General features: G+C 34.1%; 1 protein-coding gene and 1 long non-coding RNA gene across 4 annotated transcripts in view; both read left to right on the top strand.

Annotated features, from left to right (window-relative positions):
* The first annotated feature begins 10,996 nt into the window (after positions 1-10,996).
* On the top strand, positions 10,997-39,439 carry LOC128550352 (multiple epidermal growth factor-like domains protein 6). Of its 3 annotated transcripts, XM_053529247.1 has the most exons (10): positions 10,998-11,151; positions 25,780-25,846; positions 27,881-28,024; positions 28,865-29,008; positions 29,803-29,946; positions 31,186-31,302; positions 32,604-32,735; positions 34,838-34,957; positions 36,092-36,204; positions 37,050-39,439. In XM_053529247.1, exons 1-9 carry the CDS (start codon positions 11,146-11,148, stop codon positions 36,175-36,177), a joined length of 960 nt encoding a protein of 319 aa, XP_053385222.1. In that variant the 5' UTR covers positions 10,998-11,145; the 3' UTR covers positions 36,178-36,204; positions 37,050-39,439. The 3 variants fall into 3 exon arrangements, with proteins under 3 accessions (XP_053385224.1, XP_053385222.1, XP_053385223.1); XM_053529249.1 differs by lacking the exon at positions 29,803-29,946 and having other exon boundaries at positions 10,997-11,151; XM_053529248.1 differs by lacking the exon at positions 28,865-29,008.
* Positions 39,440-55,481: 16,042 nt separating this feature from the next.
* Positions 55,482-60,948, top strand: part of LOC123537330 (uncharacterized) — a 6,439-nt gene continuing 972 nt past the window's right edge. Inside the window, exons 1-4 of the long non-coding RNA XR_006683516.2 lie at positions 55,482-56,404; positions 57,352-57,454; positions 59,620-59,689; positions 60,639-60,948. The exon at positions 60,639-60,948 is cut by the window's right edge and continues 972 nt beyond it. This is a non-coding gene — a long non-coding RNA (uncharacterized LOC123537330). The remainder of the gene's footprint in view (positions 56,405-57,351; positions 57,455-59,619; positions 59,690-60,638) is intronic.

Here is a 60,948-nt window from a genome sequence, read left to right as displayed (position 1 = left end):
TATAAAACAAAATGTGAGCCCGGATATAATATCTATTTAAGATCCTAACAAACTATATACGTAAGCGTTCAATACCTTTGCAGACAATAATAGAAACGCAACAAAGGGCTAGAAGAAACAGACCAGAAACCAAATATCAAAGCAACAAAGTCCCGGTGGGTTTTAAGGACTGCCTTAACGACATTGTCATAAATAGTTAGTCGTAACAAGGGATGGTGCGTGCGTTAAAAGATGAAATTAACATTAATGTATTCAATTTGAATTTCCGTTATGTCTAATTCCTTAATGGATTTGTACTGACGATGTTAAGAGTTCTAATCATTTATTTACATACCGTCAGTTACCAACAGGATGAAAATATATAAACATTTGAAAATATTGCTTCACTAACTTTCATCGATGAAAGTGAATTTCCTGGGCCAGAACATTATAGTGTTATCTTAAAAGATCTACTGCCATTAATATTTTTATTGTTATGCAATATCCGTTACAAGTTCCATTCTAACCATGGAATATAATGAATACATAATTACGTAAGCACTTACAGGTACGTGCGGAATAATTTCTACTGCGTGTACATTTTTATTCACACTGTCAAACAAGACGTGACTGGCCTCGAAGCAGGTAAAGCTGTTTACAACGCTTTAATGATGGTTTTGCCACTGACCGTTCCAAGACGGTACCTTCCTGTGTGCCTTCTTCATGTCCATTTGTATATGTTGATTTGATCTATTTTCCTTATTTCATTCATTTTTAAAATGTAGATTGTTGAACTGGAGACTACGTTTTCTGGAACGTAGATTTTCCCTTTTGACTTTTCTCCTTTGTGTTTACCTTTATACTTATACAATGAAAGTACAATCAGTGTAAAATATTTAGCATTTTAAAAGTCAATGTTCTAAGTCCAGACCTTTGATTATGCTTAAACGCTAGCACATAAAAGTGCCTTTTTTTCCGGATAACTGTTTTATCCTCTCGTGTTTTTTAATTACAACGAAACGGTCCCATTGGCTGGTAAACTCAGGTCTCGGCCATGAAGCATCAATGACAAAACCTGAAGTTTTAAAATCAAAGAAAGTATTAGTTTCGATGATAAAATTCATACATTTGAAATGTACGTATTTTGTGTGAAGATGACGGATGAAGAATACATAAATCATACTTCTCTGTGAAATAAGACAAAATCATAAATTGTACCAAACGGTTATAAACAACAATGTACTATATAGCGATGATTCCACACGACGATTTTAAACAACATAACCATTTGCATTTCATGTTTGCTTTAGGAACTTTTTAGTAGTAAAGCTGTATTTAACATTTTCCGAACCGACATTTTGTCACGGCCAGTCTTCCCGGTACGTATGATCTTCTTGGTATAAGGAGAAGGGCAATGAGGTACATGAATATTTAGTGGGTAGGGTGGAATAATATGTATTTGTCACCTCCATATGACAACGTTCAAAAGGACACTGAAGTACAAACTTTTTTGTTTCCCTTCATCATCCAACTGTTCTTAAAAGCAGTATCGCTGCGTCTAGACATTAGAGAACAAAAGCGACAACCATATCAGCTTTAACCAACATTATTTTTTTTATATCCTTTAATCTGGAACTCGATATTCTTTGAATGAAGACATTTTGAAGTCCTGTCAGAATTTTTCTTTTAAATTATTTTAATTAGACGCATTGATCATTTCGTGACATGGCTTGGTGTCAATTGTATTGTTTGTTGAAGTGCAAATATGATCATCTAAACACAGTGTCGCTGGGATACAATGTAATGCTTTTAACGAAATTTCCACTGACATAAATGCTATAGCTTTTTCAACAATTTTCCATGCATACGTAATGTTATACGTATTGAATTTCGAATTGCGATCAGACTTGCATTTAGATTAAATTGATATGACATGGTGTGAATCGAGTTTTGTATGTATTAATGTTTTTCCCGGTATGTTAATTTGAGAAACAGTTTTATATGACAAAACAATTGACAAAACATCAAACAAAAACACTGCTCGATACTTTAAGCGAAAAGTGTCCCGTAGTCAGTACATTTTGTATACTGCTTCGCTTGTCTACAAAAATATAAACAATTAAAAAAAAAAGAAAAAGATAAACTTTAAGGAAAGGGAGTAGGCTTCTAATCACTTTTCCGCAACAAATGTGTGTTCAAAACGTCGATTTTGATATAGAGTTTTTCATGTAATGAAGCCGTCTAGCCGGCGTATGATAAGTCGCAGGTTCTACATTGCACCCATCCATGCCTCAAACAATTTTCAAAGGAACTTGTAGGTTTTTATTCCGTTATAAATTGTCAAATTTTTATGAATTGTGTCAGTGTGAGCAGAAATTTTTTTTCTTGGTGAAAAATACCAGAATTTAAAGTATCAAAGCAGAGAATAATGACTGTGTTAATAGAGGGCGGGAAAACAAATGCTTTTCTAACAGTTCGAAGTTTAAATTCAGTTAAAGGTTAAGTCCCTTGCAATTTGAGATATCCCAGGGACTTCTGATTGTATACTGGTTACATGTACATGCAAAATACATATCAGACATAATGACGCAGTTACTGTTATATGGTAATTGGGCGATTTTGAAACAAACACACATTTGACTTACGGTTTTCTTTGGAGAAATCCTTATATAACCGAGTAATTCACTTTACGTGGGTTCTTGTCCGTTTAAGCGTTAGTGAAACAAATAAATCAGAATATGAACACCAGTCGTACCATGTAGACTCATTTTCAAGTTAAACAACATCTTCAATAATGATACTCTGTGCAAATACGTTGAGTATGGCCATCTGATGTCCAATATCAACCAGGTATAAGCCAGCTTGACCAACAAGGCCAAAATACATCCAAGAACCACTTGCTCCAGTCGACACTTTACCGGAATCGACGTTCGCCTTTTCGCTTTAACCAGACATATGTTTGTGATAAAAACATCTTTCTAACATAATATAGATTGAAACAAACTATCCACAACAGCACTTGCTTCACCTACCGACATGCTTCCCCTGTTTACCGACATGCTTCCCCTTCAGGCTCAACTGTTATTTAATGACATCAGCTCATTCAATACACCAAACAAACATTATAACCTTTTTTATGACTCTGTCATCAAAGCGTACGTAAGGTTTGAGATGACCTAACTATTCATTTCAAAAAGTGTTCAATTTTCCTCTGGAAATAAATGTTTTGGATAAATTTGGTTGACCCAGTTTACAAATGAAGTGTGCAAATGTATTTAAAAAATGTAAATTGAGAGGAAGTAAGAAATAAACAACATTCGAAAGCCTTTTATGTACTAGATATTATAGTACGATTTGTAATATGTTGTATTGTTATTTGTATTGCCGATTTAAAATAAAAGTTATTTTTTGTCTATCTTATCTTAGCTTTATGTGACATTATCTCATTTGCGAAAGCAATCATAATGTAAATACAAAAATGTGTTTTCATATAAAAGACATAAGTTTTCACAACAGTTTTTTAACTTATAAAAAATATACCTTGATTTATTCTTGTATACATACAAATACATACGGTTTAATCATTGAAATGCATATTTTGTGAACTCTATCATTGATTTAACGTTGCACATACATATGCATGACACCTAAAAGACTCACACATTTTTCATTTAAATGTTAAAGACCCGTTATCACACGTTCCACGAATGTATGACATCAACAGAAAAAGAAGGCTGTCTTGGTATATGAACTCTCCAGTTTTTTTTACCTTTTCGTCGGCCAGCAATGGACAAAGAATTTACATGTTTTTAATTCTGATATATTTGTACGGTACACAAGTGTTTTCCATGGAACATGTACCCTGTTCAAAGGATCGAATTTTTCTAAGTCAGTTTCCTTCTCACAGGTACGATCATTCTGCTTTGCAGTGTACAAGTCTTGATATTTACATTTATTGTGCCTCTTAAAGTCCAAATATAAAACAATATACAGGAGTTGCCAAAACAGCTTAATTATACACCTAAACTGTAGGGGATATATAGGAATCACTTTGTGCTGTCAAATCCGTCCCATCCAATAACTCAGACATTTGTTTTTGACAAAATTATTTTTCATTTTACTTTAAGAATTTATGAATATTGACATTGCTAACCTATTCATACATTTGATTGAAACTTGACACAACACCCTGAGCATCTGCGTTTACACATCAAGTTCCAAATTATTCCTCCTTTTTACTTGAAAAAAATGTGTCAAAATTGAGGACATCTCTGAAACAAATGAAATATTGCACTGTTATTTCAAAACAGGTTGTAAGTATCATAAGCCATCTTCACACAGCTGGTCCCATAACTCTGGCTTATATTGTGATAAAACATTTTTTTCTGCTCACATGGAAAATCTCCCCAAAATTGACCTTTCTTTCAATATTTTTGAAACCTATTTATGCACTGATTGGAACGACACACAAAACCAATAAGATCATAATGTTAGTTTAAACATAGATCCATAACTCTGCCTTTGACTTTAACAAAATTCGTACCTTTTTTGACTGGTGTCGATAAGAGGAATTGAAGGGTGACTTTTGAATATCATACACACGGAGAAAACTGGCTACCGACTAGATAATCTTTTTAATTTTGTTTTGATAATTTCTCTTATATATTCTGTCCAATCTTTCTTGTTGAGAAGACATAATTATACAAAATTTGAACAGCATGGGAGTTATCTCCAGTGAACAATCACAGGGTCTGAACACAGACTAGGAGAAAAGGTTCCGATTCAGGTACAATTTTTCCTATATTTTCCTTGTTCCTTGACGGGTTCTCATGATAAGTCAAAAGCAATATTAGTGCTTTCCGCTGCATTACGGGTCTGCTATCATTTCTCAGTACTTTTCTCAAACATTTCGACCGACTGCATTTCGTATACAAAACTGGTAAGATATCGTACACACTTCCGTAGTTGGCCCGACGTGTTTGAGAAAATACAGAGAACTGATGACAAACGCTTTATAACGTGAAAAACACTAAATTTGCTGCTTTCGACGCTCTTTATCTCATACAAGTCCATCAAGTATTAAGGATATCACCTGAATCTGGCCCTGTGTTCATAAAACATTTTTCGATCTCAGCTGAGTTTGAGTTTGAAATTTAATATCAATTTTACGAAATCTTCAAGGTTAAATTTCAACTGAAACTGACCATAAATACTAAATAGCCACTTGAAAATGGTTATTAACTTGAAATTCAGTTTTAAACATACTATTTAGATAGAAATGACATATTAAGTTTCATAATCAAACTCAGCTAAGACTGAAAATCGTTTTGTTATCCCCTTCCTAACTCTTCATACTTTTAAAAAGTTTGGAATTCCATTTTACTAGATCTGTTACGTTGAACATGAAATGTACTGTGAGCAGTATTTTTAAGGATACATTGAGTGTTATTTGTGACCATAAAAAACTTTTCAAACGATGCACGTCATCGTTATCGATAGCTCTAGTAGCACAATAGTCTTTGAAGATTGTTGAATTAAAGTAGATATTTAAACTTTGCCCTTCCTGTATCCTTTTTGCTATTTGATGTATTTGATGTATTTTGTTGCGCCTATAGATTTTGTGCATCGAGTCAATAAATATATATTATCTTTAAGTTTTACAACAGTGACTTCTTTGCACAAGTATTTGATATATGATCTTGTGAAAAATGGGCAAATTTAACTTTGTTTATGCAGCTGGTCAAATATTTATATAAGGCTTTCAATCTTAATCTCATAAGCTATGAAACATGGTTACATGTAAGTTGGTTCTTTATGGTAATAAATTCTAGCAAAATTTACTGTTATGTTGCACGTTCATGGCTATCGTTCAAAGAAAGTAATAAAATATTAACATAAGCCTACTAACTAGTTTTAGGTCTGACACTTTGACCTCAAAATGCTAAATTTTCTTTTTGGTTTTGGCAGCATTTGAAAATAAATACAATAAGTAATAAAGCAATGTACAGAATTGCAATTTGCAGTTATAGAGATATGTGCAAGATATGGTTATAAACAAAATTATGGAAACTTGAAAATTTGCTATTCTTAAGTCTATGCTTTATACTCATAAATATGGAGCTAGATCCGCGAAAATGATTGCTTTCTCTATCAGCCGGCTATGTATTTAAAAGAATTGTCACTTGTAACTTCGTATTTGTATCGACAACTTAAGAAACAAAAAACAGTGTTTTACATACCTATGAATTTTCTGTCGGAAACAAAAACAGCCTCTTTTTCTGTAATGAATACAAATCACCGAATTCAGCTCCCAAATCGGATACGGAAAAATATTCAATAGTGAGACTACTTGTTTTAATTGTGACGTTCCATGCGTAAAAAATTCACCGTTCCAATTGAGTTTTCAGTCTCATTTTGGCTGATGTAGACAGTAGAAATAGGTATTTGTATATAATATATGTGTCATTATAAAGCAGTACATCTCAGTACCTGCAATAATGCTTTCGACTCTCGTGGATTTTACCAGACCAGAATTGGAACAAGCGCTTCATAGGATCCTGGCCTGATAAAATCCACTCAAGCCAAATACAATATTGCTGATCACGTTACTGTTATAATAACAATATTTTATCACTAATGATGTTTTTTCTCACAATTTGATAATTATTGCCAGAATTTGGGTTCAGTGCAATCTGCATTTCTATCGTCAGCACTAGCTTTAATGTCTGACTATAGCAGAATGTGTTTCGAATGATATGGCTTCTCATGCAGTTAAGAAATCATAACTCCTGTAGTACCAGTTTCTTGTTTGTCATTTAATACACCTCTGGTAATAAATATGAAATTCTTGTTTGTCATTTAATACACCTCCAGTAATAAATATGATAGAACATCGCTTAGTTTTGTATATAATCAATAACCCAGAGAGTCTAAATAAAACACTTTAGATGCAGCCACTAAGCCAAGGCACCTTTAACAGGAAGACATATGTAATATATTATAACAATATGAAACGAGGACTAGTCCATCACAGTCACCCGTACATTACTGAAATAAGGGTACATGTAAATTTACGTGTACACGTGCACATCGATAGAATATACGTATGCATTTATAACTAACAATACACAGAATTAACAAACGGACAGACAATCATGAAGTATGAACCCAGCAAGGCACCGCCTGATAAAGGTCAGTAAATAAACAGACTATTATTATTTCGCACATTTAGTTCAAATGAGACGAAGTCGTTGAATGCTAAAAATATTTTCAAAATGAGCCCGATAACCGACTTATAGTTTATCATGTGACCTTCTTACTTGCCACCTAGCCTAATATACATGCATTTTGAAAATCAGTCTTTGGCTGCCGAATAGACGTTTGGACGTGTGAGAAGTAGATTAGCAATTAGCATACCACTATATTCAAAAATCGTTCACATATTGTAGAGTTAAAAAGAGTTTTATATATCGTTAAATTCCACCTTCAAACTTACAAATACAAGTAAAATAGTGACGGTTGAACTGATATACAAATTGATTTTACATTTTCATTTTGAAACCTTTTTTTATTATAAAATATCCAACAAAGGGTAAGAATTCATGTGTGCCACCATCAGTCATACTTTCTCATTACTAAAATTGTTCCAGTGTTAATAATTAATGTAAAATAATGATATGTTGCCTTTGAAGTTATATCATTTAACATCATGCTTCGTGTCTTTCAAAAATTATAACCAATTTGTATTCATGTTGTGATATCTCTTAGTTACGTGGTTTTGTTTATGTCGCGTTTATGGGGTTGCAAAACTGTAGGTCACAGAAGCAAATGTAATAGGTCAAAATAGTACCCGGGACTTGAGGTCCTACTTGACATCAGAAATAATTTTTGTTGTCAAGTTTTGACTTGTGTCAAGCGAATATGTGCTGAATGTGTCGAATTTGATTGGGTAAAACAAGAAGAAAAGAAAATTAATCTTTTCGATTTTAATGCTTTTATACCAATTTAGATGGAAAGAAAATGATCTGCCGAAGGAAAGGAATACTAATAATATACTTAAGTATTCAAGTAATTAAGTCTATATAGTTTACATACTTTTACAAAATAATCCCATTTTAGACAGACATTACTAAGTAATGACCTTGATCAGAGTAAAGAAAAATGCGATTGAGCCTTGGTCTCTGTGAAAGATTTTTAAGTACAAAGTTACAGGGCGATACAAATATTTTCTCAGTGACGATTAATAAAAGACAAGGCCAGATATCTATATGTGATGTCCTTACCAATCTGTGCCTCTTAAGAACTCAGTAATATCCTTGCTATGGTGCTTTTGTAGTTTATATGAATCCAATATCTTGACATTTCAAACATGCAATATGATACTCCAGAGTTTCAAACGTTAAATCTTGAAATAACTCAATCAATAAGCACAAGGCTTTCGAAAAAAAAACATTGTTGTTGCAGTTTAAAATTAATATTATACTGATTATATTTTGGTAAATTGTAACAGCCTAAAACACCTTTAATAATACAAAATGGCTGCCGGAAATAAGGTGAAACTAATGGTCTTAATTAGGCCTAAATACTTCAAAATGTTGCTGACGGTACTTTTTAATATTGTTTGCATAAATGCATGACGCAAACTCTGATACGCCCTTAATTTTCACTATACGACTGAGATCAAGTCGCCGTATGACCTAAAATGTGTCGGTGCAACGTTAAACCCAACCAAAAGAAAAAAAAAAAAAACAAAAAAAAAAAAAAAAAACGACTGAGTTGACATTATAATACTGAAACTATACGGACTGTAACTAGAGCAAATACAGCAAAATTAAGTTGTAAGATTGAAAGACAATTGATCTTTGATAAAAAGGTTTTATGTAACAATTTTGATTTTCAATCTGATACGCCGGACTATTTACTGCTGATCGACTGAATTAACATTAGACGCTCTAATTATTGCTCTCAGCTATAAAGTCAAAACATTTGAAACATTTCATTCGCATGAAACTGGTCTTTATACTTTCTCCTTTATCAAATTAAAATTGCTCTATTTTTCACTGTATGGTTCTTGTATAGCCTACTAAGTTGCTGTTAAATATATACATGGAATCCAGTCCGGGTTGTGAAGTTTTCCTTTTTTCTATAAAACAAATGCCCTGTTATACTCTTCGGTCCGTATTTTCCTTTAAACAAGTAAGAAAATTACATACGAATATGTCATATCGCCGTTATTTGTTAAAGGTGCTGTTCATCTAATGTCTTCTCAAACTAAGAAGAAAATGCATTGGGTGAACTGTAAAATGTATGTAGTACGCGACTCATAATGTTTACTACCTAAGATATGTAAACATACCATTTTTGATTATAAGTTTATCCATGTTTTTAAAATATAGAGAAATGTTTCTCAAATGATAGATAGGTTAATGTCACAGACAATCTGATTAAATCATCCTCTTTATATAACGATTTGCATAGAATCTGAAGCCAACCGATAGAGGGTCACTTTCAGACGACCTTTCCGCTAGCCTTGCTTTCAACATGTTGAAAATAATAGAAGAAGTTAAAAAATCTATATTTAACCTAGGATTCTAGTTTTCGATATGTGATTATCACGGATCTATAATTCTTATGACGAATACATCAAATAAAAGTTTGATAATAAAATTAGTCGTTTCCTGTACAGTTAGAAGTTAGACTGACTTTTCAATAAACAATGACCCCTATTTATAGGTATGGTGGAGTCCACGCATCGAAAATAACTCTTTGTTCTGATTTAAACTTAGCGATTGTTAAATTTTCAAAATATAGTGTAATACTTCATCAATCTACGCCATGTTGACGCCTGTTGAAACAAGACGTCTGATTGGTTCACATAAAATATAGATTGTTGGAAATAAAAATCGCAACATTGGCCATCTCATCTGATTATCGGAAAGATGAATTAGAATGGATTGCCATCAGATCTTACATTTAGGAAGATCAAGTACTTCAGTCTGACTGACACATCAGAGCGCTTGGCAAGTGATTTTATCACCCGCTATATGTAAATGTATCGGAATGAGTGATAATCAGATAGCCTTAACCTTTTTTTTCTATCGCGTTTGAGTAGATAAACACGGAAAAGTGAATTAAATGTACACTCCACCGCCTAAGTTTTGCCAATATTTCCCTATGTATTAATACTTGCATAAAAATGACATTTTAGGTAACAGCTTATGCTATGTACTGCTAGTAATTTCAATTTCATATCATAAACTTCCCCCTTCCCTTTAACTGAATACATCTGAATACATTTACAATTATGAGTATAGCCCTTAGACATAATCATTAACATTGTCAAACAGAGTGATAACTTAATTTAATAGAGAAACATTTACATTTACCCCGGCTGTAAGTTAAAATCTGTAGATACTCTTTGAAAATAGAATGCAATCAAGCAATATAATAACAGAGTCGGTTTAACTGAGGAGTAGGGTATAACATGAACAGTAGCATATTCTTTCAGGTCTGGTGCCATCGGCGGACTCCTCATGTCGCCTGCTTTCCTGCATGTTGCACTTGTATTTGGGCATTTCATTTAACTACATACGAGGACGCAAAATGATCGAGAACAATACAATAGCACGAAACTAAGAAGTAATTTTTTTGCATCTGTACATGCGAGGTTATTAAATTTGCAACTCTCCTCATGTCACACAAGCAAAGATAAACACTGGATGAACTAACTACTAGTACACGATTCCAAATGCCGTCCAGAAATAATAACGGAGAAACTGAACTTTAAGTTCGGTTTTGCAAAAGACTCTATATACTGAAACATTCCTTAGGAACTCCGATGCCTACCTTCAGTTAATCAATATTTCTAAAGATTGCAGGAAGCCTAATTAGGCTTGTTTTTAGAAGAAATTAATTGCTTTTTCCATTCTTTCCTATTCTCTGACCATGTCACATAAGCCTATATTGAATCAAGGTGATTCACTTATGTTTTGTATCTACGAATCAATTTGCAACATCTGTCAACCAACCTGCGTGAAAATACCTATGAAAAATACCCAGGTGAAGGCAGACAATCACGTGACTAAATGAGACAGGTTGTAGCTTTTATGTAAAGCGACACAATCATACTTTGCGTTCACTTTATAAGGATTCGATTGAGGCAACATCATGACGGTAAGCTTTTATTTTTTTTAAAGATGATTTTGCGTAAGAAAAAATTAAAACAGTATTTTTAAGCTTTTATATTGTCATATATTTAGAAAATGGAGACTGGAGTCATTATAATATTTTGTTTTTATTAATTGCATATTTGGTTTTCATTTTGTTTGTTTTAAATGAATTGATGTTTTTACTTGATTTTTTCCCCCGCAAATTAACAGTTTCTAAACAATTATGTCTTCGAAATACCTTATGTTAAAGAATAACCTATTTAGTAATTTGTGGACGTTTAATTGCATTTAAAAGCATTTGATGATTTTTTTATCAAAAAGAAAAGCAATGATATACATATTCTATAAATTCTGCATATGAGAATGAAAATCAACAATCATAATACGCTCGGTGTGTTATATATACATGATTCGGCAACAGGTGTGAAAATACAACCGATCGAATATACTGAAGAGAATGCCGTATCTAAATTATAAATAAAATACTACCATGTAGAAGTATTTATGATAACAAGTTATTTCAGCACGTAGAACGTTTATTATTGTATATGAGTGAATGAATGTTCATCAGATATTAAATAATAAACATATTTATAAAATAATAAATCTAACGGGCGCATTCTCCTTACTGATTAATACTTTCAGCTCTGTAAAATACCAGTTTGCGTAATAATGTATATGCATCTCATAAACAAAATAATTAGCATAGTTTGAATTTTCAAACTGAGATTTGCATCAGTGAGTCACGCGACGCAAAATATATCTTAAGGGATGTAAAAAAAACGGATACGTAATTCAATATTTGATACTGAAAAATACTAAATAAATAAAAAGGATCATTTGCATTTTTTGTCGATGACAGAGAAGCGTTTTTCTGTTGACACTATAGTTCACTTGTAAACAATATTTCTTGTTTGGGAAGTCTAACACAAATGCTACAATTTCGAGGACTTATTTTCGGACTTCTAAAGGATGATGAAGCTATGTTTTATATATAACGGGATGAGAACCCTTTCGTAGTCGTTTGACGATCTATAGCCGCCTGCTTCTTTTATGACGGTATAGCAAAAAAAACAACAACAAAAAACAACAAAAAACAACAACAACAACAACAACAAAAACCAAAAAAAAAAACTGCTCGCCCAGTTATCACATCAGGTAGATCGCATACAACACTAAGAATAGAATGTTCGTGATTTCAGTCTCCAGACACGAATGCTGTCTTTAAAGATTGAATAGAAGACATCGTGTCTGAAATCATTTGTCACCTATCTCTGGTTGATTTAGGTTTGTTATCAGTTATTAGCGGAGATGCAAGCGTTAAACTTATACAATTATATTCACGAGTACTCGTGGTTATTCTACTCATCTTTTATAAACAATATAAAAGACTAAGGCCTAAAAACATTCTTTGTTTCCTGTAACATGCTAAAAAAATAGGGTAGGTAGGTCGGAAAAAAAATTTGTTTTGATTTTTTTTATTAATTAAATTATTTTTATGTCCAAAAAAAAAATGAACACAAATAAGGGGTTTATGCCTTTAGAGCATAAGGAAGTTGATTTCTAGCATTACTAAATATGTTTAAAGCATATAAAGTAAAGTTTTGCAACTTTTTGTTAAAAATGTGAAAACATATTCTCCAAGGCCATAAAAACATTTAGGGTCGGGCCAAAAATTTAGGGTAGGTCGGGATACCGGAAACAAACAGTTTTTTACGCCTTATAGTCTTCAACAAGGATCTCTGGAATCTTGACTTTAAAAGACTTTTCACTCAGCTACAACCACGCTAAATTGAACTAAAAGTTACAAGCATTTCTTACAAAACATAAACCTTTTGTATATGACTAACTGTAGCTTAATTTTTTTTAACTCTACCCACGTCAGTTACTTCCTTTGCGTGACTGTGACTGTTGAAATTGAATATTGATAGGGTTATTTTGTTTCAAGTGAAACAGATATTTTGAAAGAACAAATGAATAACTAATCAAGATACGGAAGTATTGAAGGGGCTTTTCTGATTTTTTTTTATAAATATGACTGTTTAGAATTTGAAGGTACTTTATTGTCTTTGTGTAAAACAAAAACGCTAGATATTATACACAATAGAAATAAGACGTAAAAAAGGAGAGTTTTACTTATAAAATGTCAGGCTCGTGAAAATATCAACTTAATATTGATTTATATGTTTTTTAACGATTTCGAGATGTTGATGTTTATATGTAGTATGCCTCTTTAATAGGTAGTTTTAAAAAGAGTCAGCAAATGTTAAGAGTATATTTTGTGATAAGTACATGTATGTACCAGAGAAATAATGTACATTAGAGAGAGTAATTTATTTATTGCATGTTGTTTTACATATGCCTTCAATTTAGAATAAACAGAAGAGTGATCAAATTACGTTTATTAATACAAAAAATAAATGCAAGTATTGTTTTGTTATTTGAAATTTATTTGAACAGTGTGACAAACACAGTAAAGATTGTTCATAAAGATGGACAGCGTGCCTAGAAAGAAAAACCTTTACCTTAAAATTTAATCTCTTTTACTATGTTTCACGGCTTTTAAATGGTACAAAATGAGCTTACTGAAAATTATTTCATATAATTTCGCAGTAAACACATTAATTCAAATTTATTAACACCTAGATATAGTTGTAATCGGGAGAGATATATGTTGCGCACTTTTCCATTCACGACCCTACTCACAATTCTATATAAGGCATTAATATCAATAATAGTACGAAGGTGAAGGTTGAAATTAAATGGATGGAAAACAAACAATCAGTTACCATGGATATTGGAAAAAAGATAATGTTCGATATCAGTACATTTGCGGATAATTACACTGACAGCAATTTGCTATAAATCAAATGATGCTGCAGGCGACACTTTTCCATTTTGTACACGAGAGACAATTACGTGTCGAGGGAATTTAATCAACTGATTAATGTTACGTGTGTAATGTGCGCGTCTTCCATTCCTGCGACAAAAAATGAAATGATGCGTGGTCTCATGTTTTTTTTTTTCTGAAAGAGATGATCCCACCCCTGCTTGAGTACTATAACTGAATAGACCAAAGACGGTAGAGGTAAAAAAAAACAACAACAACAAGAATTATGCATACTTGGATTACTTCGATAAACATGATCGGGGGATAAAGGGAAAAATGAAGTTTAGAATTTAAACAAATATACATGACACATTAAGTTTTATTAAAGATACTGTGTATGGCAGCTATGTTATTAAGTGTAATGATTGGTATGGTATTCACGTTTGCAGCTTTATGCGTATTTACTATTGACAATATATCATCCCCTAAAGCACTATTTGAGCCGCACCATGAGAAAATCAACATAGTGGCCATGCTGTTCGCTTTCAAAGCCTATTACAATTAGAGAAACCGTTAGTGAATAGCATGGATCCTGACCTGGATCCATGCTGGTCGCAAAGCCACTATGTTGATTTTCTCATGGTGCGGCTCATTTTAACTAAATTGCTCTTGACTACATTGTGATGAAAACAAAAGTCAGGTTTATTAAAATACAAACTCACCGAAGTTATTGTGGATGACAATAAGTTATGTCGCAATAACGTTTGCGCAGCTTTTGTAGCTCATTCCTTTTCTTCTTTTTCGTTATGGTGCGCGCGTCAACGAATTTTATGAACACACAAGGAAGTTATACACCTAGGATTTTTAATTTTTTTTAAGGTTGCTCATGCAACGTTGGTTATCGTAACATCAGATTGTTTCGCGAAACAAAATTTTCATGGAATAAGAAAATATTATAATAACGTGATAAATATACGCTTTCATTCTCTTTTAATCCCTTTAATGCAGTTAAAACCCTGAATGTTTTCTAAAAATAGTATTCGTTAAATTCAATAAAACCCGCGAAATTCGCGAAAAATCCATCGCGACTACTTTGGATTTTACAGTATACTACAATAGCGTGCTAAGGTTTGTTAAAACGATCATGAGCTTACATTGTAAAGTCAATGGCGAAAACTGTTTCATTACAAGCGAGTTGTGAGACAAGAACATTAGACGTCAATCAGATAATGGTACACAAGCCTATCATTTCCTGTGACATAATCAATTGAAGATACTTCCCGACAGGCTGTGTCTAAATCAATGAGCGTTGTAGGAAAAATGCTAAATCGATATTTAGCGGTATGGCGACAGATGTTAGGAATATATGTGCTATTCAATGTTTATTTATGAACCGTCTTGCTTAGCATTTGTCGTCACTATAAATGTAAATATATTTACCAATATAGCTGGGCTATGAGTCGGACAGACTTCCTGGAAGTGTATCTTATATGGGTTTTAAAAAAAGAAAGCGGAAAATGGTAGAATTCTCAGCTTCATTTCTGAACTTATCTACAGCTATATCTACCGTGTACTGCCCAACAATCAATTCTGGGAGGCGCTTGTCAAGGAAAGGCTGGCAAAACAATTACCAATACCAAATACCAGAAAATTTATTACGTAAAACATTATTACAATGTATATAGTAACAAAGAGAAAAGAGAGAAAACATGGAAATACATGAAACTATAATAACCATTTTCTGAAGGGTCATTACAAGTTCAGTAAAAACGGTTGCAAATATAGATTCTCTATATAAATATTTTGACAGATTCTAAATATAACATACAAGTTAACAAGCAGAGAAAATACATTCTGTAGCTTATTCTTATTCAGTAACCCTAATTCTATTTGCGAAATAGATAAATTTTGACAAGTTATTTATTACTAATTTGGAAGAAGAATTCATGAGTAGCACAAACTTATTCAGATTCAGCCAATGGCAAAAGTATGGCTTAAAGTACCTTTTCCTTAAATCTCTGTATTTGGGACAAACAAGTAGAAAATGAAATTCCGATTCAATTTTATTCATAGTACATGATTTGCAGAGCCGTTGTTCTCGAGGTATATTGTTGTATCTTCCTATTTCGATAAGTAACTGATGGGCAGATACCCGAAATCTAGAGAGAGCTAATAAATATTTCCGGTTATGTATGCTTTCCAGATATTTCTCGCGCTCAAATGTATGCTTGAAAAGACAATATGAATGTAAACGCGGTGAATTATTTATGTCAGAGTACCACGACTGATAATAATTATCAAATATTCTTTGTTTGATCAGCATCAAAGTGTTTGTATCAATCCATTGATCCCTCCATACGTACGCAAAGCCGTGTTCTTCCAGTATATTTTTAACATGGAATGCCCAATTTTTTCCCCCGTATGTTAAATTATTTTCGGCATCATTTCTCAAAAGAGTGTAAACTTTAAACGTCAGAGAAGAATTATCTTGTGCCAACAATTTTCTCCAATATTTCAGGATATTTATTTTACGAAATAAATGTAGCGGTACTCTACCCAATTCCCCATACAGGGCGGATAAATTTGTTGATTTCCTAACGCCTAATATACGTCGTAGGAATTTCACATGAATCATTTCAATGTCCGTTGCGGTATGCACTCCCCAGATTTCTGAGCAAAAGTTTAGGACGGAACCGACTAATATATCAAATAACTGGATTTTTCTAGATAATGGTAATTCAATCTGTTGAAATATCGAAAACAGGTTGTGCAATGAAAAAGAGGCATGTTGTGCTATTTGTGTCACGTGTACCGAGCGTAACTAACTATTAAACTGTGTATATATATAATTTTCCTTAAGCTATCTGCTTTTGATTGGTATAAAACTTGTATAATGAATTGTACTTAAGCTGCCTTGCTTCTGATTGGTTTGACCAATGATTTGTAAATGATTGTTTGAAACATAAATTAACTAAAAATCAAGCAGATAATCAATTAACTATGCGGTCCTTATTGTACACAAGCTGGTTTCCAACAACCTAAATTTATGACCTTTAACCAGCTGTTTCAAACCGTACGTTTCAACACTGTCATGAACCACTCGACCTAGAATGAGTGTATGGATTGGAAACCCCACAAGTATGAGCATACGCTGCAAGGATGAGGGACTGACCTTTCCACAACCCACCTAGGTCCAAACCTTAACACTTTTTCAAACCAAATGTCTCAAACACCTAACAATTTTGTGTTAAACCGCTGTTTTAACCCTTGTCTCAAACTATGTTTTAAACCTTGTCTCAGACCTACCAAGGTTCAGCACTATATCCTTAAACCATCAGCTTATACTGCGACCCGGACCACTAAAACAATATAACTATCAAGAGGACCCAGCAAGGATGAGCCGAAGCTGCAAATATGAGGGTGCCTCACCTAAATTATTTATTACCAAAGTCCCAGTTATAATTACGGCTTATTTATTATAAATTATTTCTCCAGTTTCTCTTCGATGTGCACTCTTTGAGCTCCCAGGACGATCTGCCCAAACTGGATGCGCAGTGTGTATTTATAAGGCCGTATGACGTCACTTGCATACGGACATACCTCTGACTTTTACATAGAATACTGTATACCGGTACAATTTACCGAAATGAACTTAAAGCGCGAAAGGACCAATTTCGCGACATTACCCACGCCTCCGATTTCCAAGCGTCCGGCTTGACTTCATTTAAGATTCATTTATTCATTATAAATTCAAAGCATATAACACAAAAGATCTGTCTCAACATGTAACAATACTGTAATAAATTACTATATATCTAACCTTCTGAATCACTGTCTCAATAGCAGACTGATGATTTTTCTCCTATGAGGTTCTGTCAATACGCTTGTTTGAAGCAATAGTGCAGTGTCTCAAACACTGTCTTCTATCTTTACCGCTTCATTTTCATTAAGCAACTTTGAATACGAGTTTGATTCTTCTATCTTCCTTTCTTTCATTATGGCTGAACATTCTGACTTCTTCACACTTTCTACTGATGGATCAAAATCATCTTTCTCAGATATGCCAGAATGTTTCAGCTTTTTATGTCTTAACAGATAATTCATTTTCTTGAACGAACTTTGACAGATCTTACACTGATGTCTATTCAGAGCACATGCAAGTCTTCGTCCTGAAATATTGTGGATTTACATAGACGCTCCTTAACCGGTGGACATATCATATCCATACCTTGTGCATTCATCTTCGGTAACTCTGATCTACCTTCTTTTGACTTACAACGAACAACCGTACACTTAACCTCTGAAAAATTCTCTTCTTGAACTCTAAAGCTAGACATACAACATATCCTGTCAGCTAGTCTTAGATTACATTTCCTACCTTGTATTATTAATGTATCAGATACTGCATCAATTTGACAGTGTTGAGTTTTAAGAAAGTCTAAGCCAAGAATGGCATCTATATTAATGTTAGCAACTACAACGTTCCAAACACATTTTATGCCTTCTATTTCAATAAAAACTTTTGTTTTTCCCTTTACATCAAGAGTTGTGTATGAAGCAGTATAGATTTTACTTCTGTATGGTCTCAAAGAGTTATGCTTGGAATAGTTTAGAAGTTTGTTCCATAAAGATAATGATATGATAGATAGAGAAGCACCCGTGTCAGTTAGGCATTCAGATTGTAAACCATTAAACTTTACATCAACAATAAGTCCCGAACCTATGGAATTATTTGACTGCCTATTGTTTCCAGGTTTATGATGTAATTTAGGGCAATTCCTTTGGATATGATTCTCAGAACCACAGTTGAAACATTCACGCTTTTCTTTCAATTTTGGGTGAAACCTTGGTCTTTGAAAATTTTGAAAATTGCCTTTGTTTGAATTCTTATGACCCAATTTGTTTTGATAATTTTCAAGAGATTTTACCGAGTTAGTCAGTTGTTCAACCGTTTTCTGCAGTGTTTTCAAACCTTCAGCAAAATAAGTTTCAGACATCTTATCACGGTCACCTGCTGAACGGATAAAAGCCTCGCTATCAAGATGTTTCCTTTCGGCTTTGTTATAAGCTTCAAGCTCAACGGCGTGTCGCACTGCGTCATTTAAATTAATTGGTCTAGCCTGTTTAATACGAATTCTCATATTTGAATTTATTAGGGCAACTATGAATTGTTCTTTTGCCAAAGTTTCTCTTACATCGTTTGGGGCTGTTGGATATGCCATGTTTGTGAGACGCTGTATGTCTTGACCAAGCTCTGACAAAGTTTCAGTTGCTTTTTGTCGTCTTTCACGAAGTTGAACCCTATACAGCTCTGTCTGGTTTGGTGGGGCAAATCTTTCTTCTAATGATTTTTACAGTTCGTTATAATCATTTTTGTTGCCTGATAAATTACCAAAAACTCCTTGTGCCTGTCCTCTTAAACATATCGCTAGATGTAAACCTTTTTCATCATACGACCAGTTGTTTAGTGTGGAACATTCCTCAAAGTGAGCCTTGTAATCTAACCAATTCCCTGTTCCATCAAAAGTTGCAGGTTTCAGCTTGTCACCACTCTGTTTCAATCTAGCTTTAGCTGGAACTGATATCTTTTGAATATGAAGTGTCTTGTGTTGGTGTTGAGGTGACTGGTTGTTTCGGCTTCTTTCTATTAGTCACAAAACGATCTGGGTTTTTGATTTGATCTGTTGTGTCGGACTGAACTTTTCTACTTTGTTTAGGTATACCCAAAGGTGACGTATCTGTACCAAACATATTGTCTGTGCTTCTTTTATGGTCTTGAAACAACTGTCTTGGCCGTGTTTTGACATCTGTTGTTTCAAGCATACTCAGCTCACGTTCAAGAAATGATATTTCTGTCTGGAGCTTACTGATTTCGTTCCTTCTTTGTACTTCCCTCAAACGTTCGTTCATATTCTCCAGCCGTCGCTCCGCATCATCTGGACTATCCATCTTTATGTGTGGGTAAGTGATATTGTTCGATATCTGTTGAATCCCACCGCTGCCACCAAAAACTTCTGTCACGTGTACCGAGCGTTACTAACTATTAAACTGTTTATATATATAATTTTCCTTAAGCTATCTGCTTTTGATTGGTATAAAACTTGTATAATGAATTTTACTTAAGCTGCCTTGCTTCTGATTGGTTTGACCAATGATTTGTAAATGATTGTTTGAAACATAAATTAACTAAAAATCAAGCAGATAATCAATTAACTTTGCGGTCCTTATTGTACACAAGCTGGTTTCCAACAACATAAATTTATGACCTTTAACCAGCTGTTTCAAACCGTACGTTTCAACACTCTGTCATGAACCACTCGACCTAGAATGAGTGTATGGATTGGAAACCCCACAAGTATGAGCATACGCTGCAAGGATGAGGGACTGACCTTTCCACAACCCGCCTAGTTCCAAACCTTAACACTATTTCAAACCAAATGTCTCAAACACCTAACAATTTTGTGTTAAACCGCTGTTTTAACCCTTGTCTCAAACTATGTTTTAAACCTTGTCTCAGACCTACCAAGGTTCAGCACTATAACCTTAAACCATCAGCTTATACTGCGACCCGGACCACTAAAACAATATAGCTATCAAGAGGACCCAGCAAGGATGAGCCGAAGCTGCAAATATGAGGGCGCCTCACCTAAATTATTTATTACCAAAGTCCCAGTTATAATTACGGCTTATTTATTATAAATTATTTCTCCAGTTTCTCTTCGATGTGCACTCTTTGAGCTCCCAGGACGATCTGCCCAAACTGGATGCGCAGTGTGTATTTATATGGCCGTATGACGTCACTTGCATACGGACATACCTCTGACTTTTACATAGAATACTGTATACCGATACAATTTACCGAAATGCACTTAAAGCGCAAAAGGACCAATTTCGCGACATTTGTTTTTGTGTGCGTAGCCAGTTTCCGTTTTTATATAGACTGATACCCAAGTATTTATACGAGCTTACGTTCTCTAGTTTTGTACCATAAATGTACATGTCAATTGATGTGGGTCGACCATTTTCTAAAATCATAACCTTGGTTTTATTTACATTAATTTTTAAACCCCAGGTTTCACAATAAGTCTCTACGTCTTTGAGCATTGACTATAGAGATTCAGGCGAACGTGCAAATAAGACCATATCATCTGCATACAATATGAGGAAAAGTTTCAAGTCATCAATGGATATAATATCATCGAAATCTGAATTGATATTTTGAATGATATCATTCACGAAAAACATGAACAGTAAAGGAGAACTCGGGTCTCCCTGCTTCAATCCAATTTCAGAATTGAAAAAGTTCGAAACGTTTGATTTATACCTTACACATGATTTAACTGTATTATACATAGCACGCAGTGCTTTTACAAATTTTCCACTGACATTTTCTCTTGTTAATTTATACCATAAATGGTGTCTATCAATGGAATCAAAGCACTGTTGGTAATCAATGAATGCACAGTATACCCTTTGTTTTTCACTTAGTGTTTTGGAAATAATTGCTTGAAGAATAAAAATACAATCACTTATACTTTTACCTTTCTGGAAACCAAACTGGTTTTTTGAAAGTTTGTCGTGCACTTTTGACCATTTGTCCAACCTATTTAATAACATTTGTGAATATATTTTAGCTAGTATATTTATCAAAGTTACACCTCGGTAATTACTTGCCAAATTTGGATCCCCTTTCTTGTATATTGGTGCAATAATACCTTGACCCCAGAAAAACAATTACAAGCTCATTAGGTGCCTACAATTGCTAAGGTTAAACATAGATATAGATTAGAAGATTATGACTGCCAGCCTCTCAATGAATAGAATCAAACTGGGGGTGAAACCATTCCAGGAACGAATTGTCCTTGTTAAAAAAAGAGTTATAATGATATTACGTTTGAGCTTATGGGATCAAGTAATTAAGGTTCCTTAAATGTGTGAGATGGTTACGGTCAACTGCAGGAAGATTGCACTTTATCTTTTAAAAAAATAATGTGGACATTTTTGATGTGGTGCTGTTTAAAGGATTGCCTGTTGAGAGTTTTAAACATGTGTTAAACACTGCTTGTTTGCCCATATTTGTTACACAGGTATCGAGCTGCAGCTCGTTGTACTCGTTTAATTTTGTATGTGACGGATTTTGCCAAGGGTGCCATGAATCAGCTTATGACAAACTTTGTTAAAGACTTTACGGAAGTCCATTACAATGACGTCAGTTTGTTAGCGATTCACAAAATTGTCATACACCTCTTGTGTCAAACATAAGTTTTGTTTCATAGCTATGCTTTTACCCGAAGCCGTGCTAATACTGACTAAGGACACCATTTCTGTCAAAGTTGGACATGATATTTGAAACAGGAATATGTTCCATTATTTAAGAGGCAATACATGTTAGGGAGATGGGCCTATAGTTTCGAGCCTTGTTTCATGTTACGTAGTGTATCCTGCTACCTTTTACAGATTAGTTTTATTTGTTCAGAGAATTATCTTGTTTGTTCGTTTTTCATTAATCTTCTTTTTTTTAAAAAAAAATTATCAAGGACTTGAATGTGCAGTATAGGCACTTGTATCGCGTTTAGATTATATTTTAATAAATTGCACAATCAATACTGTCATGTGTTTTATTTTCATCTGCTGATAGATCAGACAGTTGCAATGAGTAGCCTAGGTAACTGTCAGACATAAACCAGGGCTAAGTTATTTGGTGATTGTTATTAAACCCTTGTACAATATTTAAAGGTACAACTCATGCTGTAATTATATAGACACACTGGAATGTTATCATGTTCACTTCACCAATTTAACCCTACCTTTAGGAAAATGTACTCAATTCTTATAAATGAGATCTATAAATAAATGAATGAAATAATAGCTAAATTAAAGTATTGGACCCGTAATAAAGTACTTCCTTTTTGAAGAGTATTCAGTTCCTATCATAAACCTACTTTTAACTGCAATTTTCAGGGGGGGGTGGGGGGGGGGGGGGGTTAGTCTGAAAATTTTCCTCGTCAGTGTGCCCCACTGGGAGCAAATTTCTTTTCTCCATATTTTCCTTTTTTCTAGTAAGTTTTTACTTCTTTCAAGACTAATCATGGATGTATTGTAAAAAAGTGGAACATTTTCATTTTATGAGCGATTTCTTGCTGTTCAAAGTGAATTAACCTCTGAATCTGGAGGGGCAGAGTTATATATCTTCAAAATTACCGAGTTACGTGCGGTACAAGTTCTCTGTTTGCCTTTTAAATAACTGGGAATAGCTCTTGGAGAAGCTCTATCAGTAATCTACGGAAAATTGATTTTGATGTAACTCTGCACAATTATACACCACCATGAGACGAAGTGTCATGCGCAATTACCTTCTTTAGAATTACTTCCCTTTGTTTTTACTTTAAATAGCTTTTATTGTAATTTTTTCATTACTAGTCGTAGGGAAAAATCGAGACCACTTTTCTGTAGTACAACATGCATGCTATATCCAATTTTGAGGAGTATTTTGACCAATCTCTACCTGATAAAGATTTTTGTATGGACTTGCAATTTTTTTTTTTTTTTTTTTTTTTTTTTTTTTTAAGATTAACTTCCCTTAGTTGTTACTATAAATAACTTATATTGTAACATTTTTATAATTGACCGTAGGGAAAAAACAAGACCACTTTTCTGTGGTACAACATAGATGTTACTCTCCAATTTTAGGTGTATTTTATTATATATAAGGTATCTCTACCTGGTAAGGAGTTTTTTTGTGGACTTAAAAAAACAAAAGACTTACAATGATTACTAAACAACCACAAAATTAACGTTCCATTTGCAAATACAGCTGCTAGAGTAAAGAAATTGCTGCGACGGGCATATGTTGTGACATTCTGGCACTCTTGTTCCCTGTTAGCTTTCCATTCCTTCTTTTTACAGTAGCCATATAGAAAAACATCATAGCTATACTCTTCATGAAAATTAATAAAATTTAGCAGTAAACCACCTCACTACTGACTTATTCTTTCTTCCACATCTTTAAAACCCCTGATGCGGACCACAACTAAACGGTTCTTCAAAGCTTTCCCCAAAATTAATACTTTCAGACACTAACTTGCCAGGAACTTTAGCCTTCAATTATATGCCCGGCGGGGGGATTAGCCATGTGTAACATGGCTCTTGTTTAAATTAGGAACTATATTATACATAAACGTTGAACAGACTCCATGAATCAAAAGGACCAGAAAATATATCAACACTGAGTCTAAACACGTGGAGGACTTGTAATAACACAAACATCCTGCTGAGAACGAATACAAGGCAAATAACATAATGAGTAAACTCACTGCATCTAGACTGTCACACATAATACACTTGCACTGTCTAATGGTTATATTTTAAAGACTTGCGGTTGCCAGGCAATAGAGAAACACACATACGCTATTGGATCATTAGTGTTTTTATTACAATTAGGATAAGTGACATTGCCGCATATGTGACGTGCTTTATAAATTAGTAATAGAAAACTGATGTACAGGAACGACTAATGTTTTAAAATTTGTTATCGGCTTGTAATCGTTCACTCCACTCAATACATAATTGATTATTTGCTGAATTAATATGTAAACAATTTTAGTCAAGGGATTTTGTTGCTATGCTACTGTGGAACAAAACATTATTATCGGGTAATAAATAGACATTTTAAAGCATGGTAGAAGCTTTATGTCATCTGTCAAAAGATGAAATTTATGTCATCTGTCAGAAGATGAAAAGTATGTTAACCAGATAATGGAAATTATGTAAATTGCCATATTTAATTGAGCATTTATGATTTACTGATCAGAAAGCCAGCTAGCAGTTATAAGCTAATGAACTTCAGGGATGGTGGTACTTCTTTCAAACCCATCATTTTTTTTCAGCTAGGACACTGAAATGTTTCCTCGAAAATGCAGTACACATTTTTTTCACAAGTTACACCTTTTCAGGCAGTTTGTTTGTGTGTGCTCGTGCGTGTGCGTGTACGTCTGTGCGTGCGTGTGCTTGTGTCGTATGTGTTAAAAGTGTTCGGATTAATCGTCTTTTCAACAATTTTCCAGTCATTTAAACTGTATCTACTTGTAGTATCGAGCGCGTAGTAATCAAACCCAACAACTCAGTGCATCATATTGTACAATGAAAATTGTATATGTCTTTGCTTTTGTATGATTGGCTATTGTGACCTTGGCACTTGACTACAGGATCAAAATTCATGTTGTCAAGGTTTGGTTAAAATTCACTTATCATAACATATTTTATTGCGAGAAAATTCATTTTCAAAATTCAGATTATGCCAGTAGCCGAAATTCTTGGAATTTAGGTCCGAACTTATTGATCACAGAAATTTATCACATAAGCACAGTCTGTATAGTTTTAAGATTTAGTTAAAATCACCGAAACGAAAGTTATTTAGCATAAATGGCACTGCTGTGCAATGCAGAATAAAAGAATATATCAAAAGTCATGATTTTCTGTATAGTGGTCCGAACTGGCTGGTGGACGATTTTGTAACCGATAAACCCAAACTTGATTAGCTCTGTAGTTACTGAGTGGAGACTGTCGATTTTCATAATTTTGACCATGTCAATGCCCGTAACTCTCTCGCATGAGGGCCAGTTAAAAAAAGGCTATTTACATGAAGAATCAGGTTAGGTTTTATTCAGTCAACACGTATTTGCTAAAAAGAGGTCTTAAAAAGTAAAATACGGCTTTCTTGTGAAAACCACTATATACTTTAAATGTTTTCGTATATAATAACAAGTAAAAAATCAGTTTATAATTGTACTTAATTTATTTCAGGAGAAAGTTTTCAGACTGAGTTGTATGTTGATCGCAGCCTTATGTTTGGTACATCGGGCAAGTGCGGGTAAGTCTATCCGTACTTTTATACATTTCCAAATATTGTCTAATCAAGAGTTAAAAAGTTGAAAAAAATATTGATTGTTATTCATTGTTACCTTTTCAAACGCATCCGGCGTCTTGGTTACGCTGACAGTCCGTTAGCTTTAGCATGTATAACGCTACTTTAACATGTTTTACACTTTCATACATCAGTTCTGCACGTAACTGACAAGTTCGACTTACATAAAAAATATTTGAGGAAATCAATCATTACTGATAACATACTCCTTAACTGGAATTCGAACCCAAAAACATATATTCTATCATGATATTGTAAAATGCAACAATATCTTTTGTGTCATTTCTTTTTCCTAAAAACTAGTGTTATTGCCAACGCATTCTAACATTGAATAAGTTTCAAATTCATGTAGTTAATTCAGGTATACCTTGTTCTAATGTTCCTATTTTTTATTATTGAGGGTGTTTTCCTTTGTTTTACATACATGCTTTCTTGTAAGGGAATTATACTCCTCCATTACATGTATGTACATATTTTGTAGTGTATAACTGAAATAAAGCAGAGTGGAATATATCAGATTATTTCAAAGTGAAAACAGCCACACATAGCAGGGCTAGAAAGATTAAACATATGAAAGTTAGTTTAAAGCCTTACGGAGCTGTAAATTTACATGTACATCTTTCTCCAAATCTGACATCTTAAAAAGTGTTGCATCTAATGTTCACTTGACAAAAGATACTTTAATCTTACATGAAAACACATACTTTTCCTCTATATGTTTTTCAGAAACAAATTTAATGTCAGTGAATGTTTTCTTTGTAAGATTTTGAAAATTAATATATGCATGTAATTATACTATGATATGCAGTTCCATCGTGGACCTGCTGGAGGCCAATGCGGCAGTTTGAGGACCTTTATTAGAAAAGTGTATATAATAACAACTCATTAAACGGCATTGACGTCACCTACTCCGTGAACACTGCTTAGCCTATTATTGGTAAAATCGAGCAGATAACAACTTCAGGCCGTTCACATCACTACCGTTTAATACGTGTAATATATTAGGACTTAAAAGCTGAGCATTACCGAAAATCCCGTATTGCCCCGCCAGTATCGCCCCGACAATACAGACCATCAGGATAATGTACGTGCTAATACAATAAGGCAGCTTTCTTTTGCAAGACAAGGGTGTAAATTATATATCTGCAAGTCGGGTATGGAAGGATCTGTCTGATTTTCGAAAGATATTTGTTTTAATGTAAATTTCATGTCCCAACCATCTATAAACTCCAAGTACGGAGTTGAAGTATAAAAATATCATTAATCAAGCACTTTCATATGTGTCTTATTATTTTGTCTTACTTTCTGCAATTTTGATGCTTAACAAATGAGCCTATTCAGTGTTTCATAACTAGTGTCCGATCCGTATATACAAGTGTTACTTTTAACGCTTCTTATATAACACTTGGTAATAACGTATTAAAATGTCAAGAAAAGTGAGAATTGCTGTTACATTATTTTGTTTATTTTACGACATCAACTGAATTTTATACAAGCCAATTTCGTTATAAGACAGGTTTACCCATGACAAAAAAAAAATCATTTATCTTGTCAAACCGCATTAAAATCTGAACTGATTTTGATTAAGTAAAAATATGATATCTACTCCTCTCAGTATGCCTACTAGTATAACTGATAATTGCTTATCGAATAAATACAAAACATGCATCTGTATTTTTGTGCCATTATGCGCGCTGAATATTCACTGGAATCCAACCAATTTCACAGGCGGCGCCATTGCAAATCAGAGAGGTGCATGTTATCATTAAAATCTTTGTCGGGTCATTTATTTTTATAGTGCAAGAATGCCAAAGATAGTTTCAGGTCGCATAGGTATAAATTTTATCGTGCCTGTGATTGGTAGGAATGCGTTAAAGTGTTATTGTTATCATTATCATCATCATTATTATTATAATTATAATTATTGTTATTTATTATTATTATTAAAGTTTTTACGAAATAAGACATTTTACCTTTCAGCGATCACAACTACTGCTTGTACTCCTGGTTCCGATACAACATGTGAAGATTTAGACGCAAATGCCGAATGTGCAACCGGAGCGGATAAGTGTTCGTGTAAAAATGGTTACAAGGCCAATTCTGCCGACGACGCATGTGTAAAAGGCAAGTAATCCCTTTCTCCAATTGTTCTTATGCTTCCCTGATAATACCTTAAGAAGACTTTCCGTTTCTGTTGAAGTGTTCGATGCTCTTTTGTATTGCCAATAGGTCTCATTTTTTATTCTCGCAAGCAGGCTATCCAGTTTGTCATAGAGTAATACATACGAAAACGACGTGAAGCTATGCGTTTTAGCATGTTAGAAAGTACTGTCAAGCTTCGCTAGCTCGAACTTAACGGGACCGAAAACAATTGTTGGAGCCGTTTGTTGTTCAAGCCATCTAACAATAAACATTATACATGGACTTTACCGGGAACTGATGATGTATTCGATCGAAGGGCTGTGCTCGAATTATACGAGTTTGAGCGAACGAAGTTTGTATGTATATCAATTGTGAGATTTACCAATTAATCATAATGGGATTCTGCTTAATGCTTCATGATTAAATTGCAGGTTTTGATTAATTCGACATAAATAACCAATTTGTATAGAGTATCTAAGGAAACGGTAAAACTTTTTGCTTTTTTGCCATTGAGTCTTGTGTGTAACTTTCAAGATATATATAAACATGCATTTTATGAATTCATTTTACATGTTACGTCGTATTTTACGTAATATATGTAAGAATCATGCATGAATGAATAATAGTAATACTGAGTCTGATGTTTGAGTGATTGTAAGTTAATTTGCTCACGTTATATTTTCTTTCTGTTTGATTAATTAAGACTGTGATTGCATTGGTAGGAAAGTGTTAAAATGTTGTTGCGGTTATCACTATTATTATCATCATTATTATTATTATTATTATTATAGTTTGAACAGAATAAGCCATTTTAACTTTCAGATATCCCAAATGCTGTTTGTACTCCTGGTTCCGGTACCACATGTGAAGATTTAGATGCAAATGCCGAATGTGCAACCGGAGCAACGAAGTGTTCGTGTAAAAATGGTTACAAGATCAATTCTGACGACAGCGCATGTGTAAAAGGCAAGCTATCGCTTTCTTCTAATGTTCTAATGCTTCCCTGATTATACCTTAAGAAAACTTTCCGTTTCTGTTGGAGTGTTATGTGCTCTTTTGCATTGCCAGTAGGTCTCATCTGTTTATTTCTCGCAAACAGGCTATCCAGTTTGTTATAGAGTAATACATGCGAAAACGACTTGATGTGATACATTTTAGTATGTTAAGAAGTACAGTGAAGCTTCGTTAGCTCAAACTTGACGGGACCGAAAGCAATTGTTCGAGTCGTTTGTTGTTCAAGCCATCTAACAATAAACATTATACAGGGACTTTACCGGGAACTGATGATGTATTCGATCGAAGGGCTGTGCTCGAATTATACGAATTTGTCTGTATATCAACTGTGAGATTTACCAATTAATCATAATGGGATCCTGGTTAATGCTTCATGGTTAATTTGCAGGTTTTGATTACTTCGACATAAATAACCAATTTGTATAGAGTATCTAAGGAAACGGTAAAACTTTTTTGGCTTTTTGCCATTGGCTCCTAAGTGTATAACTTTCAAGAAATATCAGAACATGCGTTTTATGACATCATATTACATGTTGCTGTCATATTTTACGTAACATGTGTAAGAATCATGGTAATTAATGATATTTGAGGATTGTAAGTTAATTTGCTCACATTATATTTTCTTCCTGTTTGAAAAAGACTGTGATTGCATTGGTAGAAAAGTGTTAAACAGTTGTTGCAGTTATTATTATTATTATTATTATTATTATTATAGTTTGAATGGAAAAAGATATTTTAACTTTCAGATATCCCAAATGCTGTTTGTACTCCTGGTTCCGGTACCACATGTGCAGATTTAGACGCAAATGCCGAATGTGCAACCGGAGCAACGAAGTGTTCGTGTAAAGCGGGTTACAAGATCAATTCTGACAACAGCGCATGTGTAAAAGGCAAGCTATCGCTTTCTCTTTATGTTCTAATGCTTTCTTTATTATACCTTTATGTTTCTGTTGAAGTGTTCTATGCTCTTTTGTATTGAGAGTTGGTCTCATTTATTTATTCTTGCAAGCAGGCTAAAGAGTTTGTCATAGAGTAATACATACGAAAACGACTTGTAGCTAAGCATTTAAGGATGTTATGAAGTAGTCGAGCTTCGTTAGCTCGAACTTGACGGGACCGAAAACAACTGTCCGAGTCGTTTGTTGTTCAAGCAATCTAACAATAAACATTATAGATCTACAGGGACTTTACCGTGACTTGAGGATGAATTCGGTCGAAGGGCTTTGCTCGAATAATACGAGTTTGAGCGAACGAAGTTTGTCTGTACATCAACTGTGAGATTTACCAATTAATCATAATGGGATCCTGCTTAATGCTTTAAGTTAATTAGCAGGTTTTGCTACTGTTATATTGTTGAGCAATATGTGAAATATAGGTGAGAGTTAAATGGTTGGGACTATCATGTTGATTTATGTTTCAATATGCACTAATATTATAAATAATGTGTGTAGTATTTGCCTTTGAATTAGTATGTTTAACAAGCTCATTTGAAAACATAGTCAATCTCTTTCAGTATATCTTTAAAAACATGAACTCATGGATAAATAACTATCTTAGACTGTGTTTTATAAGCTTTACTAGACACGTCAACTAATGTACATCCTACTGCATTAGTTCAATAAAATGTTGAGACGTCAAACACGTCATTTTGGCCTACTAATATGTTACTGACATTTTGTAATACTTGTATTTTTCAGTTTTGTAAAATACAAATCCTGTATAATTATAATAACGAAAACACCAACGAATGCATTATTCTGTGGTGCGTAGTAGTAAAAGTGGTAGCAGAAGTGGTGGTAATAGTTGTAGCAGCAGCAGTAGTTGAAGCATTAGCACTAGTAGACGTAATTGTATCAGTGGTACCAGTAGCAGTGATAGTAATAGTAGCATTTGTAGTAGTAGCAGTTGTATTAGTAGTTGTAGCAGTAAATATGTAGTAGAAGTAGTAGTGTTGTTAACAGTAGAAGTAGTAACAACAGCAGCACTAGAAGCAGCATTAGCAACAGTTAAGATACTGTCTGTCTGTCTGTCTGTTAGTCGCGCTATTTTTTGCACACTGGATAATATATTTGTTATTTATTTATTTATATATCTTGTCACTACTAAATACAATTTTCTTTTTCTTGCAGTACTGACAAGCAACTGTAATGCGGATACAGATTGTTCTGTAGTTTCCAACTCAATGTGCGAAACTACATGCAAATGTAATACAGGTTACGAGGAATCGAGCGATGTGTGTGCAATGAGTATGCATTTTCAATTTAGATTCAGTATTCCTTCGTATGGAATTTGTATATTCTTTATCTAGATCCTGTACTTTCCACGTGTCAATTTCGGTTTTCCTCGTCCAAATACTGTTTTTTCCGCGTCTAAATTTTGCGTTTGTCTCATCTGAATTCTGTACTTTCCGCATCTATATTTTGGGTGATTCGTTATTATTCGCGTCTAAACGTCGCATATTGATTAGCTGGTATGTCAGCATTTTTTTTTTCTAATTTTGTTAAAATTGTAGTCTCGTCATAAATTTGTTATCGTTAATAATAGCGTTGTTTGCGTTGTTTCTATTTCTTACTGTTAATTTCATTAAGCATAATGCTGATTCAAATTCAGTTTCATATTACCTATAAGTATAAGTAAGCATATAACAGGGAATATGGGTTTACACATCTAAGTACCTGTGCTGCCTAGGTTTTGATAAAGTTTGTCAAAAGAAAATTAATTTGTGTGTAACTTCACGCGGAAAAGATACATGATCCCTGCGCAGGTTACATGTTATCAAGAAACAGGGTGCCTGAAACCATTTTATCTCACAAATACATTTTAAAGAAATCCATTAAGAATATTCGTACTTGTAAGAATATACTTACTATTTCTCGAATCGAGCTTTCCAGACGGTTTCCACAGGAGAAGGAGACGTTTCGACAGATGCGTCTGACCTTAATTCCCAACGGTTGTATATTACCGATGTATAACGTCAATGACCCATTGCACTTTGCTAACATACCAGGATCGGATAGCAGCTGCTCAATAGAAAATGTTTTAGGCTAATTCTGAGTGCTATAGAATAGCTGATTTGGAGCTTTGTAAGGATGTACATTCATATCTTTGTTTTTTTTAACAGATCTACATCTTACATTCCTTTATATTGATATTTTATCATAAACACCTGAAATAAGGCTTAGAAACTTATCAAACAGATATTTGAAATATTTTTTTCTAACATTGCATTAACCATGCATAAGAAACAAATTCGGTATTTTCCGGAATTGTGTATATTGACGTGCATATCTATCCCCGGCGCGTGGTCAGACAATCATATAATTTTCCCGCTAGGTAATTTGTCAGGTAACGTACGATGATAACTAATCCTGTCTTTCCTTATTAAAATTTCATTTCTAGAACAGCATGCACTTTAATAAATGGCATCATAAGTAATAATCATATCATGACGTCATAAACAGTAACCATCCATGTCCGTCTTCTGTCCTTTTGGCGAGAAAACCTCTAACACTCAGGAATTGAAAAAAACAATTACAATCTTCTTCAGTTCTGAATACGAAGACGTGCAGCAGCGATGATGCTACATGCACAGCCGCATTGGCTAACACCGCTTGCGGCACTGACAACAAGTGTACTTGTGCTACAGACTATGTTAAGCAGGATGCGGTCTGCAAAGTGGGTATGTGTAATTTTGTGATTGTTGTAAGCTATCGAGTAAAGAAACCGTTGATCCAGGCATCTAATAACCAATATTCCCCTATTCTCTGCAGGTAACTTTCATTAGATAGCAAACGGCTTAACAGTACTGTTGAGCCTGCCACCTTCAGATTATAACTGCTTTACTTAACCTTTAGCAAACAGGGCTAAGTTTGTGTTTTAATACTCTTACAACGTCAAATCATATTTAAACTAAATGCTATTCCTATTAAATTGTGTCCAGGTTGGTCAAGGCTGTGTTATGAGTAAGATAGGAAATAAAGCCAGAATAAGGTGTCCTTGATTTAGCAAATATTGTTAAAAAACACGTCCTCTGTCTATGATTAATCAACCTCATCCGTAACATGATTGCCCCCTGATTTCTCTTTTAAAAGATCAAATGCACATCTTTCAAATAAAAATTATTTTCAGATACTGACTTTATATTTAAAACAAATCTTCATCAAATGAATTTACCTCTACTTAAAATATCAATAAGCTATGTTTTTGAATATCATCCATAAGAGGCTAGACATTGTCCCGAGACGAACCAGGGAAACATGTTGGGCCTCTAAAATGCGAGAATGTATTTGTAGAGCTGCAGTATTCATTCATGGTTACATTTGAACAGTCTATGTTAAAACAACTCCCAGTGTTTCAGTACACATTTATACTGTGTGTAGCTTTTAATGTTTTAGGTGTGTACTATCTTAAACATAACACACAGTACTGTTCATACGAACATGTTAACTTTATGTTTACATACATACTAGGAAGTAATTGTTTACTAGTATGTTTTCAAATACGAATTTGGGTCTAATTAATATTTCTTTAAGTATAAAACAGTTCCGTTAATTCTACGCATAATCCTGAAGAACACTTAGCAGGTGGTCATAAAATAAGTTTTAAGTTTTAGTTTTGCATTTATCGTCAGTAACGCTTCATTGCAAAGCCAGTTGAAAAGGTCTATTTGGATTATATTTGTAAATTGAAGGTTATAAAATTTTCACAATATCTTATATAGTATACCAGCAATATTTCAATGCAAAAATTGTAAAGTTCCTTTTTTTGAAATTGTGATTTTCCAGAGTTTTACAATGACAAAATGTATTTTTGAACATAAAACTTGAATTATAAAAGATATTTTGAAAGTTATAAACGATCGTTCTACCACTCTAAGGGACCTTTAAAATGATATGTAGTTTGTCTGTATTTTAAACAATAAAGCCTCAATTTGAATTTCTTAACTCACGTTGGTCATAGTTTGTATGTGAATGCCAATATGACTTTGGTCAATCTGAATATATCTATGAAGTTAGACTATTTACTGCTGAGTTATGCGCTTCTTGTGAATAATTGGTGAATCAAGACTGATTATTGCTGAGTTAAGCGCTTTTGGTTAAGTTACAGTTTATTCTACTGCTAAGTTATGCGTTTTTAGTGAATAACTGGTGAAGTTAGACTGTTTATTGCTGAGTTTTGCGTTTTTGGTGAAGTTACAGTTTATTCTACTGCTGAGTTACACGCTTTTAGTGAATAATTAGTGAAGTTAGACTGTTTATTGCTGAGTTGTGCACTTTCGGTGAATAACCGGTGCAGCTGGACTGTTATTTGGTGAAATACCGGTGAAGCTAGACTGTTTATTGCTGGGGTATGCGTTTTTAGTGAAGTATTGTTGAAACTAGACTGTTCATAGCTGAGTGATGTGCTTTTGGCGAAGCATTGTTGAGTTTTGCTGAGTTATGTTCTTTTTAGTAAATTACTGGTGAAGATAGGCTGTTTAATGCTGATGTATGTGCTTTTTATTTAGCAACAGTTGCCTAAACCTTAATAGGATGTAACTCCTTTATTACAGTACATACATATACAAAACTTGAACTGTGATCTTTTTTTCATCTTGATACTTTGCTGAAGTGATTGGTGTATACGGCACTGACCTTATATTGTTTTTGAAACCAAAATCACAGTTTGTGATGTTTACCTTTTAACTGAATGTTCTTTTTTATCGTACATTAATTGCATTATTATTCCTTTCTTTTATAATAAACTATTTGTTAGTTACTGTTACCGTACGTTACTTCCTAGGTAATGAGAAGATTTGCGCAGCTGATGGTGATTGTCTGACTAATGCAGAATGTACAGGGGAGGCCAATGCAAAGAAATGTATGTGCAAATCTGGCTATACCTTCATGGACGACATGTGCAGTATGTTTTTTTTCCAGTTATTAATATAACCCTTAAAATGGATAAACTACTATTGCTAACAGGTGTACGCTAATTAGCAACTAAACAAAGTACATTTAATTAATTAGCTCTGTCAGGATACGAATTATATGACCTAGGGAAATGCCTACGCCTTAAGTATCGTGACCAATGAAATTTGTCCTATCCCTAAGGTCACTATGTCTTAAACTACCTGCCAAACGAAGTAGAATGTCCTTTCTTAAGACGTATAGAGGGTGAGACCCAAATATCTCGTATATAAAATATCTGGTTTTCTTTAACTATTGTATATGTCATAATGTGTGATGCTGGGATCCAGCTTTCGACAAAATGAACCCAAATCAGCTACAAATGACCCAAATCCTATTATTAACAGCAGTTCAACAATAATTATAGCAATGATAGCACTGAAAGGGAGTCAAACACAATCTATGCTTATGTATTACGAAAAAGTTCTGACAAGCTCATTGACTTACAGTCGGAAGAAATAACCAAATAGTCTACTGATTAAATTTTCAAATACTGAAATTAAACTATGAAATGAACATTTTTGTAATCGCTGTTCTGAAAAGACACTAAGTATAGATTGATATTAATAAGCCATGAAAAAATATTTTTCTATTGATGATAATCATTAAAATCATTTCGAATATTTCACTAATTTGAAGAAGATTTAACCTTTAGCTTGCTGGCGGCAAGTGATTCTGCCCTTGCGACCAGTGCAGACCAAGATCAGCCTGCACATCCAGTCAGTAAATTTTCAGTGAACACCCCTTCGAATGATAAATGGTATTGCCTAAATTGAATGATGGACCAGTCCATTTTAGATATTTAGCAGGTTAAGGGTTAAGGTTGTAAAAAGCAACGACTAAACATCTACAATTGGTAACTGCAAGTACAAAGTAGAGATGGTTATTTTTTTATTGTACAGGCAAGTCTTACATAATTACCGCCAGGAAAATATAGCATTCAACGCTTATTTCACCATCCCATGGCTCTTAAGATGCCTTTATCAGGAGTGAATTGTACGATTTTGACAGAAGGAATCTGATACTTATATTTTGCTTTTTTGGTCTTTAAAATTCCTGCCTTTAAATAACAATCGAAACATTTCAGAAGTACAAAATTCAGCTCAGTCAGTTGTGATATCAACCGGTTTGTTTGTTGTGTCGCTGCTGGTAATGTTGCAGAACTTTGTTTAACTCAAGAAAAAAGGAAGGGAGAGGCTGGTAAATATAAGTTTACTTCTTTCTTATCATATCTGATATCAGTCACTTTCAGGTGCTTTAAGTCGATATATTTTCAGTTATGTACCACTTTAATGCCAATTTGCAATGTAAATGAATGAAAAAAGAACAAGGCAAACAGTTTAAAGAAAGCCGTTTTAGGTATAAATGTTTCGGCTTCATGTGTCCGAATTTAGGGCTAATAAAAATACAGTAGGAATATTGAATAATATTGAGCATGTATTGCCAATCACAACATATTCGCATATGGCAACATACCGTTCCATATTACATTATACAATCATAAGCATTCCACCTTTGGATATGTGATAAGTTAATTTTGACCAAGCTCAGAGCCGAGACCAAAATTAGCATCTTCCATTGAGTAAACCGAATCAAATTCAATGAAATTAAAGTCAACACTTGTTTTACCATATCAAAGATTTATTCTTTCAAACATTTGACAGCCACATATATTTTTTTTTAAAAATAGACGGTATATAAGAAAGAAAACATCACAGTTTGGTAGATATATATACCACAGAGAACAAACATAAATCGTTGAATTATTATGCGGTATGGTTAATAAGTAAATGTATTAAGGTTATGTATATATCAAGAAATAAATGAGCCGTGCCATGAGAAAACCAACATAGTGACTTTGCGACCAGCATGGATCCAGACAAGTCTGGTCAGGATCCATGCTGTTCGCTAACGGTTTCTCTAATTGCAATAGGCTTTGAAAGCGATCCATGCTGGTCGCAAAGCCGCTATGTTGGTTTTCTCATGGCACGGCTCATTTATTATATCAAGAAATAAATATATTCTAGCCCCCCTTTTACTTTCAGACTGATGAACATTTGAAGAGAGAGGAACTTTTTCAATAGCTCAACTTATGAAATCCATTTATATATTTCTTTGGGGGGATTGCCGGTTTCCGTACATAAACTGTTTTCCAAATTCTTCACTATACAGTTTAGTATTGAAGTCCGCACATCAGATTAATACACATGACTCATTGTTTCATTATTCTTTACCAACTAACCTCAGGTACTGTGCTGCTTTTTGTAATATTTTAAATTATTTAGATCAACAAAAAATATAGTAGCGTGTTATTTCCCCACTGGTGTTTAGTGCTGGGTGATTTACTTAAAGCGGTACTGTTTCCAGCAGTATCGGCCTAGGCTGAATGCTAGGGAGGTAATAATGACACCTGATTCGGACACGATAAGTTGTTCTATCCATTCTAGTGTAGGACTTCGGCCTTCTACCCACGTCAAATAACAAATACTCTCCTTTAAATATTTCGTTCCGGCTACGAAAATTCATTTAGACAAAAAAAAATGTCTTTTTACTTTGAGATTCTTTATTTTGTAGGTTTTGTGTGCATTTCGACCACATGGGATTTTATTAAACTAATTGTTACTGTATGTGCGTATGAGTGCTTTTAGAACAGAACCGTGCCTTTTGATTATAATAGTAACTAAATACTCGTGACGACATTAGAAAACACAATTTTGTAAGTAAACGTAATGTCTCTAATTGATACTATTTTCTGTTTGAATTAAGATATATTCTTCAATTTTTTTGACGTTAAATGGGACCGCTGCTTCATGTCTCGAGATCACTGTGCAATTTAGCGACGATATATGCGGTCTCTGCCTCAATCAATAAAAATTTGTGCAAAACCTCTTTCAATTAAAATTCAGAAAAATATCCCATTTGTTTTGGCGTAATATGGTATCAATGATTAAAGTCATAAGAAAACTATGTGCAATACCGTTAAGAAATACATTTTTCCATTTGTTTCCCCTTACGAAGCATAAGAAAACGATGTGAGAGTTATTTTTAGATTTTATTTTATATTTGTGTATGTATTGTAGATAGTATTTTATAACTTCAATGTTATATAAATGTATTAGCTAAGCTGATTAATCAATTAATGGACCACTGATGTGCCGGTACTGCATCAAAAGTACGTCATTATTTTGGTAGCAAAAAGCAAACGTTTGTAGGGTTTATCAGTATGGAAGGGTTGTAACCTGTTTTAGAATACACTATGCAATTTCGAAGCGATATATAATTAAATACTTCTTACAGCTGAATTAGTCAAACATTTCGGTTAATGCTTGTTCCCAATTTGAAATTGCCGTCGACTAGTCTAAAATAAATATATTAATAGATAACTTTAATTGAAAGAATGTATGAATGAAAACTTACAATAGAAATAAGAGAAGAAAGGAATATACATTTACAAAACTAATAATCGGCGTAAAACGACACCTTTTATTGACATCAGTAAAATGACAAAGCAATAAAGACACAAGAACCGTAACAAGATATTGTATTTGCTACATAAAATACGACATAATTTGTATGAATATATTATTATAATTGCATAAAAATTGTGTGATACATGGAAAAAGGACGAACTGTTTGCCGAATGACCGGAGCACTGGAAAGTGAACATTTCTTGAACCTATGTGAAAAGTGCATTTTTGATGATTTACAAATTGTGATAGATCTTCTGATTTGTCATAATGTAATGATAAAGGCACCCGTGAGTAAACTTAACATTGGTAAATGTTTATCTTTGAGACGTACTACATTTTTGGAATCATTAGTATTTTAATACACAGAATGTGAGCATAAAAGGAACACCTTTATTTCGTACAAGCATACAAATGCTAAAACAAAACCGCACTAAAATACTTACATAATATTCACAAAAGAACGAATCTGGTAAAAAAAAAAAAGAACGTTAGTGATTACATTTTAAAATTACACGAATTTGCAGAATCAGTCTTCTTGCAGATCACTTCATCCTTCTCAAAAATAAACATTTTTGTGAACCCTCATCATAAAGTTTTTGATTGTACAGTATGGGTTTTGAACCTTGGCAAATTGGCCAACATAATACAGGGCCGGATGGTTTTAAATCAAATGATGGACTGTTGAATGTCTATATCAGTATCAAATAAAAAAAGAAACCCTGGCATCCCTTTAAAACGTTATGAAACAGTTTTTCAATTTTTACTTCGAAAACGTAAACTGGTTTTGATAAGGAAAGAAAATACCATAATTTCATTATGATTTTTTTTTTTCAGATATATAATGAATTTATAAGATCCATACAAATATTTCAAAACATTATTGTGGAGGGTATATCATGATGTGTTAAAGTTGAAAGCTGTATGATCATAGGTATGATTCAGTAATAAAGTATTTAAATTGTAAAGTTGTGGTTTTGTATTAGAGTATTCATTCTCCTGTGTAATTATCGATTGGTTTTCCAGTATAGCTCTACATATTATTCACATAGTGATGAGTGGAGATAAGTGTTTATTAGTCTCCTACTGCTTGAAAACCAGTTTCATGGACTATAGGAAAACGCCTTTCCGTCCGTCCGTCATTCTGTCCGTCCGTCCGTCCGCAATTTCGTGACCAGTCCATAAATCGGTTATCCATGAAGGGATTTTAGAATTACTTGGCACAAAATTTTTTCATGATAAGATAATGTGTCATGCGCTAAATACGGACCATAGCTTAATGGACAAGATCACCACTGGAGGTCAAAGGTCAACAGGACATTTTTTCTGTCCGGTCCATAACTCTGCCATCTATGAAGGAATTTTAATATTACTTAGTACAAATGTTTGCCATGATAAGACAACATGTCACGCGAAAATCATGGACCCCTGGCTCAAAGGTTAATGTAACAATTTGAGGTCAAAAGTCAAAAGTTTTTTTTTAGCTCGACTATTCGAAGAATAGGGGAGCTATCCTACTCGCCCCGGCGTCGGCGTGAGCGTGAGCGTCACACAAATGTTAAAGTTTATGTACCACCCCAAATATTTTCAAAGTCCATTGAGATGTTTGCTTTCATATTTTGCATACTTATTTACCATCATGACCCCAGTCTGTAAAAAGGAGGAGGCAACTCTATCAAGCATTTTGACTGAATTATGGCCCCTTTTTGACTTAGAATAAATGTTAAAGTTTGCGTACCACCCCAAATATTTTCAAAGTCCATTGAGATTTTGCTTTCATATTTTGCATACTTGTTTACCATCATGACCCCAGTCTGTAAAAAGGAGGAGGCAACTCTATCAAGCATTTTGACTGAATTATGGCCCCTTTTCGACTTAGAACATGCTTATTGTAATGTTAAAGTTTTACTCATTGCTTGTATTATACTATCCAGCACTGAGAATAGTCGAGCGCGCTGTCCACTGACAGCTCTTGTTTTCCTGTCCGGTCCATAACGCTGCCATCCATGAAGGGATTTTAATATAACTTAGTACAAATGTTTGCCAGGATGAGACAACGTGTCATGTGCAAAACCCGGACCCCTAGCTCAAAGGTCAAGGTCACAATTGGAGGTCAAATGTCAAAAGGTTGTTTGTTCTTCTTTTCTGGTCCATAACTCTGCCATCCATGAGGGAATTTTAATATTACTCTGCACAAATGTTTCCCATGATAAGACAACATGTCTTGCGCAAACCCCAGACGCCTAGCTCAAAGGTCAAGCTCAAAATTGGAGGTCAAAAGTCAATAGGGTTTTTTACTGTCCGGTCCAGAACTCTGTCATCCATCAAGGGATTCTAATATCACTTGGCATAAATGTTCTTCAGGATGAGACCACGTGTCACATGCAACACACAGAACCCTAGCTTAAATGTCAAAGTCACACTTGGAGATCAAATGTCAATGTGATTTTCGTGTCCGGTGTATAACTTTGCCATGCAAAACAGGATATAAATATCAGTTTGCACAAGTATTCCCTTGGATGAGAAAATATATCATGGATGAGACAAATGTGATATGCACAAAACCCGTGCCCTAAACTGAAAGGTCAAGGTCAAACTTGGAAGTCAAAGGCCAAAAGGGCTTTTTTCCTGTCCAGTCTGTAACTCAACAATTCTTAAAGGGATTTCAATATTACTTGACACAAATGTTAACCACAATAAGACGGAGTAACATTCGCAAAGACCAGGTCCCTAGGTCTAAAGTCAAGGTCACAAATAGAGGCCAAATGTCAGATACAAGAATGACTTTGTCCGGCGCATTTCTTCCTCATGCGTGGAGGGATTTTGATGTGACTTGGCACAAATGTTCACCACCATGAGGATCCCTTGTTTTTAGAATCACGTCCCTTTGTTATTACCATATTTAGGTTATATTGTAACTTATTTATTATTTACCGTAGGGAAAAATCGAGACCAGTTTCCTGTGGTGCAACATTTTTGGCGTCTTTTGACCTATTTCTAGCTGGTAAATAGTTTCTTGTGGACTTATATTACATAGAATATATCTTTAGGAATAATTTCCCTTTGTTGTTACTATTAATAAGTTATATGATACCTTTTTATACGCACGAATTGACGTATTATGTTATGACGCCGGTGTCCGTCCGTCCGTCTGTCCTTCCGTCCGTCAGCAATTTCGTGTCCGCTTTGTAACTCTTGAACCCCTTGAACCTCTTTTCAATGTCAAGGTCACACTTAAAGGTCAAAGGTCATATGACTTTGTTTCGTGTGTATATTGCTTTGCATTACAGTGCAATTGGTTTTATTTGGCAGATCACATTTTTGTTTACTTACAGTATTTCTATTTGAATTACTTCCCTTTTATGTTACTATAAATAGCTTATTTAGTAATTTTTTTATTATTGGCTTTAAGGAAAAAACGAGACCACTTTTCTCTGGTACAACATGCGTGGTACCTCCAAATTTAAGGTGTATTTTGATATATCTCTACCTTGTGCACTTGTGGACTTGGAATTTCTTTTCTGTCAATGTTTTTATGAATTTCTTCCCTTTTTTCTGCCTGTCCTTTGGGTTTCTACATTCAAGTTCTTAAACTTTTGCTCCTGTCCTCCTCTGATATAACCCTTCAGGCGTATATTGCCCCGCTTGGCGGAGCTCTTGTTGATAATCGGCCAAAATGCCATATGAAAACTGTAGGTTTTTATATATTTTAAACCAAGTGTGTTGTTATAACATATTGTATATATAGTACAATACTGTTTATACATCATTGACGGATCTCAGTACATTATGTTATACTGCAGTACAGAAAATTAGGCGCCTTTCAGTAAGGGACTTTGTATTGCATGGCAATACTTCATTCACTTGTTATTTTAAGTGTCAAGTAATGCATGTATTTCATTAAACGAATACAAACCGTGCATTCAACCCCAATCGAATACGGAAAATATTCAATCGGAAATGACGTAATAATGGCGTCTCAACTTTCCAGGAGTCAAACAGTTCAAAGTTTTTGGTTTTATTTAACTAACATTAAAGTCAATTTTCACTGACATAACAAACATAATTATATAATAAATGGGCCCTTTTACATTAACCAGCAATGTTGCGTTCGTATCTTTTCAGGCTTTATCACTCTCAATGCAATCGCCAACTCGACCCGAAAACAGTGTTGCAGATCAAGGTTTTGTTTTAATAATCTTATTGCATCTTAACGAAAATGAATGGTTTTGCCTGTTTTTTTCCCCCAAGTGTTTTCCTCTGATATATAACCTAAGAATTAAATAGTACTAATTGCCTCTATTCATTTGACACTACCAAAAGAAAAACAGTATTGTCCCAGACAATAATCCAAGACATGTCAATAAAATGAGCCGTGCCATGAGAAAACCAACATAGTGGCCTTGCGACCAGCATGGATCCAGACCAGCCCAGCTTGCGCATCCACGCAGTCTGTTCAGCGCAGGCCGATCAGGATCCATGCTGTTCGCTAACAGTTTCTCTAATTCCAATAGGCTTTGAAAGCGAACAGCATGGATCCTGACCAGACTATGTCACAAACGCACTATGTTGGTTTTCTCATGGCACGGCTCAGAATGCACAAGATATGATCAGGTGAATCCTAAACACAAGCAATGGTAACAATAATGACGGTATAATATAGTGCTCATGTAGTCATATTCAAAGTCCCAAGTTTAAATTATAGTTAACTTTGTTTCTCTTATGATGGCGGGTTGGAAGATTAAATCATATCGACATGATTAATGTCAAATAACAAATGACAATTTCAACTTGTTTTTCTTTTGTTTTGGGACGGCGGGCAGTTAAACTAACCAGTGTTCCTGGATTATTTGACAGTACAAACAAGTTTTTCGGAAGTAACTGCCAAGTTGACGTATCCACTTGAATCAGAGATGGAAGAAGAATGATTTCAGACACAATGTCTTTGTGTTGCACTTTTCATTACCTCTCATGAACAGACTCAGTCAAACCGTTATAAATTTTGTTTGGTTGAATTCTATGCTTCCAAAGGATCACTTTACTGATTTCCTTTCATCAAATCGTCACGGAGAACACGTGCCTTACCCGGGGATCAAACTTTCGACCCCGCGAATCGTAGATCTGTGTTAAGCGAGTGGGCATAAATGCTGAAAGATGAGCTAAGATGCATCCGGAGACAGGTGGGGGGTATGTGGGGAGGGGAGTGGGGTGGGGGGGGGGGGGGGGCACCTCGATCGAACCACCGACAGATCGCAGCCTTGATAACTATCTCACATTAAAGAACTCTTCATTCCATGCAATATTTCAAACCAACAACGGCAAGGGCCAAACATTCAAAGTAAATGACCTGAACCATTGGACCCCTTCCTCTAGATATCAGACTGAGAATAGAATATCTGGACAAAACGGAAAATCGCTTCCCTGGAAACAATGAACATATGAAATACAGCAATGACACACACACACACACACGCACACGCACACACACACCGCACGCACGCACGAACGCACGCACACACACACACACGAATGAGTTACCAAAAAGTTCACAATGTATTCTAAAGTTATTATGATAGAGTGTTTCATGTTCAATATTTTACCATTATAGAGTGTTTACCATGAACAAAGTAAATTTTAAAATATTATTTAATCAATTAAAAGCTAAAGATGGTAGAAAACGTAATATGCCTCCTACAACTTACCATGCATAACATTCCAACGACAAACAAAACTAGGCTTTGCACTGATAACCCGTGCAAAATATGGTGAAATAAAACATGTGGTAAGGAAGAAAGAGTTCAAATTTCATAGAATTTGACAAATCAAGGGCAATATCTCTGCTGAAAATCATTTAACAAGGACGTGCTAATGATATACACAGTTCCGTCTCACACTGATGCTCATGAGGTTTGGTGTACTTTAGCCAAATGGTATACAGGTATGTCAAGTAATGTATTACTAATCACTGTAATTTACAGCAAAAAGGTCCATAACTCCGCTGAACATCATCGAAAAGCTCCATGCTGATAATATGCACAATATAAGGCTTTTGTTTATTTGAAATTCGGCAAATTAAATAAAAGAAGTGGTCAAACATCATAAAAGACGAATCACCGACTGTACCTCCGTTGAAAATTAACGAACTGAAAATGCTGACGATATGCACAACTAGGCTTGGCAATGCTCACGTTTATGCTTTTCCGTGAAAACATTGCATTTATCACTCCTTTGAAGTTTGGTAGAATCTCAAACATTGGTATAGGAGAAATAACACATACATCTATGAATCTGACAAATTAAGGGACACAACTCTTGCTGAAAATCGTTACATTATTCTTAGCAAATCTACGCTCAAACACTAATAACCAAACACTAGCTTGTACGAAATAAGATACAAAAATAGAGACCATCAAGATATCGCTGCCTCAACGCATTCAATAACAAGAAAACTTGATGTCGACATTAATTCTTGTGATTCTGCGGTCTTTGTTAAGAGCAGAATAAGCATTAACAATCGAACGAAACTTTGGTGCAAGGGAGAGAACAGCGTGGATAATAAGGCAAGTCATCTTTCAAGTTCTTATTGCGCCTGTCAGTTTCAACACAATTGCTATTAGAAGTAAATATATAATGATATTGAAAAGAGTAAGCACAGTTTTAATACCCCAAAAAATAAACAACAATGTTATGATAGTATCATATTTTTAAGTATAATTATAATTAAACCATATCAAAACATTCTGTGGCTGACTGTAACTGGAAACATAAACGAATCTGCAGAGATTTACTTCTATGTTTTAGAAGTAACAAAACGCCTGGAAGTCGATCGTCAGCGTACAAATTTGACGGATCGTCATCCTTGCCCAGCAAACAAAAACGTCTTTTTGGTTGTTCTGACGTCTTTCTACGACGTCTTTATGACGTCTTATTTGGTTGTTTATGAAAGGTGTGTTCCAACTTTTTAGAGATGTCTTAAAGATGTCTTTTTAGGTTTTTTCTGAAAGTTGCGTTCGTTCACGTCTTTTAAAGACGTCTTCATAACGACTCTCAAAAGAAAGCTTATCAAACAAGACAAGAAAAAAACTTATTAATCATTTTGAAATGAAATAGTTTTAAAAAGAAAACCTCTAGGCATGTGAAGTGACATAGAAATACCGTTATATAGAAAAGAGCATGCACACTAACTATAGCTAGGAATACATGTCTCTTTATAAAAGTCTCGTTCTGATCAATGGATCAAGGAGGAAACGTATTTCACATATGTAAATGGTGTTGTTGGTGTTGTTTTTTTTTCCAAAATATTTGGCCGTCTCTTTATGGTGGAATTTAAAGGTTCAAAACAAAAAGATATAAAGTTATCTATATGTATTTATTTTCTGTTACATGAAAATACGAACATAATAAGCTAATATTATGGTTTTTTTATATGGTTTTAACAGAAATGATTTTTATCCTACCCTCATACGAGATATAGCATACAATCGGCCTGCCTAATAAACTTTGCTTTATCTAGTCAGTGTCAAGATATCACTTTTGCGGGAATTTTTGAAATCACATATTTTATCAAAATTTTGCATTGAAACTGTCACCATTGTATTGGAAATGTTTGAACTTAGAAAATGAGTGGTCAAATTATAGGTTTTTATCCAGAAACAAAAATGTTATTGCTATTTTTTCACTTTTACAGCACTTCAGCCGGAAATTTTGAAAACACCTTTTTTTCCGAATTTTTCATAGAAACCGTTATCATTGTATTGGAAATGTTCTAACTAAGAAAAAAAGTGGTAATATCAAAAGTTTTTATCCAGAAACAAAAAAGTTATTGCAATTTTTAAATTTTATCCACAAATAGAATTGCATTTGCAAACGTCGTATATGACGTCAAGTCTGCACGCTGTTGCTCTTTCCAAAGACTTTTTTCCCTATTTTCTAAACAGGTAGGATAAATAGAATATTAGATTAATGTCTGAAATATTTAAATTTATTAGGCTCGTCTACGAAAAAATATAAGGCTCGGCACAGCCTCGTCTAATATATTTTCTTCAACTCGCCTAATAAATTTAAATTTATAAGACAGTAACCTAATATTCTCTATATATTTTTACAGAGATAATATTTTGCATTGGTTGTGGTCTTGCTTTGGACAATACATTGAAATAAAGCTGTAACTCCTGCTACTTGATAGATTCATATAGAATTTTTTTTTTGGGATTTAACGTCACACCGACACATGATACGTCATACGGCGAATTTCCAGCTTTAATGGTGGAGGAAGACCCGGAAAGTGATTTTTTAATATACAACTTTAGCTAATGTAAGGGAGACAATCCAATCAGGTAGAGAGTTCAGTTGTTGTACTGGTTTGTGTAATTTAATGTAAAATTGGCCAATTTTGAATCTGCAAAACATATGCTGTTGTTATTAAACATGTACTTTAATTTTTTACATATTATTTAAGGCATGGACATTAAACATCATGTGTCGAAAAAATCATGCGATTCTATCAAATATTGAAAATGTTATCATAGTTTTATCAACCCCACTAAAAGTGTGCTTCAAAAGCTTTTGAAGTGAAGTTTAACTTTAAATTTTGAGGGTAGGGGGAGAAATGTGCAATTATTGGTGAACTGTGACAATCAGCAGTGTTTCTGACTGTTTGATATGATGAAATAGTCATCAGACTGTACTAAATCAGATGCTGCATTAAAAACATTTGACATTTTTCGAGAAAGTTTTGGAAAAATTGCTCAATATTAATTTTTTAAAACACATTATTTTAAATGCATTCATTTTCTAGCACCTCAAATAGGTCTCTTCTCAAAACAGCACAAAAAAAAAAAAAAAAAAAGATGAATAAATGTAAACAGCACGAATAATCATTCTTTTCTGTGTATATATAATTCGTACCCCACCCACCCTTTTATAATTATAAGATAGCATATCTTAGATACATTTTCAATCTTTGCCAAAATTGTTATGAAATTATTGCTCTAACAATGATACATACACATACCTATAACATTTAAGTCTGACAAGAAATGCAATGATCTATATAATATGCTTTTAATCTAATTTAAATTCAAGAGAAAAGGAATGGAAATAAAAATTCACCTGAACCCCCTAAATCAGAAGGAAACTTCTTTTAAAAAGAAACGGTAATCAAGGGTGAGAAAACTTGATATTTTTCACCAAAAGCTGGCCATGAATAATAAATAGAGGATATTTGTCTGTTTCAAAAGTGATATAGAAATATATCTTCACCGATAACGGGGACAATTTAATAGTTTTACACGCCTGGACCGGAAATGGTAATACGTCTTGTGAAATAGTTCCATAAGAGCGCAAATGATCTCAAATTATTCTGCAGAGCGAATTACCAACTCATCGTGTAGTTAATACAGTTAACTTATGTAGCATTTCGTTTACAACCTGTTTTAAGTAAACTATTTGATCAAATTTGAAAGCGCTATTTTTCGATGCATACATCGGCGTGACGTCACTAATACCGTTCTGGTGATTTGCTCGTCATATAAGAATAAAGGTCTAGATAAACGAAACCCATATTTTGATCAATGCTATAAATACATGCACTTTTAACTAAAATGGATAAAAATAGTTACAGTTTGGCTCATACATTTTATTGTTTTGTGTCATGTTTTAGGGGTAAAATAACGTCAGGAAGAGTGGTGCGGTCATGACCTTTTGTTTGAATAAGGCTTTATTGATTGTTAATTTTAATATTGTGGTTTTTATTACTGTTATTATAATTATGTTGAACGCATCACTGTATAGAAATAGGCGTTTAATCAAATTATTCAGTTTCATTTTGGGACAAGGTGAATCGATTGCAAAAAAGCTCAAGAAATTTCATAAACATTAAATATTCCTTGGAGGCTGATCTCTTGAATATGTGGCTAAGACGATATGGAGAGAGCATAGTTGAGCTATTTCAATTTTGACCTTCAAATGTGACCTTGACCTTCGTCTTAGCGGCAAAGAAGAGAGTTAGACGGACAGACGAAATGACTTTTATGACTCCAGTATGGCCCTCATACATATTGTTTTCAAGGGTTTGAAACAATCCAGAACACTTTTTTTAAAACACGCGGAAAGATTCTCGTATCAGTTGTGAACAATACTTTTATATGCGTGCGTATGCGTGCGTGTGTTCGAATTTAACGTCTTTTTAAAATCAGTCATATAAATGACGTAGTCTACTTGTAGCAGTGAGCATTGTTTACAATGTCCAACTTTATGGTACTGCCTCATTGGAATATCACGCCGCAGACACGTGACATGATAATCCACCCAGTCACATTATACTGACACCGGGCTGACCCGTCATAGCACTATCCTTTTAAAGTTGGGTGCCTTTGGTAGGGATCGAACCACTAGGCTACCAAGGCGGTTGAACAATACTTTTAAGAAGTCGGATAACATATGTATGTCTGTTATAAATGAGTTTATAGCTTTCAGTGGTCGTGATTTACTGCCGTGATTGATTCATCAAAGAATATACTAAAAACAAATAAGGGCAAATATATAAAATGAATAGCCTAGCAGTAGAGAATATGCGGATGCGACTATAAAGAAATACATAGACAAGAAATAAAAAAAAAAAAAACAAAACAATAGGACCTTCAGAATGGCACCACGTTAAAAAGTTAACTGGCAAACTACCTACTATGTCGGTTAGACATGCTGAGGCTCTATAACATTCCTCTCTTAAGATTAAAACGATGTGATTTAGATTGTCTGTCATGTCTATATACATCTCAAAGTTTCATTATAAAGGATCATTGTGTTCGGTTATCAACAGCTTGCACATAACATGCCAGTGTATGAAAATAATGCGGAATTATCTTTCGACTATGACAGATTGCTACGGAGCGCCATATTGCTTGGATATCTCTATTGCATTTACATGAAGGTATATAATTATAAATGTTTTCTTTTTTTGTATAAAGAATCAACAAAACGCATTTTAACGTGTCTATTAACCAGTCTTGTATTCTGAATTTATTTTGACTCTTGTACAGAAGTCAAATTTTAATAGCTAGAAATATGTTAAAAGGGTAGGTCGCAACTGGTTTGTGAAGTTCATATTCAGTAAATCCTGTATATAAAAGCCGTCCATGGGATGCAAAGTTTCGTTAATTGCTAACAAGTGGTCTTAATTCCCATGTTAAAATGTACCGAAAATATTTAATAGGAATGAATGAAACAGGCGGTCTTTTCAGCAAACATCCCTGTTTAAAGGTTGCCATGACCCCATTATATTTACCGTCATACCGTCGGCAAGAAGGACGTCAGTTTTATAATATACCAAAAAGTACTGCTTGTATTTCACAAGTAAATATGAACAGACAGAAAAAATACGTATTGTACCTTTTGTATTGTATGTTACCGAACTATTTTAGTTTACTATGCATGACCTGGCATTATACACAAAACAATTTCATTCATTTCATTTTTAACATTTACAAACATTGAAGATTTCGTTCGGTTACAAAACAACAAACAAAAAGATGGAGGTATATAATAAAAGGGTTATTACAACAGATCTGGGATTTTGTTATTTGGCTCTCTTGGATTTTGCAATGACGGATCACACTAGGCGCTTGCGTGCCTCGTGAGATCCTATCTGGAAAAATCCACCGAGCCGATTACAGCATCCCAGAACTACTATTATAACCATATTATATCTGAAAATACAATGTGATCCGTTTCTGACAGAAATTCGTTCTTTTACCATTCGTTTTCTTTCTAAAATTGATGCTGTTATCAACAACTTTCCTTTCCGTTTCAGATGATGGTTTTCAGACTGAGAATGCTCTTGGTTTCAGTTTTCTGTGTGACATCTAAATCAACTACAATAGGTATGTCCATTCCACTTTTTGAAACAATAAGTAAGTTGAGTTCATGGTTTACGCAATCGAATTCATAATGGCCTCTCCAATGAACGTAATATATACCCTTACTATTTATTCCGTAAAGTACCGTTATATATACACAGCGTAAATGTACTTGATGCTTGACGGACCCGGTATTTAATGCCCTGTTAAATCATGTCTGTTTGTCCGTCTGTCTGTTTGCCAGTCCAGAAAGTTTGTTTGAACTGCTTCTATGAAAGTAGTTGTAAGATTTTAAATAAACTACGAAGGAAGGTGTAGTTCTGAGGCTAGATTGGCGTATTATCAACATCTTCCTGTTGAATGGTTTTGTATGGAGTAATGTTCCCTTAAATATCAGTACTGAAGGGCATGTACATGCTTTGCTGTGGGGCTCATGTGATCAATATACCCCTAGTAATACTAGTATAGTGACCCCTTTATCATCACAACATGATATGGCCTGAGAAATTGTTATCCAAGATTGAATCTAGAAGGGTCTAAAGCCATTAAACGCTGCCTGTGGTAATTGATATTGTTTTGTGGTCAACGGTCAATGTCACAATGATCTTGGGATTGAAATTAGTTACTGACCGTTCCAAGGCGGTGCACCTATTTTCAACAGGTTGTTTTGTCTGTCTTGTATTGTGTTTTGCGTATGTTTTCTTGTTTGTTGTAAGCGTTTTCCCCCGCCCCACTCCAAATTTGCCCTCTCCTTTCCCTTGCATTTACGTTACTTTTTGCATCCCCTCCCCCTTTACTTTTAGTAAGTTTTCGTGGCTCCTCTTTGTTTTGGCAGCCGAATCCCAAGACGGTACTTGATTGTTTTTTCCTACCTGTGTGGGTGCGTTTGTAAGCTTGTGAGTCTATACTGGTGCCCTACTGTTTTCTTATTGGTTGCTTGTCCGTTTTTCTATGTTATTTAGTTGTTCGTCGTTGTGTGTTTATCTTTGGTACATGAGTGCCTGCGCTATTGCGGTTTAAGTTGTAGTGCGACTGTTTTTTAAAGAAAATAGCATTCCCTTGTATATACTTCCTTGTTCAACTTTCCCCTTCGGATTCCTCCCCCACCCCCGACCCCCTTTCGCCCCTTACCACTTCCTTCCCCTTTATCAATTTTTAGCTTATATTAATATGTACTTGTTGGATGTTTGAAGCAATCCGTCTGAAATATTTTTCCATTACAGCTTCTTTTTGTTGTGGGCCTTCTAATAGTATGTAATGCGTGGCCCTGGGGCTGTGTTTTTGCTGCTCTGTGCTTCCGAGAAATCTACCCTTATCTATTATCTTTTGCTCTTACTATCAATTACCGTTTGGCCTTAGTTGTCCAACTTTGCAGGATAATTGTTTGGGTCAATATTTGACTGTAGTTGCTTTAGGGGTCAGCATATGGAGTTCACAGTGTGAAATTGAAGATGAAAGTTATTTCATATCAATAACTAAAGATTACATGTGCCTATTACTAAAAGGATGCTTGCCTTTCGTTCACTGTTATAGGCAGTTAATTTCTTTTGGTGTTAGCAGGTTAAATATCAAGGTGACATTAACCTCAAGACTTTAAATGGTTTCCAAACATTAACTGGAGAATTTGTGGCCGCTAAATTTTTATTTGACAATTTTGTATGGTGAAAAGGGATCAAGATATCAAAGGTAAAGGTCACAGTTACACCATTTCCGATGGAAACTTGGTGTGTTATTTGACTTAATACTTCAAACTTTATATGATGATTTCTGTGAGCAGTTGATGATCCCTTTTGTTGAAGGGGTACATCAAATCAGAATGACACTGAGACTAAAATTTGTTTCTGGTCAATAACTTGAGCACGCTAGGACCTACAACCTTTCAACAGAATGACTTTTTGTGGTCACTAGATCTATCCTTAATTTCTTATGTTGATAAGACAAAAAAGCCAGTCTCAGTCACATTGAGACTTCATACTGTGATTGTCTGAGAAAATCTCTATAGCTTTTCTGACTATTAGGTCAAAGACTGAAAATAATATATGTAGTGACTTCTGACAGGCCATAACATGGAGCATCATATGGATCATAGTGTTTTAAAACAACTGTTTATATTTGTTGCTTAATTATGACTGGAAAACAAAACATCTGTCACAAACATGTCATAGTTTAACCTTTCTTTTCTATTTGTCTATATTGAAACGCATGTCTCTGGGTATGTTGCTAGATATTGTGTATCCGTTTCGAGGGATGAATTCGAATGAAGTCTAAGTGCATATAGGAAAAGAAGCACTAAGACTTCTTTTGCATTCACCTTCGATTTAACTTTTCGTTTAATTGGAGCTGTGTTGGGAAACTTGTATAAAAAAATCTCTACTTACTTTTATATCTTTAAGATTATAACAAGAAAAAAGATGTAAACCCTGAAAGAAAATGCATGGAGAGTATGCAATGACAAACAAAAATGTTTTCAAAAAGACGAGGAACATGATGAAGTAATTTCAGTATAATCATTTATACTAAACTAATTACGGATCACATAAATGTACACATATCCTTACAGACCGATCACAACCTAGTGACCAATTTATTTCCTCGTACATACACTCCAAAATAATCAAAGGATTTTATAATTACTTTGCACAAATGTTCCAAATAATGAGACAACGTTGTTTGTGGTAGAACCAAGTTCTCTTTTTGAGGACAAATATTAACAGGACATATTTTTGTCCAATCCATTTCTGCCACTAATCTTGCGATTTTGATATTACTTTGCTCATATATTTCTCATTAAGAGACTGCGCGCAAGTCCAAGACACTTAATAGAAAGGTCAAGGTCACACACAGGTCAAAAGTAAACCGGGTTTAGTTCTTGTCCATGCAATAACTTTAACAACGTGCCGCGTGCAACACACAGACCCCTAGGTCACATTTTAACAGGATATATTTCGTTTCCGGTCGATAACTGCCGTTTATCAGGCATACAGACACTAAATAGAAAAATGGCGCGAAAAAAGTGGTATAATGGCGGATACAAATAGTTCCCAGTTTTTGTTTTGTTTTTTTGCCCTGTAGAGCTATTTTCCTTATTTTCTTTGCATTTTTTTTGCTAAAAAATCGCATGACAGATCTATGCTTGACATGTAGGTAGAATTTTCATAATGAAATAACAACATGACAAAATTTTCATGGAAACTTAGATCATACACCACCAGTGTTTGGGGTCTCATCTTTATCTGATTTTGCAGTTTGTGTATTTGACTGAAATTATTTTTCTTGCATCAAACATGACCCCCACTTTTCATTTGATTTTTATTCAGAATTGACAATACTCTTCAAGAAAATGCAGGTTACAGACATTTAAAATGGGTCCTGATGTGTGCTGCGGTCATTGTAAATAGGTCAATTTTATATAGAATAAAGAACAACAACTATTTAGTGTGTTATAATCTATAAAATGACATTGGTAAAAATTGAAATCTGGCCAGATGATGGTGGAAATGGGTTACTTTGATTAGAATTTGATAGAAAATGCCAAAATTACTGCAATTTTGTTGAAAATGAGGATAAAACAAACAAAAAATCACATTTTCAGTGTATTTTGTTCAAAAGCTGCATATTTATAGCCTACTGATTGCTAATTTCTGGCCATCAGAGGTAAAAGTGAACATATTTAACAGTTTAAATGTGTACTTTGTATGCAGATCAGAGTAGAAAATGTCAAAACAGGGCAATACAAGGCTACATTTAGGGTAACTGCTTCAAAATTATGTCGCGATAGCTATTTTTTTTTTTACAAATCTGACACTTTGACCTATGGTTCTGAAAATGCCATAAAACCTTAGAAACTGTTGATATCAATCTAAAACCTTGTATTTTTTCATGCATTTAGGTTTCTTGTACATTTCAAATGAAACCGAAAAAAGTTTTTCTTATAGGCATACAGACACTAAATAGAAAAATGGCGCGAAAAAAAAGGTAGTCTTATAATGGCGGATACTAATAGTTCTCAGTTTGTTTGCTCTGTAGAGCTTTTTTTCCTTATTTTCTTTGCAATTTTTATGCTAAAATCACATGGCAGATCTATGCTTGACACGTAGGTAGAATTTTCATAATGAAATAACAACATGACAAAATTTTTCATAGAAACTTAGATCATACACCACCAGTGTAATTTGGGGGTCTCATTTTTTAGCTGATTTTGCAGTTTGTGTGTTTGACTGAAATTATTTTTCTTCCACCAAACATGACCCCCACTTTTCTTTTGATTTTTATTCAGCATTGACAATACTCTTCAAGAAAATGTATATGTAGGTTACAGACATTTAAAATGGGTCCTGATGTGTGCTGCGGCCATTGGAAATAGGTCAATTTTATATAGAATAAAGAACAACAACTATTTAGTGTGTTATAACCATCAAGGGATTTTGATATTAATTGGCACATATATCTCTGGTAATGAGACATGTCGCTCCCAGGATCCATACGCCTAGTACCAAAGGAAATGTTGTACTTGGAGGTCAAAAGTTATCAGGGTTTAGTTCAGTTCTTTTATAATTCTGTCACTGATCAAGGCATTTCGATATTACTCAGTACGCAGGTTTCCAGTAATGAAAAACGACATATTGAGCGCATGATCCAGACCCCTCTTCAGAGGTTATTTTTCTTGTCTGGTTATGTGAATATTTTTTTTTATATATGGATGGATATAACAGTAAATGGCACTAGCATCAACCATAAAAAACAATGTGTCACATGCAAGAATAAAAGCCCTAGCTAAAAGGTCAAGGTAACACTTATAGATACAAAGTAATTTATTTTTGTCTGCTGTGTAACTCTTTCATACTTGGATGCATATTCAAATAACTTGGCACACCATTTACAGATTTCAAACATTTTTAAACTCTTTTTTTTCTCTTCCATATATTATGTGTTTCCGATTGTTTCAAGGTAGAATTTAGATAAGGGCATTTATAGTATGTATCTTTTTCAAAAGTGGTTAATGTTTCGAAATGGTTTTAGTGCTTTGACTACACAGAAGATATCTTAAATTTTCTACAAACATATCGTTAGAAAATTCTTAACATGTTATTCTTATTAGGTTTAAATATCTCAGATATGAATGAGAAAGATATCCAGCGATACGGAGAAGTAGGTGTTGACAGTATAAAAGGAAAACTTATCTGCATTTTAAGGAATTTAATTTTTGTTCATGATACATGTGATATAAGTTATGTTTCAAATTATTCATGAGACTTTCGATATTGTGTAAAGCTCTGATCGAGAACATTTAAGTTTTCGCAAATACTACCCAATCTACAATAATGTTATAAGGTAATTTTGTTTGAATATTTTCAAAATCCAGTCAACTCTATATTTTTTCTTTGAGGCAGTTGTTAATCATGTGCATGCACTTTATTGAATAATTCAGAGTCTTATGCGTTGCCTATACAGTCAACATCGTACTTGCGACTACCTCTATTAAGCAATTTTTGTATTAAACGACAGGTCAAAATCCCTCCCGAAAGTTTTCAGTACATAAATTCATTCCATTAAACGACTTTTGTATTAAACGACTAGCGACCACATTAATGTAGTCCCGACAGGTAAAATATTGGACAAAAGTATCTATTAAGCGACCGGGTACCAAAATTCTTCCGGGCATTTCTTCATCTATGTAATTAGCGAGTACATTTTGCACGTGACTGAATGCAATTAACCTTTGTATCAGTCGAACTGACAAAAAATCTAGCCATAATTTTCACGGTTTGTGGACTTTGAAAAGTGTTCACGATGTTTAAACAGATTTTTAAACCATACATATATGTTCATAATAAATACAGTTACATTAACAGATAGACGACTTTTCTTTTCATCTGACTGAAATTCATTAAGAGACCATTCCATTTGAGACACTTCTGGGCAGTCCCTTGCGTGGTCTCTTAATACAATGTCGACTGTACATAATGAGGAAGGGAAGTGGCTGAACCATCCATGTGAGGAAGATGTAATATACACAGTTATGACGAATCAAATAAGAACCAACTGGATGACTCCTGTGTATTTGAAGACATGCATGACGTATATCAGTAATTAGTAATATTACATGTACAAAGTAATAAACAGAATATGCTTTTAAACTTGTGTATTCTACCTTAGTCTCATAAGTGCTTAATATGACAATATTAAACGTGTACATACAGTTTTCATTCAGACTCTCGAAAGGCAGGTTTTTACTCTTTGTCTCTGGTTATATGTTCGAAGTTGTTATTATTAAAACGTACCTAGGAAATACATAAAGAAAACTTAAGGAAATTATATTTATTTGAAGACGTAATTGAGTAGATTTGATTTGTCTCTCTGAATTAAAAGCCACAAATTATTTAGTTCTAAGAACACAACATAAACAAGACGATAATACTTCAGACTGCATAAGGATTGAAATACATCGCTATATATGATTTGGCACTTAACTGATAAGTGTTACACTTTTATTAATATACCGCTATTATACATAAGATACACAAATAGGCAAGGATGAAGAAAACCACCACGAGAAACGTGATTTTTCTTATTTCTATTGTGTTCCGCGATAATAGAAGCATGCCCTAAGAGTGTCATGATTGTTATCAAATAAAAGCTTTCCTCCGAAAAAAGGAAACGCCTTGAGCACTTACGGAATGGTTTGAACACATAGCAGGTGTTATATATCGCAAAATTAATTTTAGGGCTTTATATATTTACATATGTTTCTGAGACGAGATTTAAAATGTTTGAGAAGTTTTTTATTTAGTATCTCTTAAGTCTGCTCGTGAGCAATAAGCTTTGTTACCAAGTTTGTGTAATTCACGAAAAAGCTAAACATATTTTCTTTTTGTTTGTACGTTCGCGCAACATAAGAATCAATCAAAGTCAGACCGCTATCTTTATGAATTGTTTAGATTGCACAGCATGTTTTATATCATTTGTGTCTGTCTTTTCAATGTGTTTCATATATACGACTGAATTAGATAATTGTTATTCTATAGTTGATTATGAACAGATGTGCCCATTTTGAAAACAATGCACAAGTGAAGTTTCACAACGAGTGCTGCCTATTATTAATGATTTCCGGAACACGTTAATATGGTGGTATGTATAATCTTTATTGTTTAATGTTTATTTTACAATATTTCTGTACCCCGTCCTATTGGTTTTTTAGGGGTGGGGGGGGGGGGGGGGGGGGAGTAAATTCCTATTGTCCGCCCGTTCGTCCTTTTGTCTTAATTTGTGTTGTGTATATCTTGACAAGTATTTTACATCGAGTCATCAATCCTCTCAGGATTGTTATTCAGCAGTTGAAGTTATTCACCTGGTCTTTTAATTTGGATTTCACATAGTCATACCAGAATTATGGCCTTTGACCTAATCAAAATATGCATGAGTACGGGCATCAGTGTCCTAAACACACACATCTAGTTTTATGTTTAAATCTCCCTTTTACCAATGGAATGTTATATATTATGAAGGGTTATTAGACTACACAAATGTAACACGAAATAAAATCAAACAGCCTTTAAATTATGTTTCAAAAATGTCGGTATTATGTTTTTCGAATTTGTTAATCAATAAGATTGTTGTAAAATGACCATGTAAATTACACATACGCTTTCTGAGAACATTACTGAAAACCTATAATGAAGGCAATATTATAGTTCCTTCGGCATGCACGGTCACATATTTAATACAATGTGTATTTACGAACTAATTTATTACATTACTTTTTTCGTATGTGTATTATTTCATATAGCGTCTGAACCAATGGAATACGTTCTTTGCTTTACTATGTTTTATGTATACAGTCATACTTCGTCGGAACCAAGAAAAAATGTCGACACACCGAAATATCGAGATAGCCGAAGTTAGGTCAACTTTGGTCGAAAGGTGAAGTAATAAAATGCTCACACAGAAAATTAGTTACACTTTTGTTTGCTCCAATATTAAGATTATTTCGTAAATAACTTTAAATCGGTGAATGAAAAGGGCTGAACAAATATTTCATTTTTTTTTAGCTCAGCAACGCTCAGGTGAGGTTTTGTGATCGCTCGATGTCCGGCGTCTGTATGTCGTCTGTCTGTCAACATTTAGCTTGTGTATGCGGTAGAGGCCGTATTTTTCAATTGAACTTCATGACATTTTGTCAGAATGATTACCTAGATGAACTCTATATCAAGTTTGAAAATGGGTCATCTGGGATCAAAAACTAGGTCACTAGGTCAAATTAAAGAAAACCCATGTGTATGCGATAGAGGCTGTATTTTTCAATTGATCTTCATTAATTTTGGTCAGAATGATTACCTTCACGAAATCTAGGTCAAGTTTGAAAATGGGTCATCTGGGATCAAAAACTAGGACACTTGGTCAAATCAAAGAAAAACCTTGTGCATGCGATAGAGGCTGTATTTTTGAACTGATCTTCATGAAGTTTCGTCACATTGATAATCTTGATGAAATCTAGACCAAGTTTGAAATTGGGTTATATGGGGTCAAAAACTAGGTCACTAGGTCAAATCAAATAAAAACCTTGTGTATGTGATAGAGGCTGCATTTTAATGGATCTTCATGAAATTTGGTTAGAATGATTGCTTAGATAAAATCTAGGATGAGTTTGAATATGGGTCATCTGAGGTCAAAAACTAGGTCACTAGGTCAAATTAAAGAAAAATCTTGTGTATGCGAAATACGCTGTATTTTTCAATTGATCTTCATGAAATTTGATCAGAATGATTATCATGATTAAATCTAGGTTAAATTTGAATATGGGCCATCCTGGGTCAAAAACTAGGTCACTAGGTCAAATTAAAGAAAAATCTTGTGTATGCGATAGAGGTTGTATTTTTCAATTAATTTCATAAAATTATGTCTGTATGATTGCCTTGATGAAATCTAGGTTGACTCTGAATATGGGTCATTTGAGGTCAAAAACTAGGTCAAATTAAAGATTAACCTCGGATATGCGATGGAGACTGTATTTGTCGATTAGTCTTCATGAAATTTGGTCAGAATGATTGCCTTGATAAAATCTAGGTCATGATTGAGTATGGGTCATCTGGGATCAATAACTAGGTTATTAGGTCATATCTATGAAAACACTTCTTTAAACTCAAGAGACCACATTTTTGGTTCAATCTTAATGAAAATTGGCCAGAATATTTGTTTCCATGAAGTCACTAGGTCAAACAAGTTTACACTGTTATGGTGTGTTTCTCAGGTGAGCGACCTAGGGCCATCTTGGCCCTCTTGTGTTCTCGTTTCAGAAGAAGATTTTGATACTGTGTATGCTCGTGGTTGCAGTGTTCTTTGTCCTTTGGCATTTGGTTGTATCAGGTAAAACATTTCAATTATTATCTATAAAAGAGTCCGATTTTAAATTCAATACAAATGAAAAGTAATTTTTCAATCCTCTTTTGATCAAGTCATATTCAAGAAAGACTTTCCAATAAAGGTCACAGGTAATGTAAAGAAAAAAGAAATATCTTTAGAAAACTGGACCACCCATTCGTACATGCGTAGTTTTACATTCCACATAGAATATATGTAAAAATATAACCGGATATCTTTACAATATTTATATTTTAGACCTCGTTGAAGTTTTTGAGGCTACCGGCTAATATCCCAAGATTTATGTATCACCATGCTAAAGTTGCATTTACTGCAGAGAACTTAAGTATTACACTGCAGCAAATAGAAATAAAATATATTACAGCCGGGTAGTCATTTATTCCTTCTGTATTATTCAAATACTCAAAGATAAAACATTTAAGAATGTACGCTTTTTGCTTAATATTAGACTAGAGCTTGTCGCTATGTTTTCTCTCTCATTTTGCTCATTGTCAATTGCAGAATTGACTGAAGCATGTTGATTTTACGTTTTATTGTCCCTTGCTCCAAACAGAATTATGGTTCAACCATCAGTTAAAAAGCGTCTCTTAAGATGCTTAAAATATATTTACAGAATGTTGGCCGTATTTATCAAAAGTAACAATTCAGCAAAGAGACAGTTTAACTTAAGTATGCAATTACATCAGTACCACATTAAACGTCTGACACTAGAATGGCAAACTGAACAAAAAATTAAATTACAAGTGATAGTTCTCTGATTGCCATGGGCAGTTGCAGTAAAAGAGTATTATCAAAAGAGTATTATAATTTTCTTCATCGGTTAATTGGCCCAGACTTTGTATTTTATACAGGGCTACTTGAAATGAAGAAATGCTGAAACGAAATACATTTGATATACTGTGCCAATATAGAATTTTATTGACCAACTTTACAGGAATTCAACCACCAGTCCAATTGGTAGAGGTGACAAATTTGGAAGAAGTTGGAGTCGACAGTGTATCTTATGAAGGTGATTACGGTCACGAAACGGCAGAGGGTGGGGGGTAGTTAGAATACTTGCAGATATTCTGATTTGTGAAATAAATTCTGATTTGTGAAATAAAAGCCATGTTATATGGATTAAACAATACAATTTGAAATATTTGTAAATGTGACAGTATGTTGTGGATAAACTATTATTTACGGCTTGAAAATGTCTAAGTACTACAGAGCCTTTATCAATTATTGCGATTAAAACTAGCATT

This window comes from Mercenaria mercenaria, chromosome 17 (assembly GCF_021730395.1).
Source record: "Mercenaria mercenaria strain notata chromosome 17, MADL_Memer_1, whole genome shotgun sequence".
NCBI lineage: Eukaryota > Metazoa > Mollusca > Bivalvia > Venerida > Veneridae > Mercenaria > Mercenaria mercenaria.
This window is presented reverse-complemented; position numbering and strand designations above follow the sequence as displayed.

What these genes read in the sequence shown, in the direction of transcription:
- LOC128550352 (XM_053529247.1), top strand. An exon ending in GGTACATCGGGCAAGTGCGG is followed by an intron (nt 25,847 to 27,880) that starts GTAAGTCTATCC and finishes TTTACCTTTCAG; the next exon opens with CGATCACAACTACTGCTTGT. An exon ending in GGATGCGGTCTGCAAAGTGG is followed by an intron (nt 32,736 to 34,837) that starts GTATGTGTAATT and finishes GTTACTTCCTAG; the next exon opens with GTAATGAGAAGATTTGCGCA.